Raw genomic sequence first — 72,089 nt, forward strand, 5'->3', positions numbered from 1 at the left:
TGCGTAATTTCAAGCCTAAAGATATTAAAATGTCACTGATTTTGTGTAGAATCTAATAACCAATACAAAAATCAAAACAACATTCAGGAGGTTGGGACAACACGAGAGGCGTTAGAAAGTGAAAATATTAGAGGCCCTTTGTCCGGTATAATCACAGCAAGCACAAGGCAATGGATGGATAGTACTCTTATTAAAGAAGAAATATAGACGGAGCACTTACCTGACGGCTATTATTCTATTTAGAAGGAGCCCCATTCAAGGATTCATCTGTCACCGCTCTTTTGTCGATCCTGGGAGGTTTAATTCTCTTTGCCTCCGAACCATCTTGCTTTGGATTGACAAAGTGGGCAAAGCAATGGGCGACAACTGCTCCCAACTTCTGTTTGTCTGTTTTCAGCAGAAACTAATTGATTTGAAACATCTTCGGAAGGTTGCGGTGGAGGGGCTTGAGCGTGAAGTTAATCTCCTTTTACGTCATTTTAATAAAATAGATTGTCTAGTTTGTAGGGACCTAAATCTCTTTGCTTCTTTTTTGCATTTTGTTTTTCCTGTTCTTAATTGCAGCTTGTAGACTTTTTAATTTTATTAACTAATCATTTGCCTTTCTAAAAAAAAAAAAAAGCACAAGGCAAATAATAAGTGTTTACCGTTGGGTATGGCCATTTGTAGTGAACATTCCACCATTCAAGCAGTGTCTGCCTGGCTTCTTTTGGCAGCTTACCCTTCTTCTTTTTTGAGAACTCCAACTTCAAAGAGCCAATACGACTCCCAAACTTACGTAAAAGCCTATCCTTAAGCTCTTGGTCTTCATCCTTGGCTTGACCATCATCCTGAGCGTCTCCACCTTCAGTACTGATTTTTATTTTGGTTATAAATATAAGACCCCAATCCACTTTGTCTCTCATATGCATACATTTTTTTCCAAAGTAATCCTTCTAACAATGATAGTTCTAGATAACAAACTTGATTAGTAAGGACATCTTAGGAAAAACAACACATATTCATTACAAATAAAATAACTAACTTAACTAAGTTTTTTAATCTATCCAAATTAGTCAACTGGGTCTTATAATTAGGACCGGAGATAGTATTATTTGTGGTGTTGGACTCTTTTAGGATCTGTTTGGTTTGGGAGAAAATAAGAGGAGGGGATAGCAGGAAAAATTTTAATGAGCTCAATTTAAAAAAATGAAAAAGTGGGGTTAAAAGCTTTTAATTAATTTTTGTTGCTCTTTTATATCACTTCTTTTCTTTATTAAAATCTCAAAACCCCACTTCTCTAACTTTTTAAATAGAGCTCATTAAAATTTTTCTTCCCCTCCTCTTCCCTCTATTTATCTCATACCAAACAGTACTGAGCATCTCTGATATATGACCAAGAGGTGTTGGACCAAGAGGAGTATGTTCCTGGCAAGAAGTATCTGTGCCTGGTGTTCCCGTCAAGATCGTTGCTAAAGCTTATGGGGAGAATTTTCGATCGGTGTCATGTTCTCTTTCAGGATGTTTCGATGTTGTGAGATTATTTTCAGGAGCGTGTGTGTCTGTCTGGTAGATCACGGTATTTGCAATAGGCTTCTAGATATATAGTGATGCCAACTCTTTCTGTTTTAGACTATAATTGACTTCACTATCAAAAAACAAAAAAACAAAAGAAATCAAAAGTTGATCATGATCCAATCACATTTAATATTTTGATTACACTAACATAAATAAAGCAAAAAAAAATCCATTCAAAAGAGAAAAAAAAGCAATCCAAATTACGTATTATATCTCACAATATGTGACTTCATCTAGATAAGCGCATATAATACTCTATCTAGAAATATGCAAATAGAGTCTCATACAACTCTTTTAGAACTAAAAATGCAATGTTCAATATAGCTCTCCCAAAACTAAAAAATACAGGAAATTAGCCTAAAAACGAATAATCTTAGTAAACATTAAGCTAATTAACTCTAAATAGTTAAATAGTTCCAATTTCTTTGCAATGCGAATCACAAATGAAGTAATAAGATTTCTTTTCAACTCTTGGACACAGTTAGGCTCTTCTCTATGGCCTTCCTTTTCTGAATTCTTCTTGCTCTTGATTCTCCAACTTCTTTAATGTTCCCAAGATCTAAACGTACGTTGTGAAAATTCTTCTCTTTTGATTTCTCATTAATTTCGCACATCCATTTTCCGCTTGTAGCAGTGGATAATAATCTTGATTTTGATTCCTCCTTTGACGTGACAGAGATGAACTCACACAAGGTTTGGTTTTCTTTTTTAATTAAGCCAATTACCCTTTATCCATTAATCCTCAATCTGCATTGAGATTGTTTTAATTTCTTCACGTGAGCCTCCAATTGAAATCCTATTTAATAATGATGCTCCTCATTTAACTTAATATACCTAGATCCCAATCTAAATACGATTCAAATCCTATTTAATAATGATACTCCTCATTTAATTCAATATACCCGAATCTCAATAAAAATATTATTCAAATTTCATCAATTAATGATGCATGACCGGACATCAATTTCAATATCCTCATTTCATCTATCCCCACTTTATACTCTTGTTCTTTTAAAACCGAATATTTACCACTATATAACATTGTTGATTTTTGTAGTAGTATGATAAAAAAATACCCACTTACAAAATTTTAACAATAATGGTTAAATTAAATTAAAAAACTGTGTGTTAGGAAATTGTGGGGAAATAATTATGAGGGAATCACTATAGAATCCTAAACAAGAGAAAAATAACTGTTAAAAAGTCACTTAAAAACTTCAAATTAATAAGAAGTCCCAAAGTACCTGAGTGTAAAAAGATTCTATAAGTAAAATTAACAAGTTGTCCTTAGATTAAAAAAAAACAAGAAGTGAAGGATTCAGCCTCTCTCCCTCTCCTTCTGTTGTAAGGCCTTCCTTTTCCTCACCATATGTCGTCGCCACTCTTTTGCCACCACCTTAGCAGCAAAGAATTCACATATAACTGAGAGTACTTGGATCAACAAATTAAGGTGTAGAGTATTGATAACTGAGGATGCTAGAATTGACAACTCACTTTGTAGTAGATTATAGTACCTTATAACTAAAATGTATTATATGAGCATTTATAATTTGAAATCACATAAGATCATAACCTTGCAACATATTTTTGGCAGCAGGAAATTGGGAAGTGAAAGTCTCTGTATTAACAAGTTAATGTGTCATCATTAACAAGTTAACATGCCATCATTATATTACATTAACTGATTAACTCGTGATAGTCTAACAAGAATCATTAAGTGAATGTAAAATTATTGAATACTAAACTAACCATATTAACAATTTATCGTAGTATGTATTAACAACTAATCTAATTAGTAAGGATAGCTTGATAATTTTATAATTAGATTTTCTTACTATCAGATTCCACGAGATTTGAGATTAATTTAAAGATTTAGAGGTACTTTACAATAGTAATTTCTCTTCCTTGGGTCTAGTGCAATTTTCCCTATAATTAATTTATTTGTCATTAATCATGTGGGAAAAAGTCATACTGTGCGCAGGGAAAATAGAATAGGAAAGGGGCAAGTGTTTTCAGCTTCTATGTGCAATCTTTTTTATGACAATTAGAATTTTTTAGTTTTTGTTATAAAACTAAAAAAAAGAATAGAGAAAAAGATTAAGGAATTGGAGAAAAGAGAAGATAAGGATATTTCTCATTCAATTCTAGACCCCTATTTATAGACACAATTTTACAATTTTAACAAAATCTGTGGATAACATAATAATATGAGATAATTATAAAATCATAAAAATAATATAATACATTAGAGATAATATGAGATATTATTATGTTCATAATAGTTTTGAAAATAAAAGGAATTTTTAAGGTATTTCATAGGGGCTTTTTTAATTCATGCAGTCAACTAATGGTAAGTTCGAGACGTTGATATTGACGCGAAGATATTGTGTGAAATTTCAAAGTTATTTGGACGATTAAATACCAATCACCAATGAGTTTAATTTCACATTAATCATTTTCTTTTGAGTAAAATGCACTAACTATTCCTCTAGTTTATCTAAATTACTGAAACCTTCTCTCTATTTTAAAAATATATGTAAACTTCTCTTGAAATTAAAATGTATGCTACTAAAACCTCCCCTATACATTTGATATTTCATCTTCATCCATCCAACCATTAGTTAACCATTAAATTTGACTTTTAAACTTTTGTTTTGACCAAAATACCCCTTCTTAATATAAAAGTTATTTAAACATTTATATTTGTAAAAAATAATTTTGATACAAGAAAAAAATTTTAATACACGTATTTTCAAAATTTTTAATATGTTATAAAATTTATTAATTTTGATTATATTATAGAATTTTATAATTTTAATTTTTCATGACATATATTGAAATTTACTTATTTAGATTTCTTTTAAATGGCTGGTATTTTCAATTTGGGAGATTATATAAATCAATTAAATTTATGATTTAAAATTCTTATAGGACAATTTTTCTCCATATATTTATAACTTATTTAGTCAATTATATATTTATTTAAAGAATCAATCAAATTTTCATTCAAGTTTTTTTATGTCTTCATTTAAATTACTTAATTTTCTGTTCCGTTATGATAAAAAATAAACAAATAATTATTTTTAAAAATAAAAATAAAATTAAGGTAAAGGAAAAAAAATCTTAAATTGTTCAACATAGTTTTAGCCAAAATTTAGAGATTTAGTATCATAAAGAGTAAATTAATAAATAAGAAGTATTTTAACATAAATTTCAATTAATAAACATCTTTTTAAAATATTCTTAACATAATTAACGGTTTGTGAAAATAAAGGAAAGGCGCGTGTAATTACTACATGAACTCTTTTCTTTTCAATCAATTTTCTGATGTTCCATTTTGGTGTGTTGCAACGGCCTTATTTTGAATATAAAATTTATTTTATCAATATCATCTTATAAGGCCGTCATTTTGTGATAACAAGATTTTTTTTATTAAATAAAGAACATCGTTCATTATCCATGTTTTTTTTTTGTTATGAAATTCAATTTCCATCTTCTGAAATATTGGTAATTTTTTTTTTACTAGATAAAATATTGTTTTGATTTTTTTAAGCCCAAAATATAAAAAACTCCTCTCAACTTTGCCCCTCTTATATATAACCTTCCTCATCTTTAAAAGTTCAACTTTCATAACTTGAAATTTAACCCCTACCGTTAAAGTAGCCATTAAATCTAACGGAATAGATGCCATGTCAGATTGTTTAAAATTATTTATCAGATGACATGTAATCTTTATTACTTTGTTAATTTATCCTAACTCAAAAATCATAATTATATTAAATGGTATTTTTGTGATTCTACAATAATAATCCCTAATTCCTAGTCTCATTCACCTAATCTTCCTCTTTCAGTCCCCCCCAATGCTCAGGTCCTTCATGTTTGCAATATCTTCTAATTAATCATCTTCTCCCTTCTAAAAATCATCGTCATCACATCCTTCTTTTAAATCTAGAATCTTTTTGTGAAATTGTTTTTTTAAATGGAGACGAAGCCACCCACCGAAGATTCAAAGATGGATCGCGCTCAGTTGTTGTTCAATAGTCATCGCTCACTATCTTTCTTCTCTGCCTATCTCTTGATTGTAGTCGGTGAATTTTGGTGTGTTGAAAATTTTGTTGGGGGCAGTGAGACAAAGATAATGGAGAAAATCATTTACACTTCATCATTTTTTTAGGACAATCAATTGATGGAATTGTTACATTGCTAATGAGAACCAAGGGAGAAGAGTTATATTCTGAAGACGATTTTTAGAATGGAGAAGAATAAAACGCTGCAAGTTGGCAGGATTAGAGGAGACTGAGAATTGGGGATTACTATTAGTAGAATTACAAAAATACTTTTAAGTGTAATTGTGAATTTTAAGTTGGAATAAATTAACAAAATAATAAAAATTACATATCATCTATCAAGTAATTTTAAATAATCTGAAATGGCATCCATTCCGTTAAATTTAACATCCACTTTAATAGTAAGAGGTTAAAATGTGAGTTTTAAAAGTTGAGGATGTTATTTTTAAACTTTCAAAGATGAAGGAGGTTATGTGTAAGAGGGTTAAAGTTAAAGGGAGTGATTTCTATTTTGGCTTTTTTTTAAAAAATTGTTAATGTTTGCCTTTGGCATATCGGAAACAAACAAATCATAAGAAGTCGCGGCATGATCTGTTAAGATTCTTTGTCATGATTGTATTGACTTTCTGGCCGGAGTTTTAGTTTCGCCCCGTCCTGAGGAAAGCTCGAAGGCAAAAAGGAATACTCTAGGAGCAGGAGGTTAGGGTTGAAGCAATGTTTTAAGAACCGGACCGGACCGGACGGTCGAACCGGTTGAACCGTGACCCGGACTCGTTAACGGCTCGGTTTGGACCAAAAAACCGTTCATATAGTTGAGCGGATTGGACCGGAGTTGAGCCGTTATTAAGCCGGAAACTGGAGTTGGACCGGGAACCGGAACGGTTTTCAGAAAACCGGACGGTTTTTTAGCCTGACTAAAAAATACTAAAAATTTAAAAAAAAATAGAAGAAAAATAAAAAAATTGATCCCCTTAAATATCCTAATATATTTTTAGACTATTTATAACCATAGAGTATTATTTCATTGAAAATTTCATATATGTGGTGTTAAAATCGTAAGTCGCTAGTCTTTTTGTTTTGATATTTGGTCTATCGTTTAAAAAAATATTTGATTTGAATGAATTGATAATTTGTAATATCATTAAATATTTTAAACATACATAAATTTAAATATATAAGGTTTTAGTCCATTTTCAATGATTTCATTATAATTTTAGATTATTTAAATGCATTGATATTTTCATATATACTAATTATATGTATATAATATGTTTTAAATTAATTATTGTATCACCAGTCTGACCAAACGGTCCGACCGATCCGACCGATTGAACCAAAGCAGGTGGGACGAATAAAAAACGTCCCACCGTATTCCACAAATCGATGATGTTCGGAAACCATCTGCTTGTGGACGGAGAGATGGACGAAAACAGGGTGCTTTCACCCTTGTCCTTCCAAGTGGTGCTCAGCCTCCTGGCCGCTGGCTCCGGCGGCTATACCCGCCGTCAGCTTCTCACCTTCTTCGACGCCGATTCCGTCGATCAGCTCAATCACTTCGCCTCCCGAATTTCCGAGGACATCATGGCCGATGGTGATCCCTCCGTCGGCCCTCGTATGCGTTGCTCCAATGGCTTGTGGCTTGACCAATCCCTTACTTTGAAGCCCTCTTTTAAACAGATTCTAGACTCTGATTATAGAGCCGCTCTGAACCCGGTGGACTTTCAGACCAAGGTAATGTTCCGTCATTTTTTAACTCAAAATCACAATATCTTTAATTAAATGAAATTAAAATTTTATATTACTCATAGCATCGTCGGGTTCTATTCCATGATGGTATTGACTCCCTGCCATATGTCAACTTCCTTGAGTTTCATGCCTAAAAGAAATCATCTCATTAATTCTTATATTAATTGATGCAGATATGTGCAGCCCGTTTATATTCTTCTTAAATGTATAATCAGCCTTTTTAATTTGTAAAAATTAGCATGAGTTCCCTGTTTCTTGCCGCAAGGCTTGAGGTGCTTGTTAGCTCGATTCACGAGTTTGAGAGAATACAAGGATTTCATGTGTCTCTTGGAGTATATTTTTTATTTTCTTATATATCCAGGATAAACAAGGAAATTAAGGTAATCAGGAACGACAACTTGTTCGCTTGAAGTGCTTCTGAAATGGCTATAATTTCTGCAGGCTCCTAATGTGAGGCAGCAAATTAATTCCTGGGTGGAAAATGAGACAAATGGCCTGGTTAAAGACCTTATCCGTGAGGGGTCTCTCAACAACTCAGTAAAACTCGTCTTTACAAATGCATTATACTTCAAAGGAGCATGGGATGAGGATGAAAGTCCACCCCTTCCAAGCACAGAGGATCGACGGAACGAAAACTTCACGAAGGTTCCCTTCATGATTGGGAAGAGGAGAGAATTTGGTAGATGGTACGACGGTTTTGAAAGGTTCTGCCAGGTACATAAAAAGCAAAGTGAAGATAGGCGCTGTTTCAGCATGGCTTTCTGTTATCCATTGACACACACTAATGATGGGTGTATAGCCCATGTTACTGAAACCGTAATGGATGTACGTGACCGCTCCACCCCAAAATTTAGCTGTTCTTCCGAGGTGGAAGCTTCTAGTATGCTGAGGGGACTACGGGTAACATTGCCATTCTCCGGAGGAAGGTGGAAAGAGATGTTAAATTCTTTTACTGGTCCAAAGTTATATGTTTTCAGCATATTGCAGAAGTCGTTCATGGAAACAAATGAACAAGGGACTGAAGCTGCTACAGCCACCACCGCAATATTAATGTCTGGGTGTCCTGCATGTTTGCCCCATGTACCTAAAATGAAGTTTATAGACCGCATCCCATTCCTCCTTTATGCTGGAAAAGATGAGTATGGAGGTATTCTCATGGCTAAAATAGATTTTTTCATTATGCAGGTGGTCAATCCTCTTCCAATATAGTGTTCCTATTATGTGTCATCATTATGAGTTGTAATTTAAATGTTTGACTCTCTTTAGTACTTTTTTTTTTTAATCGCACACTCTTATTCGATAATTTAGATGTTTGACTCTCCTTTGATACTTTATAAACTTCAAAATTTGGGAAGGGATGTGGGTTTATCTTAACCATTAAAATATGTTTTCTAATTTTGCTCTTAGTTATTGCTTCTCTCTCCTTTGCATATTCTTTCCTATCACAATTCGTCAATTCCCCACATATTCTCTTTCATTATTTTTCTCATTTATTGTAAGAACATATTTCAAAACAAAAGTATATTTTTAACTTATATATTATATTTAACTAATTTTAACTAATTATTCGATCTTAGTTATTTGAAATTTATAATAAATATTGAACATAGTATTTACAATAAGGAATAAACCAAATGACTCATTTTAGGTGAATGTGGAGCGCTTAAAATAAGCAGCACCAAACAAGCACAATATCAATGTGTTATATCATCAATATCATCATCAATTCATTCAATATTTAATATACTATGAATACCTCTTCCACCTAGCTAATACAAAAGCAGCTTATCCTTAGTTTAAGACACAAAATACTGTTCAGAAGCATGTAAGTATAAAGATATGTATTCCACCAGCTTGCAGTTAGCCGAAACTCATTAATTGCGTGCTTGTGGCTTGCTGCTCGGCTAATTTTCGGATTGTTAGCCTCAAAGATTCAGCACCGCAGAACATAGAATCAATAAGCACAGAAACATGAAGAAGGAGAAGAGGCCAAGCACTAAGAGAGAGATCTATATTTGCTTCCCTGCTCTAGGGCCGTTCTTGATCTCTCATATATAATGGAAAGGCAAAGTTTCATTCAAATTCAAAATCCAAATTGTTTAATTGAGCAGATCCCTCCGTCCCTCATCAAATTAAATAATATAAACTAAGACCCTAGAAGAAATTTCAGAGGGATTTGCCGGTTAGTTGCTCAGACAAAGAAGGCAAGGATGAGTTTCTTGATCTTTATACATTTGTTTTTAAAATTTTTATTAATTAAAAAATCTGAATTTGAGCTGCTAATTGTGTGTCACATATTTTCAATTCTATTCAAATGATTTCTATTTTAAATACTTTTATACATAATCAGAAGATAAATTTTATAGGACTGTGGAAAACACAGCCCTTTGCACTTTTAACAAAGAATCAAGCACATAAATGTTGAATGACTCTTCTTTCTTGTTTTTTTTTTTTTGGGCCTGAATACCAAATCACTGGTTTAATTGCCAACATCAACTTATTCTTTAATATTCACTTGGAGCTGTGATTGGAATTGTCTTAGGATTAGCTCTACACTCAAAACATTGTTCATAAGGATTTCCCAGCTTGATTACAAAACATGTGGCTTTGTGCAAGCCAAATTAGGTACATCCCCAAGCCTTGGGCTTAATGTTAGCCCATTTGTAGTGACATCGATTGCAGTTATATTTCAAATTTGAAATTAATGTGTGATCACCTTTGCATTTCTCAAAAATCCAAATTATTCAGACTCATAAGCTTCTTGAATCTTGATCAGCATAATTTTGACAACCACGTGTTATATTCAAAGGCCAAGGAAGTATATAGTTTGATTCTAACAAAAACTTTAATAATGAAAACTAAATATAAGTTAATTTTTTTTAATCAAATTAACAACACATCTAATTTTGCGCTACATAAGTATCTAAAAATAAAATCTCAAAGACTTCTTTCTTTACAACATCTGATTTTGAATTAGTTTGATTCTCTTTTAGATTAAAAATAAATATTTTTTTGATTGCGTAAAAATAAATATTTTTAAATCCCATCCATTCTGCATACAGGACTGAGTGTGATACAGACTTTCATGATCATGGCAAATTCCAACATAATACTATAAAATTATGGCCTTCTAATAATACTTGGTTTTTCTCATCTTTTATCTTATCAAAAGAAACCCACACATCCAGTATACTTATAAAAAATTGAACACGCAAACTCCTTATAATAATTATTGACATGCGTGTAAATGAAAGCTATGTCAGGTTCTTTTTGTCCTGAGTTGTCTGGCTAGGAATAAGCACAAAATGTTCCAAGAGTCCTCTGTGGATTTCATTACAAATTAAAAATTTCTCTTTCATACGATGCATGAATTGAAATATTTGATTAGATTTTAAATTCTAATAAATTACAGTATTTAATGTAGCTCAAGATTTACTTCTTATAGGAGTACTAACTCCGGTCCTAATTATAAGATCTTATTTATAGTCTACAAATGAGGTCTTATAATTAAAACTAGAGGGAGTATTATTTTTTTATTCATTCAAATGGGATTTGAATTAAGGACGCAGATCTAGGAGAACATATAACAATTTAAAATTATTTCTTTATTTCTTTATTTAAGCCCTTAATTGAGATACTATTTAATATGATGCTTCCCATTTAATTCAATATATTCAAATCCTAATTAAGATATTACTCAAATTTAAAATTAATTATTAATTTTTTTCATTTGAGTCTCTAATTAAAATCTCATTTAATAATGAGACTCCTCATTTAATTCAATATACCCAAATTCCAATTAAAATATTATTCAAATCTCATTTATTGAATATATTCAAATCTCATAATATCATATCTGATCCATTTTTAAATGAATTGGATATTACAAGTTTTCAAAGATGTAGTTGATTGATAGTTGATGACGAGTCTGTATATTTATTTATATAATTTTATTATTTTAATTATATATATTTGATTTTTTATGGAACTTTCTAGATTCTCAAGCTAATAGAGTTTGATAACATTTTAGAAATTGCAAATTCTCCCAAGCAGCCAGAGAGAGTTATCGTGTCTCTATGTATATAATTTTTGAAAATGATATGATAATATTAATATTATAAAATTCAATGGACATCGCGACATTCTGAATTGTCGTTTTACTGCCCAATAGGAGTGAGCCCAAAGAACCCAATAAGGAAGTTGGTCCGTAACAAAACCTTAAACAAACAAGAAAATAAAAAGAGACCAAATTTCTAATTTTACGGCCCTAGAGGGTACGTGGAATGAAAACAATCATTGCCCCCCCCTTAGTACTCTAAAACAACGCACCAAACTCGAAGACGGAAAAAACCTAGGAACAAGGGTTTGGGTTTGAACTGCTCTCCATCATGCGGCAAAATCTCCTTCATCCCAGGAGCCGGCTCTCCATCACTCAATGGCTGGAAAGGAGTTTACTTTCCTTCTGGCCAGTTTCGGTAAACCAAGCGGCTTCTTACTGCAGCAGAAGAGCAGGTCGGAAAAATCAGATGCCCTCTCCCATAGATCCATCCGCGATCTTCGGAAAGCATCTACTTATGGACGAAAAACTAGAAGAAAACAGGGTGCTTTCTCCTTTTTCCTTTCAACTGGTGCTCAGCCTCCTTGCCGCTGGCTCTGCCGGTTTCACCCGCCGTCAGCTTGTCAAGTTCTTCGGCGTTGATTCAGTCGGCCGGCTCAATCGCGACGCCTCCCAAATTTGCGGCCCCATCATGGCCGATGCCGCTGTCGGCCCTCGTATGCGTTGCTCCACTGGCTTGTGGCTTGACCAATCCCTTACTCTGAAGGCCTCTTTTAAGCAGATTCTAGACTCTCATTATAGAGCCGGTCTGAACCCAGCGGACTTTCAGGCCAAGGTAATGTTCCGTCACTTTTTAACCCCAAATCTAAAGTGTCTTTAATTAAATCAAATTTAAATTTTATAATTTGTGCAGGCTGTTGATGGGAGGCAACAAATGAATTCCTGGGTGGAAATGAGACAAGTGGCCTGGTTAAAGACCTTATACGTGAGGGGTCTCTCAACAGCTCAGTGAAGCTCGTCTTTACAAATGCACTATACTTTAAAGGAGCATGGCGTGGGGAATCACTTCCATGCCTTTTAAGCAATAGCCAAGAGGAGCAAGAAGACTTTGATTTAGATCCCTTCTCGGCTGCCATGAGCAAGGAAGAATTTGGTAGATGGCACAGGGGTTACACAATGCTTATTCAACAATTTAAAAAGCCTAGGAAAGACGAGCGCGATGCCGAAATGTATTTCTGTTTCCCAGGGATAGACGCTGAAGATGGGCGAAGAAGCCTTGTTCGTGAAACCTTAATGGATGCAGGCGGGCACACGACCCCAAAACTAAATATTACTTCCGAGATGGAAGCTTGTGATGCGCTGAGGGGACTGGGGGTGACATTGCCATTTTCTGGAGGGAAGTTGACGGAGATGTTAAGTCGTTTTAATGGTCGGAAGTTATATGTTTTGAGCATATTTCAGAAGTCAGTGCTTGAAATGAATGAACAAGAGACTGAAGCTGCATCAGCCAGCACCGTGATTGTAACGTCTGGTTGCCCACCATCTTTGCCGCCGGTACCTACAATACGCGCGGAACCTGGATACCCCTTCTTCTTTCATGGAGGTCTTCTCGCCGCTAAAACAGACTCGGCGTTTATGGCATTATGTCCTTAGTAATCATTATGTCATGAGTTGTTGTTTAAAAATTTGACTGTCCTTAGCATTTGTTATTTTTATTTCAATTTCTCAGATGGAGGAAGGATCTTGTCACCTGCTCTATATTTGGCCTACAGATGCGGTGTGTGTGTGTGTGTAGATACACACACCTATATTGAAATAATAAGGGCACAGTCAATCAAAACCATACGATTACAAATAAGTAAGGATAAATCCAGACAAAAAGATCCCTACTTTGAAGGGGTGGATCGTTGAGGATTCTGCCATCAACTCTCTCTTGCTCCGCCCGATGAGCAAAATATTTTTTTCAGTGAAAACTGGAAATCTAACATTAAACAAAACAGAATTACAGCAAAGACAAACTGTTCTCTTTATCAATTTCCACCTCTACATTTAAGGGTAGTTATTAATCAAAGAGGAACCAAGAATTATCAATCAAGTTTCAGCCATCAACAATCAACTATTAATCAATCAATTAATTATGTTCTTGAAAACTTGTAATATCCAATTCATTTAAAAATTAGTCATGTATGATATTATAGGATCCAAATATATTTAATTAATGAGATTTGAATATCATCTTGATTAGGATTTGAATATATTGAATTAAATGAGATTTCAATTGGAGCTTAAATAAAGAAATTAATAATTAATTTTGAATTTGAATAATATCTTAATTGGAATTTGAATATATTGAATTAAATAGGGAGCATCATAATTAAATAATATGTTAATTAGATGATTAAATGGAGAAATAAATAAATAATTTCAAATTTTCATCTATTTTTCCTGAATTCTGCATCTCTAATTTAAATCCATTTGAATAAATAAAAAACTATATTTCTATAAGAAGTGAATCTTGAGCCACCTTAAATAATATAATTTATTATTAGAATTTTAAATCCAATCAAATATGTTAATCCGTGCATTGCATGGAGAAAAAATTTCTGATTATCTAACATATCAACTAATTTAGCTAGCATATCCATTGTGCTAATATTACTCTTGCTAATATGGCACAACCCTCTCAAAATTACATTTACAGCATCAATGCAATCACAATATAGAGCTATAGTCCTAGAGCCTTTGGTCCTACAAAGATTTAGACCATGCAGAATTCCAAGAAGCTCGGCCAAACAAAATATTATATTTCATTTTTATTTTCAAACAAAATATTATTATATTTTTAACTTCTCTCAAAAAATGCTTTAAAAAGAATTGTTACATTAATTGAAAAAATTAACAACACATTTCAATATATTTTTATACGAATGCCATTCTTACCATACATAAATTGATAATATCCATATTTTTCTATCCTATTGAAATTTTTGGTCCTTTACCTAAGCACTTCTTCCCACCTCTTCAACCCCGCAAAGGATGTCAAGTCACACTTTGTTACTTGAAAATCATCAGTCTTGTGAGAATTAGATCAAGGAAAATGTGAGAGGGGCACGTCCTGGCATTATGCTAAGTTGCTAACATTAACCCAAATTAAATGAAACAATGTCATGTAAATTATAAACTCAAACAATATATTTATTGTTCTACTCTGAAACTTATTAAATCCCTGTTTAAAGTTATGGCAGTTTAAATTTGTGCTCTATATGTGTAATGGAATGTTTGTGCCCCAGAATATGAGTATTTCACCAACATAATCAATATTCTTATCAGTTAATTAAATCTCCGCTTACTTTTTGCTTCTTCTTTTTATTTTTATTTTTTAAATAAGCAAACATCAATTTCAATATCCTCATCTCATTTATCTCCCTTTATACTATGGTTATTCCTTTAAAACTGAATATTTGCCGTATTATATTATAGCATTGTTGGTTTTATAGTAGTATGATAAAAACTACCCAGGTACAAATTTTTGACAATAATGATTAAATTAAATTAAAATATGTATTTTAGGATATTATGGGAATATAATAATTTATAATTAATCATGTTATAAAAAGTCATAGTATGCATAGGTTATTAAGGGTCTGTTTAGATTGGTGATGAAAAAAGTAACTTATCTTCAATTTAACTTTTAAAAAAATTAGATTCGATAATCTGATTTTCATTTGAATCGTCCTTTGTAAATAAGTCAATTTGTAAAAATGGAGTTGTTTGGATTATTATTGAAGAAGTAAATTTAATTGTAAAATAATAAAAAAGGACATGAATTATATTAAATAATATATATAATTTATTTCATCTCATCTGCTGTACTCTCTCTTTACATTTTTTCATACATTTTTTTAATCCTTTTTCTAGTTTATTATAAGGCATGCACATTTCATCTTATTTATAAGATACTTTTAACATATTTTACACATATCAAAAAAATCTTAAACTATATTAATTCTTCTTTAAAATATAACAATTTTTAACATTATCCCTTTTTAATATATACACTTCAAAATAATCATTTATACTATAAAAATGAAGAATAAAATAGTATATTCATAAAAATTTAAAGAGTTGACTTATAAATAAGACCGAAAAAAACCGTCTCTTTCAGACTTACAAATAAAACCAGAGGAATATTTGAAATCAAAAGTATATTTGTAACCTATTTATTACTTTGAATTAATTTTAACTAATTTTTTATTATCTATAAATTAGTTATTTAAAACTTAGTATAAAAATTATTTAAAGGAGGAACGCAAGTCTTTTTTAATTTCTCTCCACCTTTTAATACTCCTCACCAACTCTAACTTTTTCTCTCTTCACAATTGAAAAGCATAATTAATAAATTTTTTGCTTACGATTTACGCTGCCTTTTGATGAAAAATCACGATGTCCTCATTGCTAAAACAAACAACCCAATTTTATCAGTTGCCCGGTTTGTTATTTACATAGTACGATTACCCCAAAGCCGTGAAAAACAGGCCCTATATTTGAAATTTTGATCTTATCAATGGCATAAGAGTAAATTTTTTTATTTTGACACTGCAAAATCTATTTCAAGAATTAAAACCCTAAAAAAAAAAATTTTATCGTCAAACAGCTTAATTCAAGTGGGAAAAAAATAAATAATTATTAAAAGTATTTAATACCTCAGAAAATTTGAAGAAAATTATGAGATATTATTTTGAGTATTTATAAAATTACAAAAAAAAATTATTTCTTTTAAAAATGGCTTAAATTATTTTAAGGGTAATTTTTTGAGTTAAAAGAGTCATTTTCTTGTAAAATTCAAGAAAAAATAATTAGGGGTTAATTTTAACCTGATGGATGATGTAGAAAATCTAATGGATAAGGAAAATCCATATAAAATATTAAGAATTTATTTTTGAATTTATTTTATAATTTCAGAAAATAGAGGAGAATGAAAGGAAAACAAACAAAATGAAGGGCACAAAATGAAGTTCATACACACCACACGTGTCTCAGTCTCACCGTCAAGAAAATCTTCTGAATGCTTCTCTACCACGGGATCATACTTTTCGATTGGCCATGGGAGGGTGGGAGGCAGAAATGGTCGAGGTGAACCAAGAGGAAGAAGAAACTTTCAGGTGCTCTGAGGTGCAAAATTCCTATCTCCTTCATTCTCCAGCTCTATCGCTCCTCTCCGTAAATCGCTGGTCTCCTTGCCGTCGTGGTGTGTGTCACGAGCTGCTGCTATCATCTTCCTCCTCTGCTCCTCCTCTGCTCAAGATTTCGAATTGCCGCTTCTTTTCCTCCTCTGTTCGGCGTTCTTTGAATTTGCTATCATCTTCTTACTCCATAAGCTTATTTCTTTGAACTTGCTTCTTCAATTTGGCCTTCGTCTAAATTATTCGTTGATTATGGATGTGCTGTAATGAATATTCTTTTCCTCTTCCCTTCGTTGCTGCAAGTGTATTTTTGGGAAAGCTCAAACTCCTCTATTTCCTAAGATAATGTTGCTGTGTAGACTGAAGTTTCCTCTCTGTTCTGAATGGGTGACGTTAAATGTGTTTTTCTAATTTCTTTAGTATGTATGATGATGTTTGATAAAGTGTTTTCTAGGGCAGTTAAATTAAAATGTACAATTAGAGAGGATTAAAGTATCGTAATACCAGTTTTGGATTTGAGATAATCTTGTGCCCACTTGTTGTTTGACGGAATGTTTGATAGAGAAGAGATTTAATTGAAAGTAATTTTTTTTTTAAAACTATGTTGATGGTGAGAAAGAACTGAGGTTCTATTATATGTGATTGTGATGCAAATCTTGGGTAACGGTAAAATTTGGAAGTTCTGTAATCCTGAACAAAAGACTTGCAGCAACCAGTTTTAGTTAAATGATTGCAGCCTTATATATAATGCCATGCATTATCAAGTTCAAAAGAAAAAACATGCAATCCAGAGAGAGCCAGCACAAAAATATTGCTTTGGCAATAGCAAGGAATTACAACTGAAACATAAATCTAGTTCCTTCCATTTACGTGTGTGCGAGCTGCATCAAAGAAGTTTTCAGCACTTATAAGCAAACGAAGAAGGACGCCAGCGGTATAATAGGAAAACAGAAAACTCAAATTTTGATATACCTAAGACTGAAAGATGATGGGCGAATCTTTGGCAAGATCAGCAGCATTCTAAGTCCTACATAGAGTTAAAAAAAAAAAAAACTTCAAATTGCAATCTCTGAAAAGATTGTTCCAACCTCGATCACTGTTTGCACCATACGTCATTTTCCAATCGATGAGTTTCTTCCACCTTGGAAGAGAATGTTGTGGCCATGGGAGAAGCAATTCTTGCAAAGAGAACAAAGAGCAATCAATATATCAATATCAATATATCTATACAAACTCTTCCACCAAGCCATATTTAAAAATGGCTTAGGACTGGCTTTAGACTCAGATTACTGTTCGCAAGCCATATTAATAAAAAAAATCTTTTTCCTTTGGTTTCGTATTAGCTGATTCGGAATTAAATGTAATAGAATGTATTGGGCTGTGCATTGGCCTTTTTTTTTTTTCAAATGTATTGTAGTTGAGGCCTCTCATAAAAGGCACCATATGGCTTAAAACTTTGGGTTACATGATTAAAAAAACGCAACATTACCCAAAAAACCCCAGCCAGGTTTCTATTTTCATAGCAGCCTTCAAATGGCATAGGGAAAAGAAATCGCAGAGAAACATGCAAGAGGCAAAGTGTCAGAATCAACTGTAGAGTGAAGAAGACCATAGTGTCTTGTGAGATATCAAAATCCTCCCTAAATCCTGGCACTAAAATTTGAAATTCAAATTTCATTTCATCCTCAACTTTGAAACATCTATATAATTAACACACCATTCAAGCATTCCGCAACATTGCGCATGACTAGGTCATGCTCATGGGAGAGTTGTTTCTAGGCAATCTTATATCCACTGATGTTCATTTTCATTCCGCGATTCATTTAAAACTAATTTATGCTTTTAGCTTACATTAAAGGCTTGTTTGGATTGACTTATAAGTAGCTTTTCAAATGTGATTTGTAGAATACGAGGTAAGTATGTGAGGAGAGTTTTATCTCGACTTATGTGAACTTGCTTAAAAGTCAATTTTGAATAGAGCTCCAAACAAGCCCTAATATGTTTTGACATTTCTGAGTTTTGGAGGTTCACGTCGGAAGAACCAAAGGGCTGACATGATCGTTCAGGTTCCCCAAAGGTAATGTTCTTACTGATGATGCAATATAACTATGTTCAAATGGAGGTTTAGAAGCTGTTTACCTGTCATATGTTCATTTGATGTTTTACTTTTGTATGATATTTATAGTTGAGGGTCCTGTTTCTCCCTTTCCCTTTCCGTTTTTTCTTCCTCTTTTGGCATCTCACTTTGTTTCTGTTGAAGCTGAGGTTAAGATTCAATATAAAATGTTTCTAGTAGGTGATCTTATAAATAGACTTAGAATGGAACTATATCAACTGAGTGTACATTTCATAATTACTTTGCAGTAAATATGCTCTAATGTTATCATAAACAAAATTGGATATGGGGTGATTAATGAAGTAAAAGAGAAGGCGGCAAATAGACAAAGGTATTTATGATTTATGTAACTTTTCTTTTTTATTTGTTTTGATATAATTCTTTTGATAGAACGTAACTTTTCAAATTGGGAGCCTAGAAATTTAGCAACCCTCAAGTCTCATGCTATTTGAGACATGGTGCATATAATATTCCAAATAAGAACATCACAATTTAAAAGGTTGGACTGCTTTTTATTGGATTCATGCATTTGGGATCTGCAAGTTTTAAGCAGATTTTAAGTATAACTTGCCTTTTCTGTGTAATATAAATCCCATTGAAGATAACCACAAAGAGTCACACGAGCAGTGCACATATCAAGAGGCATTAGTCTTTAAAGAGAATCTGATATACCCTAAGCATTTCTGTCATTTGACATACCTTTCTTTGGTTTGTCATCTTTTATTTTTCTTTTTCGTTTTTGTCATTTAAGTAGGCAGCTTTCTCAACTGCAAAATTGTTGCTACTGGTTCGTTCATAGTTGATTAGAACATTCCCCTATAAGTTTCATCTTTTAGGAAACAAATTGTGTTTGCCTTTTTGAAAGTCCTGTAGCTAATTTTTTTACAGTCTCCTCTTAAAGTTGCTTGTACAATATAACAGTCTTCTCTCAGATCCTTTTTTTTTTCCCCTTACTTCTTCTTTATTACAGTTATCATGGAGGAAGGCCGTGTTCAAATCAGCCCAAGAATTTGCAAAATAAATAGAAGATTATATCAGAGTTGAAGAGAATCAAACAAAGTTAACTATCTTCTTCTTAACAGCAATAGCTTTTGGTGTGTTTGATCACCATCTGCAGTAGAAGTAACTTTCTTTGTAGGAGTAATTTTATTTGTTTTATGATTTGTCATTTTAGTACAGCTTTTATTGTGATTAAGTAGACATACCTTGCAACTATTCGGTGTATGTATCTACACGTTACCTTATAACATTGTTACTATGTCTTGGCTATTGCTATTATTCCTCCTTGTTGCCATTTGTTTCATCATGTGTGTGTTGTGTGTGAGAGAGAGAGAGAGAGAGAGAGAGATTTTAGCTTAAGGAAATTTTTGAACATCTGAGCTGCTAGAAATGTACTCACTTGGTGATCTCTTATTGTCGTTGCTTTAATGTTGCCGTGGATTTTCTTCTCCCAACCAACTCCACTTTGGTGATATATTGTTTCAGCTTTTGACCGTGGCTTTTCAGAATGATAGCTTCATTTTTGTTTATTTTATTGGTAGATGTGATAACATGCCATTTTGTGAAATATTGTTTCTGCTTTTAAGACATCATTTAAGATTGTATTTCTTTTCCTTATTATTTGCATTTATGACCGTAGTATTATACTTCTTTTTCTAATTTTAATAAAGTAAATTATATTTATTCAGTCACTTTTCTTTCAATATAATATGCAGGATTCGTTTGTCATTGGAGGTAATGGAAGTGTGGAACATACCTGTTTGCCCGGAGGTATTGAAGTGGGTTTAGTTATGCCATCTCGCTTGCTATACCTGTTGAATTGTATTGTTTTAACAAACACTGGAAGGGCTTTCCATTTTGTCATTCAGTGGATTCTATTGTTTCCAGAGTTGTAAAATATTGGAAAAGCTGGTTTGGTGACAGTTTAAGGGAAAATCTCAGCTGGCATGGAAACTGTTCTCATTTGTATGTTTTACTGGTTCGTTTAATATGTTTTCTTGATGCTTTTGATGATTTTTATTTGCCTGTCTGTGTAGGTGCATGTTTGTTCACTACCTTCTTCCCTGAGCAAGTAGAGAAACTATGGCAGCTAGCCTCTATAGACTAGGTCTCAAGAGCCCCCAAATTGTTCCCCTTCTCATTCTTATGTAGTAGAGTTAAAATTTAAATTAGGTTTTCACGGAACATAAGTTTATGTCATAAAATTATACCTTTGAGGTTATTGTTTATGATATTGACTTTTTTGTAAATGAAATGCTGTGAGCAAGTCAAAGTGTATATACATGCCGGAAGAAATTCACTCCCTCCATACTGATTTATAAATCACCTTCTATAAAGTTTATGTTTCTATTTATTACTCTTTCGTTCCTTAATATATGATCCAATTGTTGAGTTGGTTTTGCTCCTAAATATAAGACATATTTCTCATATATATTAATTTTCTCTAAATTACCCCTATGAATACTCTCTCAATCATAATCAAGTAGAAAAAGAAGAGGGGATATTAAAAAGATGATATGGCATTTTAGGAAAAGCGTGTCATATTTCTTATAATTAACTAACTTACCTAACTTCCTTAATCTAATTAAATCAGTTAAATAGGTCTTATATTAAGGACCGGAGGAGTAGTTATCTTTGAAGAGAGAGTTGGGGAAAAAAAAAAAAAAGGAGGAACCAGCAGTGCAATTTTACAACATAGAATGGTAGTGTAATTGTACAAGTACACGCCCATGATCTCCAATTCGGCCTCAAGCACTACATTCCAGCAAACGAAGTTTTGCAACGAATTCCAGTTGTGCCCAAGAGTTGAATCAAAATGCAAACAATTTTTGCTTAACTTGCACTTGGTGTCTTTGTGTCTTGCTTATACAAAGCAACCCGTGGGTTCTTGATTTTTCTCTCAAAACAAAAGCCTTACCATGTCATGTGTTTAGCATATCGTTATTCTTTTATTTGGTTTTTTAGTAAGCAAGAAAGCTTATTGATATTTAAGATTAGGTGTCATGATTTATGGAATTTCACACAGACCAACCTTATGAAAGATATGCTTGTAGCTTCTTCATCTAACCTTAGTACAATTTGAAAAAGTAGAAAAGACTAGGGCTGAGCAATGGGCGGGGTGGACTAACCTGAAGGTTAACCCATAACCCACCCATTTATAAATAAATGGGTATGGGCTAACCCATAACCTAGTAGTAGCCCATTTAGCCCGTATTAATGGGCTACAGGCAGCCCATTTGGACTGACCAGGTTGTGTTTATTTTTTTTTTCAATTTTTTCAATATAGCTACTTTGTATATGTAGCCTTATGAAGCTATCAATAAATTTTGCATACCAAATGACAAATCAAATATGAAATAACATCACATAATATCAGCCATATTCAATTACACAACCTCACTTAGAGTCGCAAACAATCAAAGTTTGATAAAATCATAAAAGTAGTCACCAATAATAAAAAGTCTCATAAACTTTGAAAGCTCTAACTTTCACCTAAAGGATAAAATAAAAGCTTAGACAAGCATGAATGTTTGATAAAAAATGAATGAGAAACAATATCATCAATTAAATGAAGAATAAAATTATTTTTTAAAAAAATTAAAACTTAAACGGGCAGGTATGGGTAACCCAATACCTTACCCATAGCCCAACCTGTTTAATGGGCTACCCTACCCATTTAAGCCCGCCCGTTTATAATCTCTTATTTGAGTTAATTGAGCGAGCTTAAACGGGCAAAAATTTCCCAGGCCACGGGTAGGCTAGCGGGTAATGGGTTTATTGCTCATCCTTAGAGAAGACTTTATTTTTATGTTTTGTTTAGGTTATATAGAGAAAGTATTGTTATCTTAATATGTATAGAAGTTTTTTAATTATTTTTTACAATGTTCAGAAATAGATTATGATCTTTATGAATAAATTCTGAATGTTTGTAATTAATATTTACATCTTGATTGAAGAAGCTTCCTGTACATTTCATTATACTTTTTTTAATAATTGAATTTAATAAATTAAATCCTATTTGTTTAGTCACTTCTCTTTCAAGTTTCAATACAATAAGTATGATCACAGGAAATTAAAATTAACTTTAAGAAAATAGACAATGAAAGTAGAAATACATTATTATTACTTAGTTTTTTCACTAAAATTTATTTTAATAAATATAACTTCTATATTTGACTAGCTTCCCGTGCATCGCACGGGGAAGCACAATCTAGTTAGGTTTAATGGCATGAATGGTCAAGATTAGATTTTAAATAAAAAGTCAAGATTTATCATTCACAAAAGACAAATTGATATGTGAAATATTAACGAAGGAAGGCGCATTCGTTACCCTATTCCCACAAAAAACACGCCATCTTCAACATATTAATGTGTTGATAGTTCTCAATCAAAGGAAGAAGCAGGGAAATGGAAGCTTCAGGAGATGATTTTCTTAAAGACTCATCGGAGCAACCAAAATTTGCTCTTTCGGTGGACCTAGAACACAAAACGATGGAGTTCAGATTATTCTCAGTCGCTAAGCCTCACATGCCAGCATTTCACCGTTCATGGCTCTCTCTCTCTCTTCTCCTGCTTCCTCTCAAGCTGCGCGTCGCTGCCTCTTCTCCCCGTTATCCGTGACAATCTCAACCTCAGCACCTCTGTCATCAGCAACGTTGGTGTGGCTTCTGTTTCCGATGCCGTTTTCGCCCGTATAGCCATGGGCACCGCGTGTGACCTCGTCGGTCCTCGTCTTGCCTCTAGCCCACCTATCCTCATTACCGTCCCTGCTGTCTTCTTCACCACCCTTATTTCCTTGCCCACCTCTTTCCTCTCGTTCGATTCTTCACCGGCTTCTCTCTCTCCAACTTCGTCTCCACGTAGTTCTAGAAGAGCTCCGTATTCACCTCCTCTATAGTCGGCTCCGCCAATGGATTTAACGCCGGGTGGGGAAACCTCGGAGGAGGCACGACCCAGCTCATAATGCCGTTAGTCTTCGGCGTCATCGGCGAAAAAGGGTTGCTGAAATTCACAGCATGGCACATCGCATTCTTCGCTCCTACTCTTTTTCAAATGTTCACAGCCTTCTCCGTATTACTAATGGGACAAGACCTGCCGAACGGGAACTAATACGGCCTGAAAAAATCAAGAGAGGAAGCAAAGGACAATTTGTCCAGCGTTTTATATCACGGCTTAAAGAATTACAGAGGGTGAATTTTAGGGTTGATGTATGGATATTGTTTCGGGGTTGAACTCACGGTGGCTCGCATAATAACTGAGTATTTCTCCGACAGATTTAATCTGAAGCTTAACACCGCCGGGATAATAGTGGCCGACGACGGGGTTTATATCGAATTTCATGGCGAGGAAGTTTGGGATGAGAGGGAGGTTATGGGCGTTGTGTGTGTGTCTAACGTTGGCAGGAATTTTCTCCATAATAATTAGCCTTCTAGGGTCTTCAATTAGAGGCTTCCATCGTTGTTATGATCTTCTTCTGTGTGTTCGTTCAAGCTACTTGTGGACTCACTCTTGGAGTCGTCCCATTTGTCTCAAGGTAAATATGCATACATTCATACTTTTTATACTTAAGCACGTACAAACATGTACATATACATATATATATGGCCAGTTTGGGAACTTTGCAAAAAGTTCAATGATAAAAAACTCCTCACGCATGAAATCACTTTTACCTGTGCTAATCTGGGTCTGTTGAGATTAAGTTTGGCAAAAGCGAATTTTATCCCAGCTGATTTTTACAAATTAAAATTGATGGGTTAAAAAGTCAATTAGTATAATATCATTTATATTCAGATAAGCTTTTATCAAAATGTTAGCTTGAAGAAAAAAAACTCATTTGGATGATATACTGGAAAGTCAATTTTAAAATATCCAAATAAAGAAAAACAAAAGCCAAAAGATAGAAATAAAAAAAGTTATTACAACTTTTAGTGACTTTTGGCTAAAAATTAGTCAGTTGCTCCTAAAATTATGCCAAACATCATTTCATTTTAATTTTTTGTTTCTTTCCCAACTGACTTTTAGAGGCCACGCTATCTCAGACATGCATTATACTTTATCTCTTTTACGTGTAGCATTGTTTGAGATTTTGAAGCTGATTGAGACACTTTGAGACATGATCGAACCCATTGTCTTTATTATTTATGAACTGTAAGCAATGTAGCAATACTTATCTATACAAAGTTTCTGGGTACTTCTGTTTGATAATGAAGTGAGACTACGCAAAGCTACCTCCTATTTGCATGTTGCCTCTACATTGCTTTCCGAGGTTTATGATTATTTAAATAGGATTTATTAACAAAATTAATAGTCCTTTTACTTGTTGATAAACCTTTTTGTTTCTGGGTTGGATTTTGTTGATAACAAGAAGGGGCGACGACAAATCTTTTTAGGGGGACTGACACTGTTTTTGGTAAAGTTTTAGTTACAAAGAAGGGAGAATTGTAATGAAATCTCAGAAAAAGAAAATAATTACAAAATAATTTTTAAAAAATTGTTATTTTCTTTTTTGAAACTTGTTACTGCTAGCTGCTTATGTTGTTATTGGAGTTGTTTAGTAATTACTTTCTTTCTTTGAGATCTTATTATAACTTTCCTTAAAAAAAAATGAACACAATTATTATTGTCGAGTTGACATTGGGTTGGGCCAAACTTTTTGATCCCGTTTGATGCGAAGCATAAAAAGAATGAGATTGGAATTGAAATCGCCATTAAAAAAAATCATTACAATAGTATTTGGCATAAGTAATTGCTTGTTACATAGGATTAGATAAACCCATAGAGGTGGGATTGGGGAATACTATTTTTTTTTATGGTATTCTCCAATCTCACATACGTGGGTTTAACTAATCCCATAGAACAAGTAATCTCTCATGCTAAACATTCTTTTAATAGATTTTCTCAATCTCAATCCCAATTTTTATCTCTAATTTTCAACGTTTTCTACCAAACGGGACCTTTGGCTTCTTAACTTTTTGGTCTTCTTAGGAATTAATCATCCCATCAGTTTGTTTTTAAGTGGCGATTATTGGTATGCTCCACTAAATAAAGCCGAGTTCAACATCTTATGGCTCATCTTCAAGTTTTGAACTTGAGGTTTATTTGTGTTATTTGAGTGAATGTGATGTACTCCCTTTCATTTGTTCCTTTTTATATATATTCTAGATGATCTTTTTTATCCTCAATATAAAAGAATTTGCAAAATTCAGGGAAACATTAATTAATGCATGATTTTCAAACATGTCCGTGGTAATTTTAACTAGGTATATTTTGCTTTTTAGTCTCATGTTATTTCAAGTCTATGTTGTTTTCTTAGGCTAGTACTACCTCTGGTGCTTAATATAAGAACTAGAAAACTAATTTAAAAAATTTTAATTAAATTAGTTATTTGCATTGATTTTTCTAAATTACTTTTTTTAATCCTGTGTATTGGACTGCCTCTTCGTAGGAACCTCTTACATTCAACAAGAATATTTTGAAAAAATAATTATAAAATTGAAAAACAAAATGAATTACGTTCTTATATTCAAAACTTTCAAACTAGCTTTTATATTAAGTTTGAAGTTAATATTAATTATTTTGAGTCTTTCATCAACCGGCTTTTAGTAGTCCCCAGCCAATATATTATGTCGAACTTTGAATCAAGTTCTGAAGTATATATTGTATCCATCATTTGTAGTCAGACTTTTGGTTGAATAAGAATTTTTACGTTATGAAACTTCTATAATTAAGAGTAAACTCTTTCAAGATTCTTGTTCAAACTAGCCAGTAAACTTACCAAAACTTCATATTCTGGTGTCTTTTGACGCTTCAATCTTTTGTTCTTTCATGCTCATCAAAAGGTTCAGGGGAATCTCACGTTGCTCTTATTTACTACAATCGCAGTGCGTGTAAATCATATTGGTTGTGAGTTCATGATATCTATTTGTGATGGGTTTGCGCCAATTTTTTATGTGCCATCTCTCTATCAAATTTTGTCTCATAATTAATTAAAAACCGAGGGCCAAAAGAAAAAAGAAAAAGAAATTCAAAGATTCTCAAACAATTTAATTCGAAAGGTAGAATGAAGTGTGGAATTCAAGTTGAACATCTCTGATCGGTCAATGAAATTTGAGCCCTAAAAGCCAATAAATGAAAGCATTTTCACACTAAAAATTTTGGGGACCAGAAGATGGGTGGCAAAGCGGCACGCGTGCTCCAACAAAGACAAATTCACCCACACACCCCCAATTCATTCGACCCAACTCTTTTCCATTTATGCATATATTAATGTATACTTTATATATATAAGTATATATATATAATATTAACAATAATAATCTCTACGTGCTAACCACCATCTTCAAATTTCTAATTATTATAAAGCTACCACGCTTGGCTTCCCATACCCAGCAATGTCCCAACTTTAATTTGCTTCTGTTGTGTATATATGTGTGTGTGTATAGTGTGTGTGTGTGTGCGCGCGCGTACATTTCCTAGTTTAGAATTGTCAGTGCTTGCGTGGCCAACTTTGATTTGTCTATTAACCAAAAACATGAAACCCCAAGGCCACTTTAAAACCAGGCTGGTCTTGTTTTGTCTTAAACTGCTCTACAATGAACTAGAAAAAAGTTATGCACTTTATAGTCCACTTTCTGTAAACAACAAGCACGCTATACTGACTTGGTTATCCATTATAGTCTTCCATTATTGTGCCACTTTCTCAATTGTTACCAAACTCACAACAGCCTTAATTATATTTGATGACTGATTAGAAAGTAATTCCTTCCAAGACTTTTTTTTTTTGGCCAAAGCATAGGTATCATCTTATTAGAAGCAACCATATTTGAGGTACAAAAATGTGTTGCTTTTCTCAAGATACTGTCGTTAATCATTTACAATGAAAACTATCCCAATATGAAAACCTTCGTTTAAATTGTACAATTAGGGATAATTTGGGAGGAACATTATAAATTTTGAAAACCAAATGGATTCAGATTTTACATTGGATTAAGATGCAAATTTACCCTATAAGTTTTTGCTCAAGAGCAATATTGTCCCAAGAGTTTTTTTTAGGTTCAATGTCGCCTATAAAGTTTCAAAATATAGCAATGTTACCCCACGTTAAAAACTAATGTTAACTGTTAAAAAATTGACGTTAACAATTAGCATTTTTAATAATAAGGATTGCTCTATTTCAATACTCCTAAGGCAATCTAGAACCCAAAAAAAACTTTTTGAATAACATTACTCTTAAGTGAAAACTTTTGAGATAAATTTGCACATAAATCCTTTTACAGTTAAAATTAAAGCAAACTTCCTAATTAATTCCTACATTTAGTACTGATGGGAGTATCATTTTTTAACGTGGTAATCTTATTAATTAGTAGCTAATTTGTAAGTTTCTATATAAATATTATAAACCATGAGACCTCCCTTAACCATCCAAGTTATTTAAATTTCTTTTTCAAACAAAAGGAGAATTTAATTACTGAAATTTAAGACCACCACTTTATTTTTCTAAATTCATGCATATATATATATAAGTTGATTGATTAAAAAATTCCCTTAAGAAAATAGCTTAAACGAGTCTAGTTATAATAATATAATTATGAATTTGTGTTCAATGACTAGGTTATATGAACTCATGGTGGGATTGAGGTCATGTTTGTCTTTTGCTGATCATCACAAGTGACTGATCCAGCCAAACTATTATCCTCTCAATTCCGGCAGCTTAATTATGCAATAGATCAAATTAAAAGGTTTTATTAAACTACGCTATCCAATGAGTTGATGATAACGATAAATATCTTAAATGAAAAGAACTTAATTTCTTTATCCACTGTCCCACTAAACCAAATAATGCATATTACATTCTGAAGTTGCGACTTATAATAATGATTGGATCAGTAACGTTATTAACAACACAAAATGATAATTAGCTTTACAGCAAAACTGGCTGAATTTCAGAAAGCCAGTGTCAAATTTCTGAAGCACTCGTGGTAAAAATTTGATACTCATTTCGCAATTTATACAACTTACCGATCTTCCAAAATTTAACATGGTATATTTTGGGGAAAATGGTAATTATATAATATTCAGTTTAGTTTTCAACCTCTAATATATTTATAATATAATATGTTTCGTCCAAAACATTTTTCCATTTAGTATCCCTAACTAACTATAAAACTTCCTAATTAATTATCCAAACTGCTCTAACCAATAATTTTTATTGAGAGTGATTTTGATATTTCACAAGAAATAACTAATTTTAACCAGCTTTATTAATTTACGTAAATTTTTTATTTGTTACTTATAATACAAATTTGAAGGATATTATATTATTATTAAACTGTTATTTAACCAAAACTTTGAAAGCTTTTGGTGCCAAACTGAAATTAAACTGTTATATTGATTCCTAAATGCAATTTCCCCTTTTCACTTGACATATACCAACTACCTAAACTAGTATGCAACTATCAGTTTAATAGACTTATATGTACGATGGTAAAGTCTTCTTCTTTTTCTTTTTTTCTTTTTTTTGAGTGAATGAAGTCATCTTTTTACATTGTGGGGTCGTTTGTTAATGCCCATCCCTCACAAGCCACAACTTCAGAAACAGCCATAGATTGATAAAGTTCTAGTTTTTTTAAGACAATCATATAACAACGAACCAAACCAATTAATGACAGGCATCTTCATATTATATTACAAGGGAATCCAACTAGTCCCTGGCTATAAGGCCTACTCTTGTAGCTTAATCAGTGATTTAGCAACTTTTAAGAAAAGTGCGTCTTTTAAAAATTATAACAAATAAAAGAAGGCTGTTAATTCCTTCAAATTTTCATTATATAAACTGTCTATAACTGTCATACATACTATACTGTCACAGATATACCATCACCACCTAAGTTTCCTAGAACTGAAGCTGCAAGGAAATATCAAAAGAGTTGAAGAGAAATGAAGAGAAACACAAATAATTCTCTGCTCTTTCTCCTCTTCTTACTGATTCTTGTCTTGTTGACCTCTTGTTGTTTCATTTCTGTGGAAGCAAGGAAGAGTCATAACAGGACAAGAAAACCTCATAAACATCACGGCCATGGCCACCATGCTCATTCTCAGAGTCCTGCCTCATCTCCAACTCAAACTCAAACCTACACTTTTGATGTTGTGTCTTTCGGAGCCAAGGCCAATGGGATTTCTGATGATTCCACGGTAAAGCAAAAGTAACCATAATTTACATACAAAGTGGTGAGGTTCTTAGGTATATGACGAATTTGTTAAGTGAGTTCTGATAATAAGTAAAGCTTTTATTTTTTGTGCAATGTTGATTGATTAAGCAGGCATTTTTAGCAGCATGGGAAGCTGCCTGCAAAGTTGGTGGTACAGTGAAAATTCCAGCAGAACACAGATTCCTAATCATGCCCATTACTTTACAAGGACCCTGTATGCCTCACCTCACTCTTCAGGTTTGCTTTTCTGTTCTGTTTACCACGGTTCATTGATTCCTAAAGAAGCAATATCCAAAGCAGGAAAACTAAGAGGAAAAGTATATATTCTGTTGAATGATATAATATTACTGTTAAAAGATTGCATGTTTATTATATGGCATCAACTTTTATGATGTTCATGGATTTGTGCCATATTTACTGTCAAACCCAACAAACTTTCTGCTAAAGAGAATGTTAGAGGTTACGATAAAATTATTGGTAAAGTTTATGCAACTTGGAATGTTAGGCCAAAAGAATGAAAGTTAAAATGGTCCATGAAACCAACATTTCTTGGTCCGAGGGATAAGGACCTAAATTCTCTTCATGTAATTCATCATGTTCGAGATCTGTGAATTAAAAATAAAATAAAAACTATAACTTTTAGCAGGTCTATTTAGCCCGATTCAAATTAGTCAGAGCAGAATACAACTTTTAAAGACAGAAAGAACAAATCCAAGAAAAATGGTCCTGTTAAAACAAACTTTCATTTTAGGAGAGAGAGTCACCATGCTTCATAGAAACGGATCAAATATAATTTGTTTTCATACAGATAGATGGGACTCTGATGGCTCCTCCTGCAATATCTTCCTGGCCAAAATCCAGTTTATTTCAGTGGATAAATTTCAAATACGTCCACAGCTTCACCATCCAGGGTTCTGGCACCATAGATGGCCAAGGCTCTAACTGGTGGACCTCCTCACAGATTTCTCCCATGCAGGTATGATTCAACCAAAAAGGAGGGGGGCAAAAAAAAGCATATTCAATTTAAGTATCTGTGAACAAAGTTTATTGAAGGATATTTAGAACGAGAAACTGACTTGGACTTATTTTTTTCCAATGAATTCCCACAGAAGAAGGGATATTATTCTCAACAGATTCCAGGCATGAAGCCTACTGTAAGTTGTAACATGTCTGAGACATATTTGTTTAGTAATGTGCTACATTTCTCGTCAGGTGTTTCTCACTAAGGGCAATGTCCATGTTTTTGCAGGTTGTAAGGTTTTATTCTAGCAATGATGTAACCGTTCGTGATATCACAATCATAAATAGTCCTCTGTGCCATCTAAAGTTCGACAATTCAAAAGGGATCAAAGTGAATAACATTACAATATCTTCCCCAGAAAATAGCCAAAACACTGATGGTATTCACTTACAGAACTCACAGGATGCCGAGATTCAACATTCCAACATTGGAAGTGGTATGCCTTGTGTTTTTACCATAAATTCTTAATTATTAATATACAACCTCAGTATTATAATTCACAATTTACCTTACTTTATAGTAAACTAGTGATGGCACATTCCTCTCCTACCTTGCAAAACAGATAAATTATTAATGATGCCGTATGGTGTATTGCACTATAGAGACCTTGCTAAGCTAAAAGATGTCCACTTTGACTAGGACAATGATTGAATCAGAAAACCTTTTGAGGTTTAAACAGTAAACGGTCACAGCAGTTAACTTTTGAGACGTGCTTTTAAAAAATTATATACCTAATTACAGAGCCAATTTTATATTTTGCAGTACTGTTGGCATGCTAGGCATCCAACTTAAATCATATTAAATTTTACTAGTGCAAATAATATCTATTTTTAAGTACTTGATTCTCATATCTTTATCAGAAGCTAAAAACAATGTTCTGTTTCCAATCTTTGACAGGAGATGACTGTGTATCCATCCAAACTGGTTGCTCAAATATTCATATTCACCATATTAACTGTGGCCCAGGACATGGTATAAGGTAAAAAACTAATACTGATAGTTGGCTATATTCTATTCTATTTTATTAGTACTACTATCATTAAAAAAAACTACTAATATCATTGTCTTTTTAATTGTTCTGACTTCAGCATAGGAGGATTAGGAAAAGACAGAAGTGCGGCATGTGTTTCCAACATCATGGTTAATGATGTTTCAATGAAAAACACACTATATGGAGTAAGGATCAAGACATGGCAGGTATATATATAGACACATATATGTGTGTGTGTGTGTGTCTGTATGCATTGAACTAATTACAGAACAAACTTTTCTCTATATTTGCTAAGTGAATAGGATATTATACTGATATCTGAGTTGTTTTATGGAACTAGGGTGGCACTGGGATGGTAAAGAATGTGTCGTTCTCAAGAGTCCAAGTGGAAGATGTGAAGAGTCCAATAATGGTAGACCAATACTACTGTGACAAGCTTGTGTGCAAGAACCAGACAGGAACAGTGGTGATTTCTGGAGTGAAGTTTGATAAAATTTATGGGACTTACGCATTTCAACCTATACATATAGCTTGTAGCAATTCCATACCTTGCACTGACGTTGATCTAACTGATATTCACCTAAGGGCGTCACTTAAGTACAGAGGTTTTCAACAAGCTTTATGTTGGAACTCTTATGGCAAATCTCAAGGTCCCTTGCTGCCTTCAAGCATTGACTATTGCTTGAGAAGTGGTGGGGGTTATATCAAGAAGATAGCTAGGTCTCATGATAGTGTGTGTTACTAAATATTTGTGGGCTTTAAGATTTCGTTTGAGCCTTGTGTAATGGAAGCTTCCCTTCTCCTCAAGTTTTTTCTTTGTGGGAAGGTGATGCTGTAATTTAACTCTATTTTCTCCTGATGCCCTGTAATATTACTGTAATCAAAATATTGATGGAGGCAAAGTATTTGGGTCTGGCGTTTGTGTGTGTGTGGTAGGTGTGCGCCGCCACCCCCCGCCGCCCCCCGGGGGGGTGGTTTATCTTAAAAAAGAAAGCTAGAGAACAAGGGTAACGGGTGGGAGGCACGTTCTTCTGCCTGCCATTCTTGATTTTTTGAGGGGGAAAAAATAACTAGAACTAAAGTGGAATATCACTTAATGGAGTAGTACTCAATTGATAGAATAGCATTTTTCATACGATTAGACTTAAACCCGCACAGACGAACAAGTCAACATCACTTTGAATCTGAGATTTTATCCAAGCAAAGCAAGCAGCGCCATCACTAGGATAATATTGACATATACTCGTACATGCATACTTCTCACCACTTTAGAGGCTCATTCCGAATATAAGAAAGGGTAGGAGGTATCACCTACTCTCATGGCAATCGCTTTTATAGTACTTATTTACATTTTCTTTTATCTCTTGTTACAAATTCAAACATGAAGTTAGGGTTTTGATTTGGTTGGTACCACTTGTTCAAATGCTAACCAGGCCGCTGATATATACAGCATATACATAAATTAATTATTTGGGAAAATCAAATCAGATCCAAAAACATAAATGATACTCCTGTAGTCCTTAATGTAATACATATTTAAGAAATTTGATTAGATTAAAAAAGTTTGGTAAGTTAGTTAATTATAAGATATATGATATGTTTTTCCTAAAATACTATAATCATCTTTCTTAATATCATTTCTCCCTTTCTTACTTGATTATGGTAAAAAAAGTATCAATAGAGGTAATTTAAAAAAATAATAATAAATATAAAGAATAAACCTTACATTTAGGATTAAAATCAACTCAATCATTGAATACTACATTAAGAACCTAAGGAGTATAATGCATATGCATAATGCATCCGTATTAGTTGTGACCCTAATCGATTATGCTTGAAAGATTTTTTTTTTTTTCCCTGTTTATCCAAAAGGAAAAATCTTGTCGATCCAGAGCACAAGCATCAAATTTGATTAGGCCCTAAATAAAAAGCTCAAAAGCAAGTATCGATGCCCTGTGATGTGCCATTTCCCATTTGAGTTTTATTCTCAGGAAGAAGTACTCACATGTAGTACCTGACAGTATTTTGAATAAAATTACCTCCAATAGTAAGATACCTACACTTTAGCGGAAAAATAAATAAATAAATACAAGGGAGAAATGACATCTAATAAGTAATAACCTTCTAAAATCTTTAATTTATGGCCGCAAATTATAAAAGACAGATTCTTTGATACAAAGAAACGAAACTTTTAATTTCAAGAATTCCCAGTCCGCAAGTGTAACTAGAAACTTCTCCCGTGCAATATAAAATGTTATTTTGATATTTTCCCCAAAATATGGTGCCCTGTTAGTATAAAATGCTTATTTATCTACCTTCCTAATAACGATGCATAAAAACCCATTTAAAAAAAAACAACTAAGTACTTATTTGGATTTGGAATGGCGACAATATTTTTTAAAAAGTTTTTCAATGGTTATTTACAAAATATGAGGTAATCACATGAGAAAAGTATTATTTCACGTTGTGTCAATAGATAAAAGTAATCCCAAACAAATACTAAGGCTTAAGCCGTTTGCACTAATTTCACACGCTTCTGGCCCCATTACCTCCCCCGACCCAAAGAGCTTCCTACACAAACGACCTCCGAAAGCTTTGACCCAGGCTCCATTGAGTTGAGCCCTTTTTTTTTTTGGACCTTGAGTTGGCCCATATTCAAACAAGAGAAATGCTCAAATCCTAGTCCGTCACACTAATAACATCAAGTCACGTCACATCACATCAATTACGGATCTCATATCTGATCCGCAAAACCCAGAGACCCCATTTCAATTACAACAAATGCATCATTGCTTGTTCAATAAATTAGCTACTAAATGTGGAGACTCAAATTACTATCAATTCATCATCAACCAATTGCAGCAAAACCCAGGAAAGCAAAGCAACTAACCCACCAAGTTTGTATATATAAGCATTTCATTTTCAAAAGCCAGCCGTTATTTATCAAGAATACAATGGCAGCAAATTACTATCAATTCCCATACACTTTATGGGAAAGTAAGAGCATTTCCATGTCAGCAATTCTGCTTTTTAAAATTTACACAAGAGGATGATAGAAATCAACAGTTCATATAAGGATATACATTTCTGAGAATGTCATGTAAGTGCACCTCATTATTCGTCAGGTAAGAAACGTCCAGTAAGATTATCCATGGCAGAAAATTGCGAGCTCATGTTTTCAGATGGCTTCCAGTGGCGCTTTCTCTGATTAATAAACCAATTGTTTATTTGCTTATGGTCTAGACCCGTTGACTTGGCCAGAGCAATCTTGTCAGACTCCTGCATTTGCAAGTGTTTATAGTAAGGTGAGTAATTTCCATCCTGGTAAGACCAAGACGATTGGGAATGATATGATGAGGCAAAGGGCCTCTAATACCCCAACCTCCCAGATGTTTTTATTTTTTTATTATTAATCATTAAATTCTACATAAAATTAGTGACACTTTAATATCATAGGGTCATGATATTGTGCGATCTGAATTGTTTTGCTAATTTTCCCCAAAAAAAAAAAATCAAAACTACACAATTTTAAAATATTTTTCTTTAAAAAATAAAAAAATGCGTAATTTCAAGCCTCAACATATTAAAATGTCACTGATTTTGTGTAGAACCTAATAACCAATACAAAAATCAAAACAACATTCAGGAGGTTGGGACACCACAAGAGGCGTTAGAAAGTGAAAATATTAGAGGCCATTTGTCCAGTATAATCACAGCAAGCACAAGGCAAATAATAAATGTTTACCGTTGGGTATGGCCATTTGTAGTGAACATTCCACCACTCAAGCAGTGTTTGCCTGGCTTCTTTTGGCAGCTTACCCTTCTTCTTCTTCTTTGAGAACTCCAACTTCAAAGAGCCAATACGATTCCCAAACTTACGTAAAAGCCTATCCCTAAGCTCTTGGTCTTCATCCTTGGCTTGACCATCATCCTGAGCGTCTCCACCTTCAGTACTGAAATCTTCTTCCGAAGACACACCCCCATCATCTACCCAAATTGTCAAAAACCCAAATCATATCTATCCCAATTTTAGTGTTCTTACAAATATTCAAGAAGCAACATAAAAAGACTATAATTAAATAGTCTTGCGAAGCTGCAAGCAGATCATAATGGTAGGGAAGATGCAAATCATTTGATATGAAGGAAATTCATACCAGAAAAGATGCAAGTGCCATTTCAGACAAGACAAAAAAGAGATCACGAGCAGTTGGGGTGCAAATGCTAAAGTACGCAATGATTTAACAGATCTATAAAACTTGGCAGGTGATTTCATATGGTCCCTTGTGGTCTCACCTAAGCTTTTAGGCTTTGAATGGAGCCGACCGTTGGAGTGATTAGATTTGTTAATACTACTGAGCAATGACATTACCCGGCTCAACAGGCCGTAGTCATGTTAAAGAAATCTGGTAAAACAATAGTCCTCCTACTTCCATCCCAATCTGAACAGTTAAATTACAGTCCTAGGATATTTTGATTCAACAAATGATCCTAAAGATATATTTCTGAGATATAAAATTTAAATCTCCCCATTTTTCAAACTCAGTCATGCTATTTAAAAGCTATGAGTAGCTCAATTCACCTTTAAACTTTTTTGAAAAACAAATACTTAATAGGCTATCACTTGAACGCATTAAAAATTATGAGACTGAAAAGTAAATGTAAAAAAGTTACAACTTGAAATAGGAAAACACCCATCCAATGGTCCCACTTTCTTCATTTACACCGTTTTCTAATTTTGTTACCATTTAACCACGGAGAATCCACTCTTAATAAAAAAAAATTTACAAAAATGTATTATTATTTACAAGTTTAATATTGTTAAAACCTATCAAAATGTTAGAATTAAATCTAATTTGAGATTTAGTATCCTCCCTTTCCAATTGCTGAAATACTCTTTCTGGATCTTCACAACAGAAGTCATATTTTCTTTTCCTTTTTGATTTCCGTGCACGCACTAAAAAAGTAAGCGTGCTGCGTGCCCCACTCATAAGTAACTACACATCATGGTCACCCGAAAAAAAATAACACATCTTGGGCCCTACCTAACCCGCCCAATCATTTGTTTATCCAAACAAAAAACAAAATGATGTACCAAAAGACAGGCTCATCGTCTTCTGAGAACAGAAACATTTGCTTCTGATGGCAATTCAAAGAGAAGAGGAGAACAAGTAATGGAGGTGGTGGGGCGGGCCTAAGTCAGCCCACAAGCACCCACATTTAGGTTTCTGACAGGCACTATATCCGACAACAACTAGACCATCGCATGAGGACACTGTACAAACCCAGGGACCTACGTTGGAAAGCAAGAAAATAAAATCAGAGAGAAACTGTGTCTGTGTCTAGTTCCGTCGATTGTCAGTCAGACGCTCAGAGCCAACAAGAGAGACCCCTCCAAAGTTAATCTACCAAAACCAAATCCGGGACTGATCCAGGCTCTGGCTTGTTCCCCTAATCCATGAATCTAAGCTTTCACGAGCATGACCAGACAAGCTAGGAACCCTTAAAATGATACACAGGATAAACAAAACATTGCGCACCAGCTCAAGCATTGATCCAGCCTCTCTTTCTTCCAGGGATATGGTATTCTCATTTAATAATGCTCATCACAGTTATAAACACCGTGTGATGTAATGTGCTCCCGAGGTGTTATTTCTCACCTTCACCCAGATAGAAAATTTTTACCAGGAAAGAAAAGAGCAAAAGGTTTTGAAGGATGTGGGGTTAGTTAAAATTTAACATGCTAAACAATTTCAAATACTAACATTTAATAGATGTTTCTGCTTTGAAATTTCTAGCGTAGATTAGACAAGAAAGTACACACATGCTGATACAACAGACATGCACAGTGAAGCGGGACGAAAGAATTGATATTGCTCAGTCTCAGTGGCAGCTGGCAGGGGTCCCATACCTGGGTCTGGGAGATCAACAAGGTTTTATGCAAACACATGGGCCACAACGAAAAGAGAACAAATGGCAAGCACAAAGAAACGCAAATGCGTGGGGGAAGACAAGGCAAAGGCATTGAACGTTCTCTTGAGTGAGTCGAGAACCAAAAAGCTGCCTCACTCATGTCTCAGCGAAATCCGCGGGAGTGGACGTGAGAGTGGTAACTCTGGTGGATCACCCGTTACCCTCGGGGATTTTCCATATTGTACAAGGAAAAAAAAATTATTACCAAACAACGAGCTATTTATTATCATCGAAATGCCCCATTAAAGACCCTGACGAGTCTTCTCCAATTTCCTGCTTCAACAGTAACGAGAACAAAAGCTTTGGAAAGGGACGAAACTACGAAAGCTTTAAATAATACTGACCCGAACACAGAACTTTGTCAGAGGGCAAGACTGAGAAGAACTACCGGTTTACGCATAACCCAGATGTTATTTTAAAACAAAAAGCTTAGGATTTACTTAAAATATAAAATATAATATCAGCTCTTCAAAGAAGAAACTCAGCAAATAAACAGAAGGTTGGAGGGCCACGTCGGCACAAAGAAAACCAGAGGGATATTCTTCTTCCTACGACTAGTCACACATAATCACCATCAATAAACGATACAAAGTCCTTCTGAACAGTGGCCAAACATTATTCGACGACACATACGGGCAAACCATTAATCCTTATTTAATCAGAACATCTCAAGAAGGTAAACCAACACGTCAATTATCTACCTCATCACGCTGCAATAACTGCTAGTCTACCAGAAACAAAACGTTATAAATGTATTTTTTTCTTGGGGGGAAATAGATAAATTTATACTATTCTAATCCACGAAGTTAACGTATAAGACAACAATTTTTCATTAAAAAACGTATAAGACTACATTAAGAATTTCATTTGACATGCACAACCGTCTAGGACGGAATTAATAATCTCCACCAAATTTTTCAAGACAAGTAATACTACTGCAAATGGTCTTTCTCTACACACGGAGAATAATTTCCTTTGCATTTGCTAAGTTCAAAGGGAAAAAAGACATAATATTAGAAAAACACACAATTGTACATGGCATGAATTAGTGCAAGGAATTCTAATTTGATGATATGTATTGAATATCGAAGGTAGGGTGGAAAGGAGCAAAACCGATTGATTCAAATAAATTTTAGGAACTCGATTTACTAATCATGAAAATACATCCATTGGATAATGGATATAGGGAAGACGTGGCAATCCAAAAATTGTATCGGCCGTTTCAACCCAAAAAGAAAAGAAAAGAAAAGAAAAAGGAGGGGGAAATAGATTATGCAGCATATTACAATATTCATGTCTAAGCATATTGAAATACGCTTAATTAAGTCTTAATATCAACTTTAAGCAACAATGAACAGACACGCTGGGACATAAGAGCTTTGTAGCAACGTGTTCAAACGCGTAATTCCATTTAGTTTAAATCAAAATATGCATATATCCAGAAAAGGAGAAAGAACACTCGGAAAACACATTTTTCCTCAGAAATACTACCCCACGGACTTTAAGATTATCCAGCAAAGACATTTTTTTCCAAAAAAAAAAAAAAGGAATTAGCGCCAACCATGCTTGAATAAAACAGCAACATTTATAAGTTAAAATTTTGAGGGAAAAAAACTCTAGAACAAGCAAAAATATACCCACAAAAACTATCTGAAAATATCCTGACATAAAAAATAGGTCCAATCTGATGAAAACAATGGTTCCAATGCAGAATACGAAACTAGAATTAAAAACATAAAGGAAATCAAAATCACACATCATACCATCCCTATATGCTTTTTAGGAACACACTAAGGAATATAGATTTGCAGATGAGGATTATTGAGATGCTATGGACATCCAACAAAATGGCATTTAAAAAGTGTTAAAACGTCATCACTAAAAAAGAAACCTCTACTCTCTAACCAATAAAAAAAAAATAGCTGCCCACGATAGCCAAACCTGACCACCCTGGCAGCACTTAATTCATAATTGATAATTAATTATCAATTGCCAATCATCAGAACGCACTCTATGCCAACTTGCAAGCAAACTGCAGCAATTGCATAATTTCTAGCATAAAGAAAGAAAAGGTAGAGAAAAATCTGAATACTCAAGGTTACACTTATAGATCAAACAAAACAAATTCATACCACATGTACTGTTATTATGCTTTAAATTTAAATAGGATGAAAGGGGACCTAATCAAGGATTTCAGTAGAAAGTAACTGTTTGGCTCACAGAAGTAGAATAGAAGGCAATCGCTGAGTCCTAAAGGCAATGCATTACTTAAAAACAATCACTGTATTGATAAAAATTATGTTGATCGTAAGAATGCCAGACAGAATATAAGAACGGCAATATGGTTAGATTATTTCATGCTTAAAAATTATATTCATCCAAAGCTACTTTCGATTTTTAACAAGGAAAGAAAACCAGACATTACTTATGCTGCAATCAGGCTTCCAACACCCTAGACTATCACAATTTTTATCTCGCATCCAACTTCGCCACCTGTCCTCAATTGGAACTCCATACACTAATAATAAAGTACAAAAGCGACATCATTGCCATTACTGTCAGATCACGTTATGTTCATCTAATCCAAAATGGATGGATCTGAATTAATCTGTTTCTATACCATTAAGGAAACTTTTAGCCATAAAGTTCTAAGTGCAATTAAAAAAAGGAAAGAAAGAAAGCGCTCTACCCATACATGTGCATATTATAACGAAGCTTGAGGACATCTATTAAGTATAAAGAGAGAAAGATACTAAACGTGAAGTGCATTTAGATTACTGAAGTAACCACACTGCTGGATTGCTTTATGATGATAGATGCTCTTCTTTAGAATACTAAAACATGTTCTATAAAAACAAAAACCCAATATAAACTTTTTATTGCATTTTTTCAGCACCATTCCACATCCATATGTACAAACCTTCATCCTCCTCCATATAACAATTTTAAATATAGTATGCACAAGTCCAAATTAAGTCACCACTAAATTATTGTACAGTATTAGAGCAACAACACTAAGATATCATATTCATTTTGTTTTACCAAAAACTAGACTTATTAGTCTGTTTTGAAGTAGGTTCAGGAAAATCAGAACTTAAAAACTTACATAGCAGGAGTTCATGAGTGAAACAAAAGGAAACTGCTTACTGTATATAATTCTTGCTAGAAGAAAGTAAATTATCTCAAATAATAATTAGCACAACAAGAAACAAGTCATGTGTGGCATTGAAGACTAGCAAAAACTATACAAGCAGATTGTAGCATAAAACCAATGAGTATGGTATTATGCATGTGCTAGCCAGCCCAACGTGTTTTAGAATCCCAAATTCAGGCAATAAGTGATTAAACATCAAATCAAAATACAAAAGGAACAGCAGAAAAAACTATTTGAAGGGTCTCTCTATTAGTGGGTCTCAGGAGGAAAACAATATAACTAGTGAATAGTTAGTTTCAATATCAGACTACAATTCAAAGATATTGTCATCAAGGAGCTCTACAATGTCAAAAGTATGATAAGTCTATAGACAAAATGTATATTCACCGGCAGCAATCAGAAAATTAAAGAAATGAAATATATGAGAGTGAAGAAAACGCCAAGAAACGAAACAAACAAGACAAGTCCAAAGAAGTAATAAATTCATGATCCATATAAAGAAGGAACTGAACAAGGTGAAAGGTTTCAGACACTGGTGCTAGCCATGAATGACTAAACAACGCCAACTTTTCCCCAATAACGGTTGAGGCAAGGAACACGGGCAAATAGTAAAATCACAGATGAGCAAAGTATTTCTAAAATTTTACTGGAAAGCAACGGAGTAAGAAACAGAGATCGTATTATTGATTCTTAGGGTTCTATCTTTTGCTTATTTTACTTTAAAGCTGCGTAGTATTGTTTGTGCCGTCTATTATTGCAAGCACGTATTTACAGTTAGCGAGTAAGATTATTCTGCGAGCATTATTTGTGTCATTGGCCAATGGCTTTCTTTCAGAAAAAGCGAAGAGATCATTATGCAACTCTAATATTCTAAACTAGGTGTAATAGATATAATTACAACCCCACAACGTTTTTTAAACAAACATTGATTACTGAAATGACATTTCTACATAAGAAAGGTAAGGGGGAGAGCGAGAGAGAAGGTAAGAACTGACCGGAAAGGCTTAGAACGGAAGCAACACTACAGAGATCGCTGAGCTGGGTTTCGATCTTGTTGAGGAAGGAAGTTGCTTCATCAAAAGGCCGAGCAAGATCAGATTTATACTTAACCAGCACGTCGCAGTAGGTTTCCTGAGAAGCCCAGTGCAGATACCCGTGTCTTTAGTAATAATTATAATATAGTGATCGCAGAGAAGAAACCAAAATCACAGACCCAATTTTAATAAAACAATTATTTTCGTCCTCTATAAATACATGCGTTTGTGTGTGCGCGTGTGCAAATATGAGAGAGAGATTGAGAGGAGTGAGAGAAGAACGAAGAGAAGGGAAGGAGGGGGGGACCATGAACTCGTCAAGCTCGGGGTCGTCTCCAAAGCACGTGGAAACAACGTCCCTCCTGCTAAGGTCGTTTTCTCGCCGGATTTCGTCCAACAAACATGCTATTTCTGGAGGTGCTCCAACCTGCGTGCGCCGTCCCAAACAATATTAATCATCACAGCGATTAGTACCAAATATTAAGTAGTCGTAGACTGCAAAGAAAATATTTCGTTTCAAAATGTCCAGAACCAAAACCACAATAAGGTAAGACGAAGTACAAGTAAGCTACTCATTTTCATAGTCACTTCGACGTATTTCATATGCTCAGAAATGCAAGGCCACACAGCTCTGAGCAAGTATGAGAAAGAACCATGACCAGCTCAGCTTGAGTTTGGCTACACAACGCGCAAGCAAATCTCACTGGCTTGTCTATAACTCGTGCTCCTCAAGCATTATTTAAGAAAATGAAGAAGTGAAAGTTCGCAAATCCAAGCATACAAGAATCTAACCGAGGCTTTTGGGTAAAAACCGATTCAAGAATTAAATCCTCAAAAGGTTGATATTAGGTGCAAAGGGAGTGATATTATGTGCAAGGGGAGCTCAGCTTGTTCTCGTTGGGCTTGGTTCTTCTTCTGGTGACTATCTCAAACACCTTGAGAACATTCAAGAAGAAATAAAAGCAGCAGAGAACAATTCACCTGCTGGCAATCGATGTAAGCTTGAATGAGACGAGGATAGTGAGGATGAGATGCGATTTTGGCTTTGATGATGGAGAAAGAATCGTCCTCTTGTGGCCGAAATTCAGGAGCAGCGACGGAGGCTTCGACTTCGGTAGAGGCAGCAGAAAGCAACTCGTCGGATCCTAAAACGGGAAACCGATCACGGAAGCCAGGTTGTGCGGCGGAGGAAGACATGAGGAAGCTCTGGTAGTCGGCGGGGAAAATCAGATTCTCCGGAGACATGATGGCTTTGTCGGAGTAATCCATGGGGGACGATGAGAACCCGTACATTTCCTCCATTAGCAGCAACCACCACGAAACACAACGAACACAGCGTCGCGTACCTTATCTCGGGCTCCGCCACAGCGGCCACCGTTTCTAGAAGCAAAATATAATACTATTAACTGGCTTATCAGAATTATGCTCCCTATCTTTTTCTATCCATTACGACTACTGTATATTTCAGGAGAAGATTATCCTAATAATATTTTTTGATTTACTGTGAATTTAGATAATAAAGCAACCATTGGCTGCTTATGACAGTGAATTATTGTTGAAATTAAAGCTCAGAAGGAGAGAGAAAGAGAGAGTTCTTGAGGACTGAGATTTCTGAAGCGCAGAGCCGATGGCAGCAGAAACAACAGACAGTGGGAGCGGGAGGAGAGGGTGAAGGAGAAGAGAAGTAGCAGTGTGAACGAGGAAGAGGAGCAGTAAAAGGCCCTCCTGAACTGAAGGCGTTTCCTTCTTTTGCTTTTACGATTTTTTTTTAAAGTGTGATTTTGGTGCCGTTACGAAATATCATGAGATAAAAAATTAAGAAAAGTTTTGGTTGGACTTATATAAAACATATTTATAAATAATTTCAATCATCACGCCATGCAAAGCCTTTTCTGTGTATAAAATCTATATAGTTGTAGTAAATTTTGTAGATAAAATCATATCAGTTTTTCTAGCGAATAAAATTTTTAAATAAGGAATTCTCATATCTTCTTGTTTTTAAAAAATTGGTCAAAAAATTCATGATTAAAAATTAATTGTGCAAAGAAACATTGAATTTATTTTAAATGCAATCTATCTTATTTATATGCATATAAAAATATGTTGCCAGGAATTGTTTACCAAATTTTTCTCACTTTTTTTGTAATTTTTAATTTTTTATTAAAATGCTGTGAAATAAAAAGGTTATTTTTCATCATTGATACAGAAAATTTTTGCTTACTTCAGCAATATCATGTTTCCCTAAATAATTGTCAAGGCTTGAGGTAATATTATGAGCTTATTTTGGATAAGGTAAAATGGATTGACATGACTTTACCACGATCACGTGAAAGAGAGTCTTAAAAGGAGTGGTAAGTGGAAGGGTATTGGTAGAGAATGACTTCTTCCTAGCTCTTTAAAATGATGGAATGACAAAATTACACATCAATAAATGCATAATACCCTCTTTAATTGTTTGTCGCTGCTGTTATATTATTATATAACATAAAGTTATATGTGGAGTATTATTTTACTCCCTTCTTTTTGTTCATCCTCGTATTAAAAGCAACTATATTTAAAACATTGTTAGGCGTTAAACATGAAGAATATAAAGCATTTTCACTCAACTCATGCCCAATTACCCATCCAAAAAAAAAAAATAGTGCATGTTTGTTACCCAACTCAAAAATTCAAAATTATGTTTCCTAAGCCCATCCCAAAATAACAAGCAAGAATTCTATTTAAAGATCATATTCACAAATTAATTGTTAAGAATATCACTCACATTAAACAAATTTATCGGTCTAACTATGAGTATTTATCATTCATGTAACGTAAATTTGCAATGAGATTAAGGCTGTGTTTGGGTGACACCCCAAACCATGGTTTGGGGAATAAATCACCCAAACACCCACCCAAAAACCAAAACCATGGTTTTGAAAAAAGCAAAAAAAATTTGCTTTTGAAGAAAAAAAGAAGAGTATAAGAGCCTATAGGATATGTATCTTGTTATTTGTTTTATAAACATATTTTTTTATAAACATATTTAATCTTATATTTTATAAATATATATACATATTAATTATTTATTAATTATATTATTTTATGTATTATTAATTATGTTAATAAAAAATATATTATTAACAATTTTATTCCTTCAAATTAAAATATATCATAAAATCTATTTTTCTGTAATTATCATATTAACTTATGTCTTTTTTTTTTGTAATTTGTATATATAAAAAGTGCTTCTGATAACAACTATCCAAACACTCTCACTTCTTAAAATCACTTTTTCATAAAATCTATTCTTTCCAGAATCTATTCTTACTATAATCTATTTTCCAGAATCACTTTTCCAAACCATGGTTTGGTTTCATCCAAACACACCTTAAAAAGATATTTAACGATATCTATCACTCAAGCAACATAAATTTACAAAGAAACAGTCAGCATTTATTATTAATGATGATATCATGATTAATAAATTTGCGAATTTAGTCCTTTGTATGCAATTCTCTTAGAAAAGCAACTTAGAGACTTCGTCAAGTGGGTTTTCTTAAAGATAACTTACTAGATCCAAACATGTCCTTAATGAGTGGACATCCCATTTCTTTTAAGTTTAAAAAAACATTACAATGAGGTCCTAAAAAAAATAATCACAAAACAAGTTCTAAAAGTTATTATTTTCTATTCGAAAACTTATTTGTTATTGAGATTTTTTAGTAATTTTTTTTATCTCATTGTAATTCTTCCTTAAATTTATGCTTGTTTAGTACCAATCACTAATGAATTGGGAAACAAGTAATTTCAATGAGGCCTTAGGAATGTTTTAGTGTAAAAATATCCTAACAAATTAGTCTTTTTTTTTTTTAAACTAATAGCATGCAAAACAAGACGCCGCACCATTTATAATAATTAATTAATTATATTATGAAACTACCGGCACATTCATTACATAGTATATAAAAGCTAAAATTTTGAGATAACCCTACAAATCTCTTGTTGATTAAGTGGCTAGCTCAGGTTCCTGTGTCCACTTTATATTGGCCCAAGTAACGAAAAAGAATGATTTATGTCGGAGCATAATTTTAGTTTTATTAATTTAAAATTATTTATCATTCATTCAACTTTTCAATTTCAATACTACCTTTAGATCTGTTTACCAAAAAAAAAAATACTGCATCAGATCTTTAATACAAAATCTAATTAAACTTATTTTTAAATATAAAATCTCAATTTATTTTATTATTTAAATTTATAATTTATTTTCTAAAATGTCTTTACTAATACACATATCAAGAAAATTTTCATTCAATGATAATCATGATTAAAATAATACTTTAGGAAAACTATCTCATATTTATTATAAATAACTAACTCAACAAACTTTTTAATCTATTCAAATTAATTAAGTAGTTTTTATATTAAGGACCACATGTAATTTGTAATCTTTTTTTACCCCTTTGTATCTCAACTAATTTTCTTAATTTATGTAAATTGATTGTCTAACCATACAATTAGGACTATAGGGAGTATCATATTCCAAGTCTATATGCAATTTTTTGGACACAAAATTTATATGTAATTTATTTCAAAAATTTGCGTGCTTAAATTTAAGGTGATCTCCGAAGCTTTATAAATGTGAACTTTGCATGATGCATTAGTTTGGTAAAACTTGAGAGGGGGAAGTGGGGGTCAAGATTCCAGACTCGAGATATGTAGAAGAAAAAGGTTTTACTGATATTTTATTTACCGTCTTGACTCAGCAAAGACCATATGTTTGTTATTATTTGTGCAAGAATAATAAGGAAGTGTTTGGATAGAAACCAAACCATGGTTTCAGAAGTGTTTTTACGAATTACGAAGTAAATATGTGGAGGAGGTTACCTCGTTTTGCGAAAAAGTGCTTCTGAAACCACGGTTTCAGAGCACCCAAACAGGCCTTAAATGAAATTGCACGTGTTCATTGATTACTTCCCAATCTTCGCATTCACGGATACACAGAGATGATAAAAGCCCTAGTTGTTTCCTTAAAAATACTCATTGTAATATTTTTTTAAATTTAAAAGAAATACTTTTGTGATATCAGTAATTGTTTTGACTGGAATGCATTAATATTAATGATGGATCTTAAATCCAGAGAGCATAATGCCAATGCCATTTGCTATTTGGTCCCTCAAGCCTACGCTTTGAAAGGTCAACATCAGTCTTATCCCAAGGGCTAATGCCTCTGATTTCTCACCCTAAAAGGCTTGCAATTATTGGTGAAGAAAAGTATTTGTTTATTCTTAAACCACTAATTAAGGGATTACTAATAAATTAGCAAAGTTGCATTCCCTTTGTGCTTAATAAAAGACTTTTTTTTTTGGTAATATAAAAACTTAGTTGCACAATTAATCTCTACAAATTTAAGCAAAATAACTTGGATATTTATCGTTATAAAACTTTCTAAAAAACACCCATGCACATAAATTATTTTTTTGGGCCAGCCCATGTACATAAAATTAGAGGAAGTGTATATTATCTTTATTACTCCTATGAGATATAAAACAAGTTACCCCCCTTAGTCTTATATAGCAATTTTCTATAAAAAAAAATTGCTAGTCTATATGGTAGCCATTTTGCATAACAAAAATACATGTTAATCTTTTTCAAATCACATATGTTTACAATTTCTTATTTTTTTAAAAAAATTTGAGTCCAGATAGAAGTCACCTTTAAAGGTTAGGAGAAAAACAGTAAAATAACCTCAAAATTACTAAATGACAAATCAAGATAGGTGAATTTCAAAATACTAATTCAAACTCCAAATATCATTTTGGAATTTTCAAATCTTGTAAAACGACAACACTGTTTTTACTTTCGGTGACTACTTTCATATAGCTATTGACTACTTTAATTTAACCAAATCTCCAACAACACTTAATGTATTTTTTAAATTTTTGAAACAAAAACAGTCAATAGCGAAATTAGAGTAGTCAATAACCAAATAAAATGAGTCATCAAAATTTTAAAAATAAAAGTAGTCAATCACAATACTAGAGTAGTCAATGGCTTAACAAGAGTAATCATCAAAGTTTAAAAACAAATATAGTCAATAACTAAAAAAGAGTAGTTAATATATAAGAAAGAGTAATTACTGAAGTTTCGGTGACCAATTACCGGCAGGGTAGTCAACGTCAAAAACTCTGACGACCGGAAATGCTAAGGGGGTAGTATTTGAAAAAAAATAGTAAAAAAAAATAAAGGGCATTTATGTAATTTTATAATATTTCAAAATTTTAAAAAGATACTTGGAGTCTGAATTAAGATTTTAAAATTCACGTACCTTTGTTTGTTATTTAGTTTTTTTGAAGATATTTTACTGTTTTTTTTTCTAAGAGTTATTTTAATGATTTCACTACCTCTACTCTTTTACAAGCACAAGTGAGTCCGTATGTCCTGCTCGACAAATCTCTAAGCACGGCATGTTCATGAACCCCCCCCCCTCTCTCTTTCTTCCCTAAAGGGTAAGTTATATTTAGTTTTTTAAAATATTTTATTGTAGCACTTAATATTTTAAATCAATTAATTTTTAGTACATTTCGTATCTTAAAATATTTTTACAGTAGGACCCAGTATTCCAAATTAATTAATATTTAGTGTATTCAATATCATAAAATATTTTTCAATAACACCTAATATCCTAATTAATTAATTTTTAGTACATTCAACACACTAAAATATTTTTTTAGTAATACCTTGTATAATATATTAATTATTTTTTTAGTGTATCCGACACTCTAAATATTGTTACGGTAAGACCCAATATCCTAAGCTAATTAATTTTTAATGCATCTAGTATCCTGAAATATTTTTTCAACAACACCCAACATTCCAAATTAATTATTTTTTATTGCATCAGCATCTTGAATTATTTTTCCTACAATACCTAGTATTATAAATTAATTTTTAATGCATCTAATATCCTATAATACTTTTCTAATAACACTCACTATACTAAAAATTAATTAGTTTAGAATACTGAGTGTTATTAAAAAAATATTCTAAAGTGCTAAATACAAGTTAACTCAAATAAATAAAAATAAATAAAATTAATGAAAAAAATTTGAAAAAAAAAAGGAGGTGATGGTAGCTTCTCATCCCCCAAACGCTAACATTTGAGGATGAGTATTCCTTGCTCATTGATTCAATAAGCAGGGAATGTGGATTTGAGAATTAATTTTTAATGCATCTGGCATCTTAAAATATTTTTTAATAACATTCACCATATTAAAAATTAATTAGTTTGGGATACTGATTGTTATTTAAAAAAATATTGTGAAGTGCTAAATGTAATAAATAAAAATAAAATAAAAGTAACAAAAAATTTTGAAAAAAAAAAAAGAAGAAGCAAGAGGATGTGGTTTCTCAACCCCTAAACACTAACGTTTGGGATGAGTCAATGAACAGGAAATGTGGATTCGAGTATAAGTATCCACTTATTAGAAACAATCTTTCTCAAGGTGTGATTAAATACTAAATGCAGGATTTTTTTAATGAAAGTTCAAATCTTAATTAATCACATTGTTATGAATTAATTCTTTTAGTCAGGAAGGCAACCTCTGTGATATTTAACTATCTCTTTTCAGTTTTTCTAGGATGGTTCAAAGTCAAATTACCATTGATTCATCATACTAGTAATTTTAATTTCTGAGTGATATGAGAATATTTAAAATATTATTAAATTGATGGTTTCTGAAATTAACCTTAAACATGCATTTCTTTTAGGCAAGGCAGGAAACTAAAAATATTAAAGCAAATCGCACTTCCAATCCAATCCAATCCAATCCAAATATTTGAAAAAAGAGTGCAGGAATGAATTTGGTGTTGGCGGACAAGGCATATAACGTCAGTTACTTGATGCAGCATAGCGTACCTTAGGAGGGAATTAAAATTCCACAGCTCGGAGGGAATCTCGAGTCTCTTGATTCTCTTTTTCTTTGGTGAATAAATAAAGAATTCGAATCTTCAGTCAGTGGGTTCCAATCGTGCTTGATTTCAGTCAAAAATCTATGGCCTCTTCGGTTACTTCACACCATTGATCACAAAAAGATGCTGCAAGAGGCTTATATAATTAAGGATTCCATAATAGATCTATAGAATCAATATATTCTGCATAATATACACCGTACCATATGATCCTATACATAACATACAGTTTTTAAGAAGAGTAATAGCCAGCTTTGATATTATTTTTATATGTACATCCATCACCCTTATTTTATTTGCAATCAATCTAACATCTTGATATTATTTTCTGGACCCTAATGATATTTTTTTAAGTGTATTCGAGACCCTAAATATTACCCAACGTCCTAATCATATTTATAGTGTATTCATCATCATCTTAAATCATAAATAAGATTATGGTATGGAATGCACTTAGACAACAAGATTAAGATATGGATCGTTTTTTTTTTTTTTGACCAGCAAGATATGGATGTTACTTTACCCTTTTGAGAATAATATGATACTCCTCCGGTCCTTAATGTAGGACCCAATTGTTGAGTTGGTTTTGGTCCTAAATATAAGACCCATTTCTCATATTTATCAATTTTCTCTAAATTACCCCTATGGATACTCTCTCAACCATAATCAAATAGAATAGGGAAATGGGGTATTAAGAAAGATAATTATGGTGTTTTAGGAAAAATGTGTCACTTTTCTTATAATTAACCAACTTACCTAACTTCTTAATCTAATCAAAATAGTTAAATGGGTCTTATATTAAGGACCGGAGGAGTATCATTTTTAAGATACACTTAAAGAATGTCTTCAATTGTAATCAATTTTTTTTTCTATTTTTACTCCAAAAAAAGAACAATAACAACAGTATGAATTAACTCTCTCACATTTAATTGTAGACAAAGGTAAATTTATTTAAAAAATACATTTTTATAGATCAAGAATAACTTATTTTGACAGATAAAAATGAAATGATATAAATGTTGAATTTAAATAAGTATTTACAGAATAACATAAAGATATTTATAACAAGGAAAAATTGGGCATAAATCCTCATTTGAGAAATTTATGAGGGAATGATCCCTAAAAATTTGTGAAAGATAAATAACCACAATACCCATAATAAAGATAGATTATAACCAAGTGAACTTAACTACACTTAAGGGAACAAACTTTACATATATAGAAATTGAGTTGCATATAATATATTATGAATAAAAAGAAAGATAAATTATATGTAAAGGAATATAGTTACACTTAAAGAAAGATGATTTATACATATAAAAGTTCAGTTACATAAGAAAAAAGGAAACTTGAGCAATTAAAGTTTTTTTGCATGTAATGTGTCTTAACTTTTCTTGTACAACTGAATTTTCATACATGTAATAAGAGCAAATGCGCAATGTATCTTATTTTTTTAAGTACAATTAAAGTGCAGTTTTATTTAATCTATCTTCCATTCTATTCAAAATATATTATATACAAATAAACTTTCATATGTGCAAGGTATTTACTCTCAGGTACAGCTAAATTTTCTTACATGTAATTTATCTTTTATTCTATTCATCTTTTAAGTACAACTTCTACTCATAGAAAACATCTTCTCTTAAGGGCAACTAATTCCCTCAAGTGCCATTTATCTTTATTAAGGACATTATGGTCATTTCATGAACATATTTATTTATCTTAAAAGTCCTCAACCTTCACAAAGTTGTAGGAACCATTCCTGGTAAATTTCTCAAATGGGAATTTATTCATGTGTGTGTGTGTGTTTTAGTACTCACGGAACATTATGAATAAAAAACTATTAATACACTAGATAGGGTATCAAACTAGACACAAATTTCCTTTAGAAAACATAACTTCGTTATATTACTTTGCTCGAAGAATTGATACAAGTTACCTACATTTTAAATCAAAGTATACAGTAGCTCACTCAATTAAACGTATAAAGATTTTGGCGAGAGAAAAACTATAAAATAATCAACGCAAAATTATCATGAATGATAAGGACAGTTTCTTAAACAAAGAATTAAAGATTTAATTTAATTCCTAACTTTTATTTTTTGGAAAAAATCTAATTAGAATAAATCTATTACTTTATCTATTCCTAAATATAAAAGTTAGTTAAGTTATCTGTTTTAATTCTAGATATAAAATCTCAATTTTTTCACAAATTTATAATTATTTTTCTAAATAATTTTAGTGATTACACATATTAAAGCGGGTTTTCCAATTTTGTCAATTATGATAGTTTTCAATGAAAATAAAAAATTAAACAAGATATTTTAAGAAAATCAATATATATTTATTATGAATAATTAGCTTAATTATTATTTTTAAAATTTTATAAATTAATTATCTAACTTAATTGATTTGTCATCCTTGTGTAGAAAGATTAGTCTTGCAGAAGATATTCTTAATATCTTAAAAAGGAAGATTACAAAAAAGTTATTGAGTTTAATAATATATTAATATATAGGAATCTTGCGTAACTCAGTGCATATAAATTACGATAAAGCGATTCTTCCATTATCTTCTCGTCCGCAAACCGGACAATCAGTTTCCTTTTTAAAATTTTGATTTAATATCAGGCCATCATAAAAGATGGCTAATGGAAGCAAGGGGAATATAGAAACTGTTAAAAAAATTGTTGAGTTTATTAAATTTATTATGTTAACAAAAATTATTATACTTATTCATGAATATAATTAAAATGATTATTCTGCAAAAATGTTATTTTTTATTAGCTTTTTCTTTTTTCCATCTAGTCTACAAGGCATCTTACATTCTTCCAAACAATTATAATTACTTGCCCCAATTAAATAGATTGTTCATTGGTTCCTAGATTGAGAGCAACACCTAATACCTACATTATTTTTTTACTATGATATTAAAATTATTTTGATATTTATATATGTTATGTGAAATCTACCAAATCACATTCTTAATCAATCATAAATTTTTGGTAGTAATTATATTAATAATTAAACCATGGTAGTCAAAATTTATTCTACATATTACCTAAAATGCACGAACAAGTTTTTAATTGTTTTTTAGAAAATTTAATTTTTATATCTTCATAGTTTACCTCAATTTTCAAACAGGCTTATATAACTTATTTTATTTGAATTGAGGTCCTGTTGTTTAATTCGGTGATTTCAATTTATAAATTTTATAAAATTTATTATAAAATACTTGGTATTAAAATAATTTTAAATAAAACAAAGAATTTTTAATAAAATTTAAATTAAGAGTTTTTTCAATAAAAATTAAGCGGTTTTACAATTAATTAAAAATGAATAAATATTTATATTGAATTGAATTATAATAAATCAATTCAAAGAGAATCGATTACAAAGACCTCATTTAAAATTAAAGGAAAGTATTATAGAGAGTAGGGTGTGCATATTAATTTTTTCAATTTTTTAAGGGGTTAAGGCGCTTGGAAGTTTTTTTATAGAAGTGTTAAGCATCCCAAAGTTTTCTTGAGTGTAAATTTACTTCCAAAATTTAAAATTAAATAATATTGTCTTTTACTATTAAAAATTAATGTTGGCTGTTAAAATAGTATTGTTGGTTGTTAAAAATTTAAAACTAATGTTAACTTTTTTAATGGTAGAGCGTAACGTTATTATGGTCCGGAATTTTTCTAATAAATTTGCACGCAAAATTTCTTTTAATTGCACAACGCTCATAAATAAAAGTTTTTAAAATAAATTTGTACCTTAATTTTTTTTTAATAAGTTAAAAAAAGCAGCACACGCAGAAGACGCGCATTGTCACCTTATATGGGACGCGGATCCTTGGACAAAGAAACTACGCGTTGCTTACGTCATGACTATATCAGGTTCTCGTTTGATACTCGTCACAGTAATAAATACCGTGTGTATGATACTTATGACTCTCCCGGTTCTAATATAAAAACTATTCTTCCGGTTCTTAATATAAGACCCATTTAACTAATTTGATTAGATTAAGGAAGTTAGATAAGTTGGTTAATTATAAGAAAAGTGACACATTTTTTCTAAAACACCATAATCATCTTTCTTAATACCTCATTCCCTCTTCTATTTGATTATGGTTGAGGGAGTATCCATAGGGGTAGTTTAGAGAAAATTGATAAATATGAGAAATGAGTCTTATATTTAGAACTAAACCTAACTCAACAATTGGGTCCTATATTAAGGACCGGAGGAGTATTTTATAATGTAAATTACACTATAAAATGAGTCTTATATTTAGGATTAAAGGAGTCTTATAATATAATCTAGATTATTTTTTAATGAGTGGTTCAAATTTAAAATTTTTATTATTTATTTTTTAATAATAACTTTATTTTTAAAAAAAATATTAGTTATAAGATTATTTTTATTTTGAATTTTATATCTATCAAAACAAAAATTAAATATAATATATATAAAAATTAAATTCAATTTGGAAAATCTAAAATCTATATAAATGATTCAAATTGCGTTGAATACTGTGTACTTATCATGCGATGAGCATGGAGTAGGCTCCCACGCATAACAAGCCATTGATTGATATTGACTGATCCACTTACACAAATTTATTAATTTTCTTCTTTTAAAAATCAGAGGGGAAATAAAAAAATTGCAAATAATATCAAATTCAAAACACTCTATTCTTATTGAGACTTTCATAAGAAGCAATTATGCAACGTACTTTAAACAAATTCAATAACTTTTTAGAAAATTATAATTCATGTGATATATTAATTTTTTAGAAAATAAATATTGACACAATTTAAAGTTACAACATGTTTTAACATGATAATTCATTACCAAAATAAATGAACATGAAATTGAAAACTGCACAAGTTTTTCATAAGCTGCCCATAATGAACTCATGCTCCTCTTGTCCTAAGTATATGAATTGATAAATAAGTTTATTTTGATTTTAAATATAAAATCTCAATTTACAATATACTTTTCTGGTTTTTAATATAACAGCTAATTAAGAGTTGATGTTAGTCCTATATATAAGATTTATTTAATATATTTATTAATTTTTTTCAAAGTAACTTCATTGATATTCCTTGAATAATAATCAAGTAAGAGAGAGGGGAAAACTATGAAATTAAAATCTGTCAGAATTACCTATTTATCATTTTGAAATTCAACACCAGTTTTATGTCACTTTCTTATTATTATTTATTAAAAGAAGCAGCAATAATCAATAATTAAAGCAAAAATGAGTCCCATGTATCTATAAAAAATTTGAAAACGAGTCATTGTTAATGACTTATAAACAATACGCTTCTTTTTTTTTTTTAAAAAAAAAAAGGTTTCTGTCGACATTACATTTAAAAATAATAATACACTACATCTAGTCCTAAATATAAGAGTTAATTGACAGTTCTAAATATAAGATTTTAGTCTATTTTGTCTCCCAAATTTTTAATCTAATCTCAAAAAATCCCTAATGATTGTAGAATATTTTCATCCAAGTGTAATTCCAATATATATTATTGAATAAAGGTAATTTAAAGAATCCAACACATATTTGATACACATAATTAATTTAACTATTTTTTTTAATCTTCTCAAATTATTTATCCAGTTTTTATATTAAAAACTGGAGGTAGTATTTAAATTAATTAGTTGTACATTCGAAATTTATGGCATGCTCAAAAATTATGATCACATGCAATTTTTAGATAAAATGGCCAATCACATAATGGTATTTGCCAGGAGTCCAGGATTATTAAGATTTCATTATTGGGCCCCTTTCTTTGTTTTTCCTTGTGGGTCTTTTGGGCCTTTCCGTTACTTCCAAAAAGGTCATACGATTGTTATATTCCGTAGCCCATCACTGCAGCAACTTGGCAGGTTTCTCTCTATTGGTACTAGTTAATTAAAATAATCTCGAATTTTAAACTTACGCAATATTTTTTTAAAAAATACCATTAACTAAACGCAATGAATTCTAATACATAACCACTCGTTTTTGGCACAATCTTAATAAGAATTTGAACATTGGTTTGTCATGTCATGAGAAACTACCTCCTTCTAATAGATTCAATTCCGTGTTGGTATGTTTTGAGTTAGTTACTACCTTCAATCTTTAATATAAGAGCTCATTTAACTGTTATTTTTTGTCCTAGATATAATATCTTAATTCACTTTGTCTCTTATATTTATTCATTTTTGTTCCAAGATATTTTTTGAAATAATGGTAGTTCTAGTCAATATACTCAATAAGCAAAAATATTTTAGGAAAGACAATACCTATTTATTACAAATAACTAACTTAATTAGTTTTTTTAGTCTACTTAAATTAGTCAACCAGTTCTTATATGAGGTAGGATAACTTTTAGATTGATTAACAATATTCAAGTTTGTTTTACATTGCGGATCTCTTGGGCTTTTGATTAAGATCCAAAGAGGTTCACGTGATCATCACACGACTGTTTATGATCCATTACTGCACGGGGACGAGTTATCTAAGCATAATGGTTTGACAAATTTGATTTTTCTTTTAACTATTTTTCAGAATTACCTTTAAAAAGAAGGAATATCTTCCCTGGTTGGACTAGGATAAAATAGCATACTAATAATCTATAATTATAACATGTCATCATCATTAATCAAGCCATGAAAACAAGCCTATAATATCATAAAATATCACACAAGAGATAGGATACAACATAAAATGACTAACAATGGGTTGAAAAGAATCACTACACTCAATTTTTTTTTGGTCCTAGTTACGTTATCAAATTTTTTTCTTTCAAGTGTTTGATTTAGCTTATTTTAAAACATTTATCTGCTGAGATAATATGTGAGATGAGTTTTGCGTCACACAAGTAGTTTTTGTTACAAAGGAGACGTATTTCTACCATAAGACAAACGTCTGTTACCACAGTAAATTTCTCTATGAAACAAACACAGACAATAGCCAATTAACTTATTAACTCACAAATAATCCTTATAAGTATGCATGTATAGTATAGGACAAAGAGATGTACATACCCGGGAGGAGAGGAGAACAAAAGAATGGAGACTTGAATAGCTCTAAGTTGTGTTATTTGGTTAAAAAATAGGCAAGTTGGGAGGAAGAGGAACAGGGGAGTGAGAGAAAACGAAGAAGAATTAGTGGGAAACTTTGAGTTGAGAGGGGAATGGCATCCTTATTTATATATATACTGTGATGCCAAATGCCTTAATTAAATAACTTATCCCTTCTGCATTACTAATAGAATCCAAATATTTTTCCCTTTACCAGTTCTTCTAATCCTCCTTATAATAACCCCCTCAAAAAAGGCATTTTGTGCCTTTTGTGGTTAGAATTTTTAGCTATAAGTATTATTCAATCTGGCTTTGGTTTATTGGCATTACTTACTGAGAAGTTGACTATTCAAGAAGTATATCTCGTAAGAAGTTACTTTTTGGTACTCAAATGATTAGAACAAACTAAGAAAAATAAATAAATTATTTAATTCTAATAAATATGATATGATTTTTTAAAATATTTTAGAATTGGAGGAATATTGTATAAGTTGCTTAGTTAATTTAATATTTTTGTGGGAAGTTATGATTATTTGTTTTAAAAAGTGTGTTTATTATGAAAGATAAAATGTTAATAATGTTGAACTCACCTGATTATACGTTTGTATAAGTTACTTTTCTAGTTATAAGGAAAGTATAAACCTTAGTTTTTTTTTGTCAAGACTTTTAGCAAACCAAGCGATAACTTCTTAAAAAGTTAGACTTTCCTCCTTACTATTTCCAATCAACTACCACTACATATATTGTGTATGATATGATACCATATGATACTTTTGATCATGCAATTAATATTGGGTACTAAATACAAAATATAAAAAGGTTGATGTGTAATTTTGACCCTAATGTTATTTTTCAGGTGTAATTTTACCTTTATTTTTTTACTGGTGTAATTTTCACCCTAATTTTTTCAGGTGCAATTTTGACCATGAGAGGCAATATTGCACCTAAAGATTAGGGGCAAAATTACGCAAAAAAAAAGAAGAAAAGGGGCAAAATTGTACATGAAAAATAAGATTAGGGGCAAAATTCTACTACAAAAAAATCAGGGGCAAAATTGCATCATAAAAATAAGATTATGGTCAAAATTACACCTTAACCCAATATGAAATATGTGCATATGTCTGTAAATAGTGATGTATGTATTTTTTTTTATTGGAAACATAAAAAGTGAACCATACAAACAATTTTGAGCTCTAACTGTTTTTGTCAAAATAATAATAAGAAACCTTATCACACCAAGTGATATCGGCTTTATGGGTTAAATGAAGTTATTATGCGCGCTTAATAACAAATTTTTTAGATATATTATTAATTAAAAGTTCGTATTCAGTAAATTTATTGAGTGTTTTTCTTTATCTTCGACTACCTTTCTTCAGACGGCTCAAAAATATTTGTTCTACACTGCCTCTAATGATTTTGTTTTTAAACAGATTTGAATCATAGATTTCCAGTCGCGAAAATAATTATTTGCAATTTAATTTCAATTTTTTCATTAATAAATGAATAAATTAATTAAATATAGGAATTTTTAGTTTAATAAATCATATTTAGCTTCTTAAGAAATTAAATTCTTCAAAAAAAAAATTATGTATATTTTACTTGTTTAACTAATTAACTTTTTTCACATGAAGTAAAATTAATTTTTAAATAGATATATTATTTACTTAAGGAATTACAGGGATTTTTGAAAAAAATTACAAAGCACTGGGAAAGAAAAGTTTATATAGTTATCTGGGATATTTTCTTAGAATTTTCTTTTTTCCCTCTTAAAGATTCCTATATATCAATTTTCAGGTGACTCTATTATATACTACCTTCTGTCTTAAATATAAAATTTATTTTACAATATAATTTGTTCATCACCTTTTGCCTCTTCTTTGATTTCTCACTAGCCAGAAACAAAAGAAGAGAGAATTAGCTAATTACTCCTTACATAGCAAATTTTTAATACTTAAAGGGTATTTGGATGAAAACCATAACTTTCGGGTGAATCAAACAAAAAGCACTTTTGTCTAATACCAAACATTTTTTTATCTATTTAATTTAATATAAAAAGTGGACCATACTTTGTCTATGTATTTTAGTAAAAGATAAATGATAAGATTTTGTTTGATTCACCCTACTTACTTTCGGGTGAAATAATCATTACTTTAAAGTTTTGTGTTTTTTTGGGATCTGGAAATTTTTTAAGTTTGATTGGAAGAATGTGTGTTACGCGCAATATAACAACATACCCAAGTCGATGCATGCGTTCCCAAACAATACAAATAAATAACTTAACATTGCATACAGTTATAATTTTATATAATAAAAATGCCACCCTCTTTAATTTTAAATATAAGAATTAAATAACTAATTTATAAATACTAAAAAATTAGTTAAATTGATATTTATATAAATTGGTAAAATTGATTAATTTAAAAAATAAAATAAATTGAGATTTTACATTTAGGATCAAATCAAATTAAATGTTTCAACTAACTCTTTTATCTCTTGCCATACAACCCAGGTAAGTATAACAACAAAAGATTTATATCATTCTTTTATATGATAGCTTAACAGTTACTTACTAATGCTATTTCTCTAGTTCTTAATTTAAGACTTAATTAATTAATTTAAAAATATTAAAAATATTAATTAAATTAGTTAATATGATTTTTTTTAAAACACCATGCTTTTTTAATTTTCTTTCTTCATTTTTCTACTTGATTGTTATTGAAGAAATATTAATAAAGTTAGTTTAAAAAAATTTGCTAAATATATAAAATAAATCTTATATATAGAATTAATATCAACTTTTCAGTTATGACCCATATATGAGAAAAACTTAAACTAAATAATTAGTCACATGTTATGCGCATACATTTATTTACTAATAAAATATATAAAAGTAGGGTATGGTTTGGAGATCTCTGAAAAAAAGGATTCTTAGAGCTTGGGAGTTGGTTTCTTGCGATTCTATGCCACGGAAATCAGGTATAGAATTTAAGTAAAAGTATACAGTTAATCCTCCAACTTTATATATCATTTCAATGTCTTAGCTTCAAAAAATATATTTTTCATTTTTTAATTTTAAAATAATTAGTCTTAAATAATATTTTTTTTATAACAATCATGATTTTTTTTAAAATTAAATTTAGAGGGTATTTAGATAAAAACCAAATCATAGTTTTAAAAGTAATTTTACGATATATGAAGTAACTACATAAGCATTTTTTAAAAGTGCTTTTGATGTAAACCAAACACCTCCTTAATAAGTTGACATTTGATAAGAATGTTTTACTAATACTCAAGATCTCAATATCAATACTTTTGTTAAATAAAAAAATTTTATTTTTTAAGGGACTAAAAAATTAAAACTTTGTATAAAGTTAAACGATTAAAAATAGACTTTAGCATAGAATTTAACCCAGATGTAAAGTTATTATTTTTCAATGTTTCGAAAATTAAGTACTATGAAAAAAGGTATTTAGTTTTTAAGAAATAAATTCCTTCCAACTAAATTTGTTTTATATATAATGATTGAAGACCAGAATTCTGACCACTTACCTAAGGTGCGAAAGTCTCTGTTATTCGCATCAGTTTGGGTTGATTAAGCATCCAAACTTTATAGTGATTAAAGATATAATAATTTACACATTACTAATTTAAGATAATTTAAGATAATAATTTATGCAAGTGGGTCAACTATAGAAATTCTTTTTGATCTTTCTTTGCCTATATTGACTCCTTTCCAACGTCCACTTTTCATCTGATTCCCCTTTTCTACTAACTTTCTACTAGATTCACTAATTCACATCTGCATAGTCAATATGATACTATTAGTGTTTATTTTTTTCACTAAAAAATTGAAAAGCAAACATGTCCAATGAATTAGTGTACAACTCTCATAGTATTGCTTTTTCCATCAACATCTTTTTTGAAAAAAATTCATACATATATATATATATATATATATATATATATTAAAACATAACAAGTAATTACGTCAAGCATACATGAAAACATGTGACGCACATGACCACAAACATACACAACCTATGCTAATATACTTCCTTTGGTTCAAAATATAAGTACACTTCTAGTCTATAATGTAAAACCTAATTAAGGAGTTTATATCGGTTCTCTATATAAGATTTATTTCACATGTTTATTAATTTTTTTTCAAATCAATCCTATTTGTATTCTCCCAAAAATAATCAAATAGGAGAGGAATGGATGAAATTAAGGAAGATGATTAATGTTTTTTTAAAAAAAACAAATCACATTAACTAATTTAATTAACATTCTTAATATACTTAAATTAGTTAATTAGGTCTTGCATTAAGGATCGGAATAGTATCAAATTTTTTAAATAGCTTGGTTTTTTATAAGCTATAATTTGGATTTGTTTAGTCATTTAAAGCATTTTTTATTTATTTTCACTCCTAATTAACTATATGTCTCTGTCATACCTTTTTTTTAACTCAATCTTATTCATCTATTTTTTATTTTCTCTCCTACTTATCCTTTATATATTTATATATATTTATTGTTTTTAATCAATTTTCATTAACTTTTAAATTGCGTAATTTAATTATTTGACGCTTATAAATCCAATATCGCAAGCTATAAAAATAATCTTTGGAGAATGACCCAAAACGATTAGTGGTGGTTAGTTTTAACTCAGGAGATTAGCCTTTAACTAGAAGACACGTGGTCATAAATTTGCCCATATTAGTGGTCAAAGATCATTCGTTATCACTAACTTTTTCTTCCCATACTTTAATTTGGCTTTAAAAGTCGGATCATTGTCGGCGACAAGTCCTATAAATTACAAAATCACAAGTTGATGAACCTGTGCACTGAGTTAAAAAAATGTTATCTTCATCATTATAAAGTCAAACACGTACATGAACTTAGCAAAAGCATAACCGAATTTTGCGAGCTAGCCATCAAGTTGCTTTATTTGAAAAGGTGTGTGTGTGTCTCTCTCTCTACACCCACACACACACACAACTCAGATTTCCATCTGCATTATTGAGATGCAAGTTAAGGTGAGATTGGTTATATATCATATGTATATAGTGTAAGACAAAGTATTCTAGTTAAAGCCAAATACAAGCTTATCAAAATCCTACCATTAAGATTTGGAGCAGAAATATTTCACAAGGCTTAAGATTTCAAATGGGACAATTATTGAAAATAAATAACATAGAGAGAAGAAAAAGAGGAAAAAAAAAGAGAGCTAAAGTATGTCATGAGGTCTTCTGACTGTCTGTATAGGCACAGTGATAACAATTGAAAACATCCACTCTTTAGAAAACATGAGAAATATTTTTTTTGAATCCCCTGCTACTCAGCCTGCTGTCATTTAAATAAGACAAATGAATATTTAGAAAATCTTACTATAATTCAAATATTCAAATACTATTTCAGATCTTTAATATAAGAACTAGATAACTAATTTATAAATATTAAAAAAATTAGTTAAATTGTGATAAATGGATGTTATCTTTTCTAAAATATTTTTATCAATCATATGTATTGAAATTATCATTGATGAAAACTCCTTTATAAGTGTAATCACTATACGTATTATTTAGTGGCAAAATTGATAAATATTATATTAGAAACAAAGTAAATTCAGGTTTTATATTTAAGACCAAGTTAAACTTTTAACTAACTTTTATATTAATGACAGTAACTAATTCAATATATATAATAAATCCTTGCTCAATATGAGCATTTATGTAGTAGTAATATAGTGCAGAAGTTCCCCATAAAAAGCTATAAATGCTAACCTTTCTGGAAAATAATTTTAAATTAAGAGGCCTCTTTTGCACTTTTTATATAAATAACCTTTGTGCAAATCAGATCTGATATGCTTAACTCTTTGTCCAACTAAAGCAAAACAAGGTGAAGATGCATGCCAGTTTTAATTTGTGCACTTATGTCATTATCAAATTCTTTTGATTTTTAGGGTTTTGGCCTTTCTGGCGGTCAATAATTAACGACAAGTTGGAGTGACGAGTTTGACGGCCATTGGATCACTTGCTTGACAAAAATTTGATGTTAAGTTTGACAACTAATGTTGGTGGATTGTGATGCTCTTCTTTGTGAAAAGAAGGAATTTATGTTTGAATATGTAGAAAAAGAGGGATGCCACAATCTGGAAATAACTATTGAAATCAGAGCACTGGTCTAAAGATAGATCATAGCTAAGATATGCATGTTTGGAATTTTTGGATTGAAGAGAAAGAAAAAACAAATATGGAAAAGGTACAAACAAAGATTTATATATTTGTGATATGTAGTGATTCATCCTTATTAAATTGCTAGCTTGTTAAGATTTGGTTGAAACAAGCTTTACATTCCATAACACTATATTGCATGATGATTAGGTTTATATAATCCTTATAACATCTAATTGTAAAAGTTTTCATGCTTCCAACAAATTATTAGGGATTTGATTCACAGTCTTTTATGTATGAAGCAAATGTAATTAGAAAGGACACACACTGTTATCAATGGCAAGCTGCTCCTAGTGACAGTGCTACACACTACACTTAGATGAGACCTAAAACTCAAGCTTAAAGTTGACATATTTGTATGCATATGTACATTTAATTATATAAAATGTGTGAGAGAGAGAGAGAGGAGACATAACTATTTGCCCTCATTGTGCAAAAATATTAGCCTCTGCACTGTTTTAGACAAATACCACAAACAATAGGACTCATTTTGTAATTGAAATCTTAAAAGAAACACATTATGGTTGTTGTTGTCGTTATTTATTATATTATCAGCAACGAGAAAAGAGGAGGAGAAATGCTTTGCATAGTTAAACTTAGCTGGAAAAAAGGATCTTTTTGGGGTCAAAAAGAAGAAGAAGAAACTAGCAAGTTCAAGTAGCCATATCTTGGAATAAAGTAATATTTGAATAATGCAACTTGGAGACAAAAATAGAATGATATATAGAACACGGAGGGTCTCGATTCAATACGTTATCTCTATCATTAAATGAACCATCAAAGTTGCCCTTATCATGGCCTAACCCTCAATTTGATCCCAAAGAATCATAATAATAGTTTTATGTCTATATGGGCATATTGATTTATGCCACACCAATATTGTTCGGTTATATTGCTCCAAAATATTAAACTAATGGTAACGGTGGGGTTTTGACCACTTGCAAATAAGATCAGCACTTTTGTCTACTTGTGTTTAATTTGCCTGTTTGGTAAGATATATTATCTTTTGCCCACGAGATGCCTTGGAGATGGAGCAAAAGTTATTGAAAGCTACATCACAACCAAAACAAAAAAAAAAAACAATCCAAATAATTGAAACAACCTTTTCTTTATGCTTTCGTTTTTCTATTTAGCGTGCACCAATATTATAGATTGTTATTACCAAATGGTTTGGGTTAAAAGTTTATTTAGCACGTCAAAATGAGCTTGACTTTTTCATTAACTAGAACTTGGAGAAAACATGCATATGTTCATAACATATGTCTACTGAACAATTTTTGAAATTAATGAAGTTTAGGGATCAAATGATGAATCTTTTTAGTGGGAATTTTTGTAAGGGAAAGTAGCTAGATATCTTACGCCATATTTGGTATGAGAGAATTGAAGGGAAGGAGAGGAAAAATTTTAATAAACTTAATCTCAAAAATTTAAGAAGTGAGATTAAAAAATTTTAATTAATTTTTCATACTCTTTTATCTTACACTTTTTTCTTTATCAAGATTTTATAACCCCATTTTTTTTAAAAAAAATTGATATCATTAAAATTTTTCCTCTCCTCCCCTTTGCTCCCCACCATCAAACGGACCCAAGCTTTTCAGATTTTTTTTTTTGGAGACTTCTAACTCAAGATATGAAATTTTATAGGTCAAGGCAAAAGCTAACTCATACATACACTTGAATCGATTTTTTTTTTTCCCAAAAAAATTTGGTGAAGATTTGGCATTGTGGGTATGAGGGGAATGGAGAGGAGAGAGAGAAGGAAAAATTTCAATAAGTTCGATTCAAATAATTAAAAAAGTGTGATTAGAGGCTTTTAATTAATTTTTTTATTTTTTTTATCTTATATCTTTTTTAAAAAAAATTAGAAATTTCTCCCTCGTGCTATGCACAGATTACTGTATTTAATTAGATTTAAAATTCTAATAAATTACATTATTTATGGTAGCTCAAGATTTACTTATTATAGGAATATAATTTTTTGGAAAAATTACAAAAAAAGACCTTGGAATTGTAAAAACACAGATAGGGACCCTTGACAACTTCACTTTGGGTTTTGACAATAATAATATGTTATGAAGTTGTCAAAAGCCATAGTGAAGTTGTCAAGGGTCCCTATCTGTGTTTTTACAATTCCAATGTCTTTTTTTGTAATTTCTCTGAATTTTTTTATTCATTCAAATGGAATTTGAATTAGAGATGTGAAATTTAGGAGGAATAGATGAAAATTTGAACTTAATTACTCCTCCGATCCTTAATATAGGACCTAATTGTTGAGTTGATTTTGGTCCTAAATATAAGACATATTTCTCATATTTATCAATTTTTTCTAAATTATCCCTATGAATACTCCTTCAACCATAATTAAGTAGAAGAGGGAAGGAGAATATTAAGAAAGATGATTATGATGTTTTAGAAAAAACATGTCATATTTCTTATATTTAACTAAATTACCTAACTTTCTTAAATAGTGTTTGGATGGAAACCAAACTATAGTTTCAAAAGTGCTTTTACAGTTTACGAAGTAAATATGTGGAGGAGTTTGCCTCGTTTTGGGAAATAGTGCTTCTGAGAAGCACTTTTGAGGGTTGTCAAACACCCGCTTAATCTAATTAAATTAGTTAAATAGGTCTTATATTAAGAATCATAGGAGTATTTATTTTCTCTATTTAAGCATCCAATTGATGTACTATTTAATTACGACGCTCCTCATTTAATTCAATATATTCAAATCCTAATTAAGATATTATTTAAATTTAAATTTAATTATTAATTTTTTCATTTGAGCCTCCAGTTGAAATTTGATTTATTTATAATGTTCTACATTTAATTTAATATATTCAGATCTCAATCAACATGTTATGCCAATCTCATTAATTAAATATATTCAGATCCAATAATATTATAACTGACCTATTTTTAAACAAATCGGGTATTACAATTTTTCAAAAATATAGCTGATGATTGTTGATTTTAGGGTAAAGTTGCATTTAGCACCCCGAATTTTTTTTTTCAAATATGTCAATATCATAATCTTTTTTTATGGTATATCCAGCACCTTAATTTTTTTTTTTCAAATTTTTTAAAATTGAATTCATTGGAATTTTCTTTTGCGCCTCTCTATTTCTCTCATACCAAACGTATAGGATAAGTAAACATCATGGTTGAGATTTTTGAAATGTTTTGCATTAAAGATTTTTGTCGGGAACTCTGTCGCACCAATGTTCCCATGATTTTATTACCTCATGATCTTGTTCTACTAAGGTGTTAATACATGGCAGCATGCGTGTTGTCTTGTGATTGTGTGCTGGTTGTTAATTATCATGTGGATAGCGGCTAAACCATGTGGTTGTGTTTTGCATATTAATGGTGAAGAGATCTTTTAATTATATAATATGTGATGTTGCAAACAACTCCTTTTATATGCTAGTGAAAATAAGATGAAGCTTAATTTTTTTATCTGTTCACTTATTTTTCAAGTGATAATTCTTGTGAGAGAGATTTCTTAGTTTCACCATTTTGGTATACTTAATGGAGAATTGATACTTAAGGCTCCCTTCAGTATGAAGCATTAAAAGGGGATGGGATTGTGATTGTCATTGGTATAATTCATTTTTAACATATTTGGTACGAGACACTAAACAATATTTGAGATTATGCAATACCAACATGGGATATATAATTCTTCGTATGATTCATGACTAATTATAAAATAAAATTAAGATAAACACTCTCACCAAGCACTACTTCGTACTTCATACTAAACGTAATTTTAAAGCCTTATTCCTATTCTCACTCCTACTCCCATTCCCAATCTCTTAAAATTCAAGTCCGCATGCCAAACAGGAACTAAGTGAATTTTGTTTTTGAGTTGCCAAGTGTGAATGTAATATTTGAGTCCAAAAAAAAAGTGTGAATGTAATAATGTTACACATTCAGGGGTTAAAGAGTATTTTTCAAAGAAAAAGTTTCTCTGTCTTGTAGTTAACTGAGACAGGTGAAATTGTTGGTTTGATCATTGCATTTATAATGCTAGACTTTCGCCACGTCTCATTTAAAATTTATGCCAATCATTCATGTCCACACGTTTTGAATCAACCTTCTAATGCTTTGAGGGACCATTTTGCAGAGAGAGCCTCTCATTCGTGACGATCAAAAACACTCATTTGTGGCAAATAATTCACATCGCTGTACTTGAGCTTTTTCTTAGGGGATACTATTATCTAATGATGAACAAAAGGAAGCGGAAAGGAACAAGAAAATAAAGAAGGCAACAAAAAAGAAAAGATTGTTTTGTTTACTTTTTTTTTTTCTACGCACAGGTATCTTTTTACAGAGACATTATATTTAATGCATTGTTAGGCATTAAATATGGGTTCTCTTTTAATAAAAATTCAAACTTTAACTTATCACTTTATGAGAGACTAGTATTTTCCGTTAGACTCAATCCATTGGCAAAAAATAAAAAGGAAGAATTGTTTTATAAAATGTCAATTAGTTATCAGTTGACTCTTAGGGCCAAGCCCTCCCATTTGGGCAGCTTGGTCCTTTAATGTGGCTATGGTTTTGTGATTCCTGAGATGAAAAAAATACAAAATTGGGCCTCTTGGGTTGGGCCTATTAGTTTGGGACATGTTAGGCCTCTTCAATTCTTTGTCCCTGTGATGATCTGGGCCCTGAGGCCCATTTTCTGTGGGATCCCCCACAAGGAAAAATCCCCAACCGTTATGTCGTCATTGCTTACCTGGCATCAAACCAGTTTCATACTTTCTTTTATATATGTTTGTCTATATATATGTGTGTGTGTGTCTGATGTGGGTTTGAAATATATTTAATAATTTATATATCTTATGGCTATTTTATAGGATCCTTAATCAATTAATTAGTTTCCGTCCACTTCTGCAAGTTTGTCCCCAAGTGTTTTGTTTCGGTCCATTCTGCAAAATTAAATGGAGAATGTACTGCTTACCAGCGCATATCGCAGAAATATCATTGATTATTTTATTACTGAATAGGCATAGTAAAGAAACACAGGGGAAAAAAAATTATAATAAAGTCCCAATAAAAAATAATAATTATGAAACAAGTCTTAAAAGTTGTTATTTTTTACTCTGAAAGCTCCGTAACATATACAATCAAAAGAGGATAGCTTGGGATGGGGGTAATTACAAATTTGAAAGACAAAATATATTAAAATTTTATATTTAGAATTAAATTAAAGTAAATAGGAGTTGGCTCCTATATTCTTTTTTTCATAAAAAGATCAATTATATAAAATGAAAAAAATTATACAACTAAGATTGGCATTTCTGGATAAAACATCAATTTTGTAAAAAAAAAAAAGTACTAGAAAAAAAAATTAAAACAACATATTAACATCATTTATCAAGATGCCTTTGAAATCAGAACAATGAAAAAGATTATTGCGCAAATTCTTCTTCTATCAGACAACATTGATATGATTCACGGGTGGGATGGAATCTGCACATACATTTATGTATATAATTGGGTACAAATGTGCCTTCCGATTCAGCAGAAAGGAAACTGGCTTCAACTTTTGAAGAACTTTACATAAAGGTGCATAAGACCCAGCTCATCAGTTCATCACTTGTCAACTTTAGTTCAAAGCACTCTTCACAGGTCACCAACTGTGTACTCACTAGAAAATACAATGACTTTTTTTAATGAATAATTTTGGGTTTCGCTCTTCTAAGCTCAGCTTAATACCAATAAATATTTGTTTCATCTACCACAGAAGATTCAAAAAAACATTGGACTTCCTCGTTCACATCCCCAGCATCTTTTATCCTACGGTGTTGGTTCCTCGTTAAAACTAGCTGAGCACAAATATATAATATTACCTCTGATCTTAATTATAAGATTTCGTTTATATATTTTAATTATAAGATAGTATTAGGACTGGTGGTAGTATTACCTTTCTTTCTTAATATATAAACTAGTTAGAATTAAATTTAATTTCAAATATAATATTTTAATTCACTTTATCTTTCGTATTTTTTCAAAATTGTTCTATTGATTATAGAAAGTTCCCGTTAACGGATAATTCTAATCACCCAATACACTTGATTGAAAAGAATAATTTAAAAAAATCAATACATATTTATGACAAACAATTAATTTAACTAATTTTTTTAATATCTTAAAATTAATTATCTAGTTTTTATATCAAGAATAAGAAGTGGTATTATTTATAAGTCATGTATAATATAACTCATTTCTCATGTTAGTATAAACAGATACTCACTTATATTTGGTAGGAAATGAGTCAGGCGGCAATATTTCTTTCCTTGTTTTTCCCAACAAAAAGTTTTGTCCAGGTGAGTTGGATTTCAGAAGCTTATCAGATCATGACATTTCTCTAATTTCAAAAAACACTTAAATAGATACTTATAAATTACTATGAATAAAGCCAATAGGTTTTAGGGGGTGTTTGGATGGAACCAAACCATAGTTTGAAGAATAAATTTTGTAAAGAATAGATTTTATGAAAAAGTAATTATGATAAAGTGAGAGTGTTTGGATAATTGTTATTAGAAGTGCTTTTTATATGTGCAAATTACTAAAAAGGACATAAGTTAATATGATAATTACATAAAAATATATTTTATAATATATTTTAATTTGAAGGAATAAAATTGTTAATAAAATATTTTTTACCAACATAATTAATGCTCCTCCGGTCCTTAATATAAGACCCATTTAGCTAATTTGATTAGATTAAGAAAGTTAGGTAAGTTAGTTAATTACAAGAAAAGTGACACATTTTTCCTAAAACACCATAATCATCTTTCTTAATACCCCCTCTCCTTCTTCTACTTGATTATGATTGAGGGAGTATCCATATAGATAATTTAGAGAAAATTGATAAATATGATAAATGGGTCTTATATTTAGGACCAAAACCAACTTAAAAATTAGGTCATATATTAAGGACCGGAGGAGTAATATATAAGATAATGTAATTAATAAATAATTAATATGTGTATATATATTTATAAAATATAAGATTAAATATGCTTATAAAAAAATAATTGAGGGGTATTAAAGTTATATTACCGTTGGAATATACACTGATAGATATAATTATACTTTTCAATTTAAGTCAGAAACAGAATGAATTCACTTCTTCTGAAATTATAGTTTTGACCCAAAATCATGGTTTATCTATTTGTCTTTATGTTCGGCAAATTTCTGACCAAAACTATGGTTTGGATCCCAAAACCATCATTTGGGTATTTTGCCACTTTGAGTTACAAGTGAACTTTTTATTAGTTAGTCCCTTCATTCTCTCCGCCAGCGAACAGTATGATTTGTGGCCAGATGGCAATATTTCTTCCCTTCATTCTCTCCGCCAGCGAACAGTATGAAGAGGGTTTGTGCAAATAGACCGATCATAATAATTAAGAGAATGCAAGGTGAGAAAAGTGTGCGTGTCCGTAGAAGTGTGGTGATCTTGGATTGAAAATGACGAGAAGAGGTGTCCCACAAGGTTTGATTCCAAATTGAAACCACATGACAGAGCGAGTGACGTGTGGAAAGTGGACGACAAGGTTTATAATTACACAGACGATGACTTGTAGGGCAATCATCATAGGTTGAAGATAACAATAAACCGACCTCCAAAGTAAAAAATACCCAGAAAGTTTAGGTTTTGAAGGCCTAGATACCCAAAAAATCCATTCCAAATCCCATAAATTTAACATTTTCACAAGTGGTAAGCAATAATGATGCTTCCTTTGCAGAACAAAACAAGATTTGTAGTACAACAGTAACTAGAGACAATTCAATGTTCAAAAACCTACTTTCCTACCAAAACTAGGACTGTTCTCCAATCTCTCTCTCTCTCTATATATGTATAATGCAGTCTCCTTCAATTCCTCTCTCGGGTTCAGTTTGAAATTTCCCCACTAATAATTTCCTACCTAGCTTGTTGTCCCATAATAATGACCATCAGGAAAAGTCAAGAAACATTTAATCAGCCGACCTAGTCACATCTACAGAATATAAAACCAATATACTCCTCTTCCAACCCTAAATGTAAATTCCAATTAACTAATTTAAATATATTAAAAATATTAATTAAATTAGTTAATATAATATATATTTTAAAAATATTTTAAATATTTTTCTTAATCCTCTTCCTTCCTCTCCTACTTCATTATTATTAGAGAATATTAGTAAGATTAATTAAAAAATAGTAATCATATGGAATAGGTCTAATATATAAGCTAAAACTAATATTAACTTTTTAATTAAACTCTATTAAGGACAGGACGAGTACTACGCTGGGGCTGGGTAATACGGTAAGAATAAGACCAAATAATTTAAATAGCAAAGTGAGATTCTAAAAGGGAACACAAAATCCTGTCACTGTTTGTTTGTTTGCTTAGAGAAGAGGTCAGTCAAAAGCCTGAGCGGATAGTCTAGCCAGCTGCCATATCATTCATGGACGCGCTTCTGAGCTCAGGCCAAAAAAAAAAAATGTATGCACTTCTGAGCAGGAGATCACTCTGGTTTTAAATAACATCTCCTCAATCTCACTTTGTCAACATAACATGTTGTATTTCATAAATTATAATTAAAAATAAATTTATAAATTATTTCAAACAAACTAATGGTTCAGCTCGATTTGATCTAAATTAACCAAAGTCTAATATAATTTTTAGATATTAGGTGGTTTGATTAAAAAAAAAAAAACTCTCCCCTAATCTTAAA

The 72,089-nt window shown here is 31.5% G+C and overlaps 4 protein-coding genes and 1 pseudogene across 4 annotated transcripts; 4 read left to right on the forward strand and 1 right to left on the reverse strand.

Moving 5' to 3' along the window:
- The first annotated feature begins 7,007 nt into the window (after positions 1 to 7,007).
- Positions 7,008 to 8,579, forward strand: LOC114726878 (serpin-ZX-like). Its single transcript, XM_028913595.1, has 2 exons — positions 7,008 to 7,355; positions 7,812 to 8,579. Exons 1-2 carry the CDS (start codon positions 7,008 to 7,010, stop codon positions 8,577 to 8,579), a joined length of 1,116 nt encoding a protein of 371 aa, XP_028769428.1.
- Positions 8,580 to 11,758: 3,179 nt separating this feature from the next.
- Positions 11,759 to 13,080, forward strand: LOC114726879 (serpin-ZX-like). The gene is made up of 2 exons (XM_028913596.1): positions 11,759 to 12,262; positions 12,355 to 13,080. Exons 1-2 carry the CDS (start codon positions 11,759 to 11,761, stop codon positions 13,078 to 13,080), a joined length of 1,230 nt encoding a protein of 409 aa, XP_028769429.1.
- A 10,053-nt stretch (positions 13,081 to 23,133) lies between these two features.
- Positions 23,134 to 24,263, forward strand: LOC114726881 (high affinity nitrate transporter 2.5-like; annotated as a pseudogene).
- Positions 24,264 to 29,661: 5,398 nt separating this feature from the next.
- LOC114726882 (polygalacturonase At1g48100-like) lies at positions 29,662 to 32,690 on the forward strand. The gene is made up of 8 exons (XM_028913597.1): positions 29,662 to 29,916; positions 30,045 to 30,170; positions 30,742 to 30,909; positions 31,046 to 31,087; positions 31,183 to 31,390; positions 31,852 to 31,933; positions 32,043 to 32,151; positions 32,286 to 32,690. Exons 1-8 carry the CDS (start codon positions 29,662 to 29,664, stop codon positions 32,688 to 32,690), a joined length of 1,395 nt encoding a protein of 464 aa, XP_028769430.1.
- Positions 32,691 to 34,996: 2,306 nt separating this feature from the next.
- LOC114726872 (homeobox protein knotted-1-like 6) lies at positions 34,997 to 43,470 on the reverse strand. The gene is made up of 5 exons (XM_028913591.1): positions 43,085 to 43,470; positions 42,411 to 42,530; positions 42,065 to 42,200; positions 35,691 to 35,932; positions 34,997 to 35,224 (listed from the first exon to the last, which is right to left on the reverse strand). The coding sequence occupies exons 1-5, from the start codon at positions 43,403 to 43,405 to the stop codon at positions 35,060 to 35,062; spliced, it is 984 nt and encodes a 327-aa protein (XP_028769424.1). The 5' UTR covers positions 43,406 to 43,470; the 3' UTR covers positions 34,997 to 35,059.
- Positions 43,471 to 72,089: the final 28,619 nt, after the last annotated feature.

Source organism: Neltuma alba, unplaced genomic scaffold (assembly GCF_004799145.2).
Source record: "Neltuma alba isolate B1F8T4 unplaced genomic scaffold, ASM479914v2 tig00012409_pilon, whole genome shotgun sequence".
Lineage (NCBI taxonomy): Eukaryota > Viridiplantae > Streptophyta > Magnoliopsida > Fabales > Fabaceae > Neltuma > Neltuma alba.

Excerpts from the sequence above, each read along its gene's own strand:
- LOC114726878 (XM_028913595.1), top strand. The coding sequence starts at position 7,008 with ATGATGTTCGGAAACCATCTGCTTGTGGACGGAGAGATGGACGAAAAC. Across the intron at positions 7,356-7,811 it reads CGGTGGACTTTCAGACCAAG|GCTCCTAATGTGAGGCAGCA; the intron begins GTAATGTTCCGT and ends TAATTTCTGCAG.
- LOC114726879 (XM_028913596.1), top strand. The coding sequence starts at position 11,759 with ATGCGGCAAAATCTCCTTCATCCCAGGAGCCGGCTCTCCATCACTCAA. Across the intron at positions 12,263-12,354 it reads CAGCGGACTTTCAGGCCAAG|GCAACAAATGAATTCCTGGG; the intron begins GTAATGTTCCGT and ends TGTTGATGGGAG.
- LOC114726882 (XM_028913597.1), top strand. The coding sequence starts at position 29,662 with ATGAAGAGAAACACAAATAATTCTCTGCTCTTTCTCCTCTTCTTACTG. Across the intron at positions 30,910-31,045 it reads CACAGATTTCTCCCATGCAG|AAGGGATATTATTCTCAACA; the intron begins GTATGATTCAAC and ends TTCCCACAGAAG. Across the intron at positions 31,088-31,182 it reads TTCCAGGCATGAAGCCTACT|GTTGTAAGGTTTTATTCTAG; the intron begins GTAAGTTGTAAC and ends ATGTTTTTGCAG.
- LOC114726872 (XM_028913591.1), bottom strand. The coding sequence starts at position 43,405 with ATGGAGGAAATGTACGGGTTCTCATCGTCCCCCATGGATTACTCCGAC. Across the intron at positions 42,531-43,084 it reads CTTACATCGATTGCCAGCAG|GTTGGAGCACCTCCAGAAAT; the intron begins GTGAATTGTTCT and ends CGGCGCACGCAG. Across the intron at positions 35,225-35,690 it reads ACAAATGGCCATACCCAACG|GAGTCTGACAAGATTGCTCT; the intron begins GTAAACATTTAT and ends TTGCAAATGCAG.